Below are 70,392 nucleotides of genomic sequence, written 5' to 3'. Positions count from 1 at the left end.
AACTCTGTAAGAAATTCAGAATTAGGTGAGGAATTTATGGTGAGAGGACAACTCCATTGATAGTGGACATGTATACCATTGCCCAATTACCAAATAAAAAAAAATAAAATTGACATGATCACTAATGAATAACCTGCGCACCAGAAACTCTTCCACAAACATCTCCTCTAGACTGGATATCATAAAGCCCATGTTTCAGGAATGGTAACGTGGGTTTGTCAGCAGTATGTTACCAGGGAATGGGATGAGCAAAGCTCATTGCTTTCTGTGTAATGAGCTCCCAAGGTCTTAGGGTCATTCTTACTATTTATTCCTTGGGTGAAAATCACTTGTCACCTTCATGGCTGATAGGTGTCTTCATTCTTACCATCTTGTTGGCTCAGTTTTGCTCATATCAAGACATTCTGAAATCATTATAGGAAGGGAAGTGTGCTTGGTGCTGTGTCCTCTCCTGTGGGTATGTCTTTTCTATGGAAGAGATAAGATTATGCTGTAGCACTATGGTAAGGGGATTTTGTTTCTGAGGGGAAGGTATGTGTTATTGCCAGCTCTTCCATTCTTTAGGGGGACCGATATCTGCCAAAGCAGACAATAGTGTTGGTTGGGTTGTGTTTGATCAAGAAGAGGAATGGGTGGTCAGCCCTAAACTGATCTAACTCAGGGGAATGCTTGATGTCTTCTGTCATCTCTGTGGAGCCTTCCACCTCAGCACCATCTTCACTGAGTTCCATGAAGGCCCCATGCACAGCCTGGGATATCTTCAAGCTCTCTGATGAAGAGATGCCAGTCAGATTGGCTGAATGACTGAACAGGTCGGTCATTCCCAGTGCCATTAAGACAGATGTGAGGTTATATTTTTCCTCAATCTTCATTCGAGGCAGGTACACTTTCACTCTCCTCTTCTCCATGGCATTGGGATTGGTCCACTCCATGAGTTTTTCTAAGTTAATTGTCTTCTCAATCTGAAAAGAGAGAGAATAAATTGCCTGTGATGAGAATGCAGCTTCTTTCCATCATTCATTTTGATCAAGACTATTATTTAAAAAAAAAAATGGAAAGTTTCCCAAAGTGCATCCTATCAACATCTTCCTATTGTATCATTCATTTCTCTAGTATTTCCTCTGTCAGTGCCCCTTTATTCAGTTCTGCCTGACACATCCCCTTCTGTACAAATATTTTCATGTCTCATACAGAAGAATATAGCAATTTCACTACATAGCAGATTGGTCAGCTGGTGAAAGAGATCATAAAAAAAATGCCATGACAATTTATACATAGCGGATAGTATCAAACAAAAACAAACATTTCTACATCTACTTTGATATTCTGAGAGCAGCTCATTCAAAATATTTGATGAGAATATTCTCAAAAATATCATTAGGGATTATTGAACCCCATCAATTCTAGTAACATTTGCTGAGGAGTTTATGTAAGAGCCCAGATGAAACTGCCTCTCAATGAAAAAAATTGCCTACACATGCCCTTCTATAACATTACAGAAACCCTAGGCTCCTTTACCTTTGTTTTGTTTGCTATACTCTTTGTTTAATGACATTGAAGCCAGGGCTCTCTTTAGAGGTCAACCTCTGCCTGAGTGCCTGGAAATACCTGGGCCACTGTTTTGCTCCCCTGTCTGGGCAGCACAGCACAGCCAGGGGGTGAAAGGACAGCCAAAGGTCTGAAGGCAGCCAGCTCTCACTGAACTGAGAACGGTTGCTGTTCCCTGCCAGGGCTGTACCTGCTCCAGGCCAGAAACCTCATCAGGCAGCATCACCAACATGCTCATCTCTCCGCTGGCTAATGGCAGCTCCAGGATCTTCATTTTCTCTGCAGGCAACACGACCACATTAAAGGTACCATTCAGACACATCATTTGCACAGGTTTGCTTTCTTGCTGCAAAACAGAAGCATGAGACAAAGATGTGAGCAAGGGGCAGTTTCTCTTGAAGCAGGCAAATATGCAAGCCATTCAGAGGAACCGGGCTGGATTCTCGGGCTGTGTCTCCAGAGAGAGGACTCTTGTCTGCAGGTGTTCTTTGGTTGCCTTTTACCAGCCTGCCTTGGGCTCAGCCCCATGCCCTGCCAGCAAGAGCTCCAGAAGAACCATGGGTCGATGACTGTCAAATGGTGTATGTGACACCCTTGATTGCTTTCCCTCCTTCCCAGAAGCAGTGACCTTGTCCCCTACCTTTGTTATGCTGAAGAGCATTTCTCGAGTATCTTCTGCATTAAATGCTGTCTTCCACATCCCTTTGAAGTAAATAGCGTTAACAAGGACCAGCGATGTATTAAGATCAGTGGAGCTTGATACAAGCAAATCTTTGATCTGTCCTGTAAGAAGGAAGCAAAGCAGTGAGTTCTAAGTCTGGTTTGCATGAATGCAGCAAAGGGATTGGAGGATACTGTTTTGTGGGGTTTTGTTTTCATAGCCACTTCCATAGGAGTGTTGTGTTTTAGAAATCAAGCTGCAAGCTTGACTTGACTTCCTCTTCTTTAAATGACATGCAGAATTCAAGTTCATGAGGGTGATTTTATACAGAACAACTGACCCTTGGCCAGACATTTCTATAAGGAGGCATGTAGGCTTGAATGTTCACACATATCCCCAGGAATATCTCAAATGTGCTTGGAAAAAGACTTGCATAGAACAGAAGGAGGTGAAAAACAAAGCAGGGATACAGATCTTCTGTCTCTCCCTGTGTTTCCTTCTCATACTTGATTCTTGTTTTCTTCCCACCTTATTCCTGATAAATGTATGCATACTCCTAATTCCTAATCATTCCTTACACCAGCCTAGTGACTGCATTGTTTTCTTCCATGGAAGCCCATTTTTTATCCATCCAGCACATGCATATGCCAATATTCTATAATCTTGCATGAGTTTTGCTGTCCTTACACAGAAAGTGCACACTGTGCATACCATGGCACCTCTGCCTTTTTCATATATATTTAAATGCATGCACTGTCCCCACACACAAAAAAAATGTGCAAGAGTCATCCATTTCCACAGGAAATATCCATTAAAGGAGATGGAAAGAATTATCTTTCCAGAAGTTGTTCAAGTAAAGTAGTAAAAAGAAAGTATATTGCAAACTCTTCTCTGAGCTTACCTTCTGTCTGCTTTTCCACCCAGGAGTTAATGAGCTGTCTGGCTTGGTCTGATGCTGTTTTGAAGTTCACTGTTTCCAGACCTGTTCTGTACAGTTTCTTCACACATTTTAGGTAAGCCTGTAAAGACAGCAGTTGTAGACACCAAGTCAGTTTTTAAAAAGACTGTAAAGGTGAAATAAAATGCAGGTAAAATGTTTCGTGTTTTTTTATAATTATGCTATGGTTAGACTTTCCTGTACAAAATGGTTAAAACTGGGCCAACAAAATTATTCTGGTGCAAGATATGTTAAGATCTTTAAGATTTTTATTACTTTGCCAGTTAGGATTATGTAGTAGAAATGCTGAAATATTTTCTTGAAGAAAAACAGCTTCAGGTCCATTAGCAAGTGTTTTGTTACGATAAAATCCTTTATTTTGAAGCATTTTTCTTTATTTTTAAAGATAAAATGTATTTGATTGAGAATAATTGTATGCTTTATTTTGAGAATGTCAAATGAAAAATTTGGACCCTTTCAAAGATACTGTTTTTGAGGTTTTCAAGTGAAGAAACATACTGAACTCTAATTCATTTTTGAATAGAGCCATCTTTTTTCCCTGGAAATGCTTCCTCTGAAGGCTGTTGTCACAGCTGCTGCAGAGAGAAAAGGTGTAGAAGCCCACACCACTGAGGTGAGCTGGATTAACAGATACTCTGGGCTGTATTCCTGGGTTAAGTGTTTATGCAAGATTTAGCAAGAAATCACTCTGATGTACAACTCACCGGTAGGATAGGACGTGACTTTTCTGCATAGAGTCTGTTGGCAATGCGGAGTGAATAATTGGCTTTTGGTGTGGTAATATCAGAGAGAAGTTCTTTAAACAGTATGTGCATGTTCACAGATTTGCCACACTGGGTTGGGGAAGAGGAGGAAAAAGGGTATAAATGTTAGCTTATTTTACTAGAAAGACAACTGTTTATAAGGTAAAAATCACATAGGAAAACACACAGTGTTCAGGCATTTGCAAACAAAATACATTAGAGTCTAAAAGCTCCATGGGAGAGATGTTCTATATAAGCAATTAATTACATAGAAGTGATAACATTTGGTGACACTCAGTCTTGGTGGTAACAAACAGAAAATGTGAGTGATTTGTCTGATTGCATTTTGTAAATTGTTCTACATAATTCACTAAGTGCTCTAGCAAAAAGAATGGGAAGGGAAAGGGAGGGAAGGGAAGGGAAGGGAAGGGAAGGGAAGGGAAGGGAAGGGAAGGGAAGGGAAGGGAAGGGAAGGGAAGGGAAGGGAAGGGAAGGGAAGGGAAGGGAAGGGAAAGATGAAGTGGGAAAGTGAGAGAGAACGCGAGAGGGAAAGGGAAAGGAAAAGGGAAAGGGGGAAAGAAAAAGGAAAAAGAAAAGGAAAGTGAGAAATCTTGTCCTTTGCAAGCCACATCTTGTGCTTGGAGAACCCAAGTGGATGAGGACAGGCCACAGAGCATGGCTTGTGTTATCTTTCCAATTGCATCAAGTGACCATGGAAAAAAGCACATAGATGGCTCATGTGCTGTCCTCCAACAAAACCTAGAAGTGTGCAAGCTCCTATCAATCTAGGAAGGTATCCTAGTGCTCAAAATGTCCTTCCACTATCCTATCACTTTTTCTGGTGCAACATGTGAAAACAACCTTCTTTTTATGTTTGTGTTTGTTTGTTTGTTTGTTAACAAATTTGACTTTTCTACTTGCATATCCTGGGTTGAGAGCATTAGCTAGGGATCTAAAGCACAGTCAAAACAGTTTTAAGTTCTGTTCTCAGGAAAAAAAAAAAAACCTGTGTAAGAGAAAATTAAATGTACCTTAGGTTTCTGTACCTTTGTCTGAATGCTTCCTCCAAGTCCTGCAATGCTGTCAAAGTGAAGAGCCTGCAAATGGAAGTAGCAGAAGAAGAAATGAAGTATGCAAAGTCCACTGAGAGTCACTGGTTTTTGTGTTCTAATTCTGGGCTTGGAATAATCAATGGCTGAACTGAGAAGTTTCATGTGAGCTTCAAATTTGTTTACTGCATGTGCTACTCTGAACATTTTTTGATAGGATCTTAGAGTTAGTTCACTTATTTTTCCTTCTAGAAAGCAGATACACCCACATTGTTTTTACAACTGTGACTCCTGATATCTGAATGTTTCATCTTTTATACATTACAATTTGTTCATTTTATCTGGAAGGAGTCAGGTTTGTGAGATAATAAAAGCTGAAGCAGGAGATCTCCTCCTTAGTAGAAACCATTCTTACCCTTTGTAGTGAAAAGCAGTGAAAAGTGAAAAGTTAGCTCCAGATCCAGACCTCAAGGCTCAAGGTCCTTCTTCTAGCCAAGTTTAAATCCAATGGTAAATGTACAATGGCTGACCTCTCAATTGGAAAAAGTCTCAAAGGTATTCCTGGATAAATTGTTATTCTATTGACCGGGATCAAAGTGAGCTTGTATTCATTTGCACAACTTACCTTTTCCATCTGGTACTCAGTGTTGCCTCTTGCTCCCATATAGACCATGGCCAAGGCTGCAATGAGGCTCATGGGGGAATACAAGATGTTCTCATTTGCGTGCTGGACTTTCATCTCGTTATATAGATCACAACAAAATTCTGCATTTGCTGCACTGATGGAGCCCATTCTGAAATCAGTGTTGTCTAAAACAAACAGAAATATAGCTGTCTGGTGTGGACGTGTGGCACTTGCAGTAAAAAGTACTTTCTGTAGACCAGATGTTGCTTGTTCACTGCTCTTTCCGTGATGCCAAAAACAATAATGTAAAGCCTAAAAATTCTGCAATCATTAGAAATATTGTAAACACTGACCCATTGTTTCCCAAATATGTTTACATTCCTTCAGAAAGGTACTGGTTAGTTATAAAAACACTGTGTTATACTTGCCCTTTAGGAAACAGATAGTTTCATCTGTGCTTCAGTATGATAAATATAGTGTGGACTGCATACGTTTCCCTATAGCCATCCATAGCTCTGAATGATTTTTGAGACAATATAAACACATTTCATTTCTTCTGTGTCTACTCTGGACCATACTCTGGATACTTCAGTCAAATGTGGTCAACACACAATAGTCTTAGTTTGTTTCAAACTGCTTCTTTGTACAACTAGTCATAAAATTGGAGGTTGTTTTCCTGTAATTTGTAGGAAAAATGGGAGTGAATTTCTTTGTAAATTTAGCCAGTTGCCTAGATGCTAAACTGTAGCTTTAGTGGGCTTCTTTTCTGTATTCTCATTTTTTGACATTTAATCTCTGCTGACTCCTTTTTTGTTGCTGACAAACAAACAAACTAACAAAAAACTCACAAGCATATATATGCCATATATAGAGAGTTTGGCTAAATTGCTTAATGCACTGTAAAGCTGCATTAGATCAGCCAGTTGAAGGTCTTGTACATGCAATTTAATGTCTTGACTTAAGGGAATTTGTTGAAATCTACAGTCCTTCTCTTTCTTGACTCTGAGACCAAGAAAGCTTGAATACTGCCCTCCCCTTTCTAAATCAGTTTAAGCTGGAATAACAGCATGTCCATAGTTTGAAGCAGATGTGATCTACTGTGTGATCTGTGAGGTTCCTTTTGCTAGCAATTGGAGAACCACAGGCTCTGTGAATCATCCTACTGTACCCCAGCTGTGTTCTCCAGGGAGTGAGACTGAGAAAACAGAATTTTTTTCTTCCAAAAATATTTTTTATGTATCTGTCTTATATATGGATCACATCAAAAGTAATGTCTCCTATTTATTTTCATGGAAACTACAATAGATACAAAGAGAACATGTAATATTATTATAATAATTACAATAACTTTGTTTCCTTGAGCGGATTCTCAGACATAAAACATTATTTTTCATCACACTTAGCTATGCATTTTTGCCAACAATGCACAAGAATCTGCATTTCCTGCTGATAAAAATCTGTACCAGTGAAGGTGAACTACTGTCACTGTCACCACTGCTAAATTGCACCATCCACTGCCTCACTGTGCTCACTTCCACTGTTTGGTGTCCATAAATGTTCAGCAAGTATCGATGAATGTCAGTGAGTGCCATTTTTTCCACATGGAGAAATTCAATGACACACCTCTGCTTCATACACATTTCCATGTCAGACACCATTTGGTCAGACTGCCCCTCTGCTGCCATCTGTCACACAGCAACAACACATAACGGGATGTTGGTAGGAAGGTTCAGCCTCCAGTGCCATACCCCCAACATCTGCCCCTGATGTTGTGGGCCAACATCATAAAATAGGAGGCTGCCCTATTTTTCCTTTTAAGATCTTACACATAATATTTCTGTTTTCCTTTGTTGTTTTTTTCCATATCCAAGAACGCAACTTAGAAGTTATATTTTATTTGGAGAAGTACTTACAGAAAAACATCAAAGACGCGTGTAATAGTCCAGCTTGTCGGTTGAACCTAAACAGATTCTCTGAGTCCTTGGTGATATATACAGTACCCTTTCGGACACTCCCCCTGTTAGCCTTCTAAGAGTCATCCTTTGAGTTACTACCCTTTGTCACTGCCTTTTGATTTACTGTGCTTGAAAACACTGAGTAGGCCAATGTAAGGCCGGTACTCTATTTGGAGAAAGCCAAATTTTATTTTGTGAAGTAAAACCTCATAGAAGAATGTAATTATTCAGGCTTTTCTTGTACCTTCTAGAGCTGTACCAAGTTCAAGTCTAGCATGACTTCAGAATTTAAACATTAATTTGATTGAGCCATGCCAATAACTAGAGCCAAATGAATAATACACACACATTAAAAAAATAATAATAATAAATAAAAATAAAAGGGGGATAAAGATAATACACTTCAAATAAACTTAGTTGTAAAATCAGATTAAAAAAAACAAAAAATCAGATCAAGTGATTCTCACCATCAGATGAATCTAAGGATCCCAAAAGATTATGAGAAAATAAGATGTGATTGGAGAACGAGAAGACCCACCACCGTTCATTTTATAAGCACTTACTGCTAAAGCTGAGTCAAGAGTAGTCCCATATTATCAAGGAGTGCAAGAAAGTGCATCAATCCCTGGAAACCATTCTTTTTAAGGCTATATCTCCTTTCCAGCTGTTTAGTTTGTTCTCATCTCCGGGGCACTGTAATTACAGAATTTGCTGTAGCATTGCTCCCAGGATGGATGAAGGGAAAAGTGTGATACATATGTGACCTCTCACTACAGTGTGCAGAGAAACATAGGGATGCTTCTCATGTATGGCAACCACTTGACGTAGAGAAAATAATGCAGTTCTGAACAGAGCCAGCTGCAGGATGGTCATTCTATTCAGAGGATTTTGTAATGGATGGTTTTCCGTGTAAGAATAAAAATAAAGCTTTATGAGTATTTTAAATAATAAAATGGTACAGAAAAATGTTTTGGTCTGCCAAAAGAGTCTGAGGACTGGAGAAGCTTATAGTTAGTACTTGTCAAAAGCACAGCTCCAGCTATTTCTGCAGCTAGGCAAGATGAAAGCTTTTCACTGGAAGTTGGACTATATCTGGTATAAGCCAAAGGCTCTACAGCATACATGTGAAAGGAGAAAGAACATTTTGCTGAAACTTCATTATGGAAAAAATCGTAGCAGAAGTGTTGGGATGAATCAGAGAACTCAGTGTGGATAGGGAAGAGGAAGAAATATGGGGAACAGTCTGAAAGTATTTGCTGCTTTGCAGAGGCAGACCCCAAAGTATTCAGATATTCAGAAATGAACCTCCAGTGGAATTCAAGGGATGATTGGTGGTCAGCTTTTGATTTTCATTCTTCATAGGTCATGGCAACAAGGCCCATTGTACATGCACAGGGTATTCTCATAGATCTTCAGTACCTCCTATTTTACTATGACAGGTAAATAAACTACCAAATCTGTCTGAAGGAACATTCATGGTCTGTTAGACAATCATAATGCACAATATCAAATATAACTCAATTGCAAAAAGCTATTACTCCTTATTGAATAATGCTCTTGATGAGCACTAAAGAAGAAAAAAAATCCAGCTTCTGTAAAGGCCATGGGAGTGAATAATAGAAATCCCACATTTCTGCACATAAGACAGGCAATACTCAGTGGTGTGATACCAACTGGTAAAGGTAAAAGGGAGCTCCTTTATCCTAAGCAGTGTGTTTTGTGTTGCTGAAATTCAGTCATGCATGTATGTGCAGACCGTGATAACTGGAGTGGCTTTCAGTTTCCACACTCAGAATGAGTATTTTTTATCTATGAATGTTACAGTAATCATGTGGGGGGAAGGGAAATCTACAGATAGTAAGCAGGTTTCCTCCTATCTTGTTTAATGTTCCTTTTTCAATAGCTTTTACTTTATCTTGTCAAACTTTTCCTGCCCAAGGTCACAAGTTTTGTTGCAGTGTGTAGTGTCTTCCCTTACGCTCCCATCTTCACATGTTTACATCAGGCTTTCAGCTACAGGTCAGGCAGGTACTCAAACATGTCTTCAGCTGTTCCTTGAAGAACTTCCCTGGGTACCCACAGTCTTCTGTATGCTTGGTCCTCTGTGGACGTCTTTGGAGCATGCATCTGTAGAACACAACCAGCCCTGCACATCATATGGACAGTGTTTTCATCTCTTGGACTAACATCTGAGATTTTCTCAAAAAACTTTTTGTTTTGCTGTCTCCTCTAGAAGAGGGCACGAAGGTGTTTGCGGTATGTTCTCTCATTCAGTATGTTTTGCCTTCTTTGTACATTCTACCTCTGCAATAGCACAGTCACCACAACAGTTTTGCACAGGTAAGGTAGTTGAGGCAGAACACCTTCTCCAGGGAGAGAGGTCTGCCGCTACTCAGGTCTTGCATTTTTTCTACACTGATTGTTAGTGCAAAACTTGTTGCAGAAGCAGCCTGAGTATGTTGACCAGAATGGACTATCCGTGCACAGTCCTCAGCAGACAAAATGTGGTTTTGCAATTTCAGATAGGGTGTTAGGCCAGGGGAAATCAGAGGCACCTCTTGAAATTCAAGAGTCACAAATGCAAGCAAGGCAGATTGGTTAAACTCTGTTCCAGATCTGTGTTTGTCCTAGAAAGAGGTCAGCAAGGACTCTGCTGCCCTTTTCCTCTGTCAGGCAGTCTATTGCAGAGTTGTTCCTAAGCCACGTTATGGGGTTTGCCATTCTTCCCTAGTATTGGCATAATCAAGGGCATAGTAAGCAGCAGAAAATGCAGCTCTTTCCAACATTAATCCATTCAGATTTTCACATTTCATTTCCTGTGGTTGCTCAGCAGCTCCTGTGTCGTGCTTGAGGGTAATGTTTGCTTATGCCCTGGACCTGTTCGTGCCATAGCTTGTCCATCTGCATCACATTTAGCAGAGTCTATTCTGGCATCTCTTAGAATCCTTTAATGAACCAAGATGTGGCCAGAACAGCCTCATTTACAGAATTTCAGATGCTTTTTGCTCTCATGTTATTTGCTGTGCTGGAGATGATCGGCTCTGTTGCGCATACATAGCTGGCAGTGGTTGACTTGGAACCATTTTGAAGTCAATCAGCACCTTGTTATAAACCACTCAGATAGTCAGCATGTCTGGCCTGGAGTAGAATTTATGTCTAAGCTGCCCTTCCAAGCTCGTAGTAGCTTGTATGTCAATGCGTATCATGTTTGCACAGCAACCCTAGGTAAGAGGTGACCAAGCACATCTAGCAGTCCGTTACGCACCTTGGTAGCTGGTCATCTCCAGCACCAACCCAGTTTGATGTAATAAAGCTAGCAGTAAACATTTAAACAATGATTGAATGTTTTGTTGTTGTCATCATTTTTAAGTTAGAATGCAACTAGAAAAAAGATTACATGAAGAGAAAATAGAATTGTTCTTTTGTATTTTGTGTTTGTATTTTGATCCTGTTTTTGAGATTACCTGGATATCCCTGAAGCAAGTTTAAGAAATCTAAGATCATAAATGATTGCTTCTGCTGTAGTGGGCTGAGTGACAGTTGTTGCAGTCACACTTTCCCCTTCATTCACACTCTGAATTCCTTTTCCTGTTGTCAGACTGGTGCTCTTCATGGTGATATTTTATAGTACTTGTCCATATCATACATACTATAAATTTTGTTCTCTTTGAAGATTAATCTGAAAAATGTATAGGTCTGACTATACAAGCTAATGTATGCTAGCACTGTTTATTTCACTGTTGGTCTTTTTTGTTTTGTTTGTTTTGCTTTAGTACATATTTGACTCAAACCAGACGTATACCATGGTATGTGCTGAAAAACACACAGGGCTATTTGTTACATATTCTGTTCATCAGTACAGTCCACAGCCTGTGTTTGGTGTACTCTTCTTTTACCAGCTAATTGGTACGCAAACTTTGCCTCTGCCAGTAACTCTCCTGATTCAGGCTATATTTCATATAAAATTGCAGCCCTCCAAGACATAGCCATAGACTGTCATGACTCTTCTTTATTTAGCAATCAAAATTAAATGCCTGGTACTGTAATTTACAGGTTGTTGTTTTTTTTCCTGCATATTTCAGCACTTGAGAAAGCTCTTCAAGTCTGCAGTTCTGAAATAGCAGTAATACATACCCAGCAGTTATTTTCTTCCCAACTGAGAGTAACAGGAAAAGCAGGGTTAGTCATCAAAGGATTTTTCTTTTTTTCCTTAAAAAAAATACGTATAAACAAATTAATTAAAAGGTATTTCTCATGAGTCTGTAAATGTTGGATATTGGTTGCTACCAAATTGGATGTGGTCCTTTCTTTTCTGCAACCTCTTAGCTATGCCTTTAAACCACTTACTCCACATCTCAAAGGTAGTTTATGGGACTAGGCCATCAGTATATTTACCAAATTTTTTTCTCTTTATTTAGGTCCCAGTTAATTTCTCATTTCCAAGCAATAGTGGCAATGTAAGGGAAAGAAAGAGCAGAGCAATATGAAAGGAAGGAGGCAAGGGAAGAATCGTCACCCCTCTCAGTGGCATTGGACTGTATGAGCCACGGCAAGGGCTGTCATTTAGCATTGCTTCGTGCTGCAGTTCCATGTTATCAGGCACTTTTAGACTGGACATCAGGAAAAATTTCTTTACTGTGAGAGTGGTCAAGCACTGGAACAGGCTTCCTACAGAGGTGATTAATGTCCCATGTCTGTCAGTGTTCAAGGGCAATTTGGATTATGCTCTCATTAATATGTTTTAAGTTTTGGTTAGCCTTGAAGCTGTCAGGCAGTTGGACCAAGTGATCTCTGAAGGTCTCTCACAGATGAATTATCCTATGCTTTAGGTATCACCTCATCTTCCCAGTGGAGCTCTTGGTTCTTGCACTGCCTGTGCAGAGTACCTCAAGAAGATGAAGCACCTGCAATGTAAATACAATGTAAATCTATGTGATCAGAGGAAAGAACACATAGAGAAGGCATCAAGGCTTCACAGGTGCTGCAGGCGTCCCTTGAGTATGTTTGGAAGGGTGAATTTTAAGCCTTCCTGCTTCTGCCTGCCTCTTTTGTTTCATTCTTTATGAATAATATGATTTTCCAACATACTTATTTGAAGTAGATTGGGAAAAAACTTTTTCCCTTTGTATGTTGCATAAAATATGAAGTACATTGTATAAAGACAAGCAACAGAGGGACCAGCAAATTGCATTTTCAAATCTTAGCCAAACTATAATGATGGAAGGCCTTCCTCTGCCTCCTGAGATGGAGGTGGCAATTTCATAACCTGTCCACAGTTCTAAGATACCTGCCTGGCCATTTATCACATTTTGCCTTTTAAGAGAAAGGGATTACTAAGTTCCTTCCTGCTGTTGGATCAGGTCATTTGCTGGAGCAGAAATTTTGGCTTCCTACATCCTGGGATTTCTGCATGCATGAAATATAGAGGTCATTCCCACAAAGTCTCACAGCCTCCATGCATCACTACAATGTTTTCCGCTCCTGTTCCATGTATTCTTGTAGCCCTGATGCTACCCCAAGGAGAATGAGGGCTGAACAAGCTGCCTTCTCCTGGGATGAGCTGGCTCTGACTGCTTCTTTGCTGATGGAGGGCTGAGTTCTGCTCTGACTTAAGTGGAAGCCACTGCAACTGAGTCAGGCTTCCTTCACAGATTTTTCTGAGGGGAGGGCATGCATAGAGAAATGAAGGACTGACAGATAGGTTACCAGGAGCCTAGCTTCTCTTGTCCCACAGCAGAGCAGGAGGTACAAGCCCAGCTATTCTGGTTTTACCCTCTAAAACAAATATTTTTCTCCTCTGAGGGAGGAGACACTCTGTAGATGTGGCTGCATCTCATGAGCATACACTGCTGAATCATCCCAAGGATGTGCCAAGTATCTGCAGGAAGCATAACAGGAAGAGGGAAACAGAAAAATTCACAAAATAAGCATCTGACTCAGAGCATTCAGAGGGGCACTTCTCTAATTGGTGTCCTGGTAATGTTTTCTCCAGGAAGCCTTGGTGCTCCCGGAACAGATGATGGAGCTGCACTGATAACCACAGCACATTTTCCCTCTAACCTCTAGCTCTTCATTGCAGTTTTCAGCAGAGCTGTGCATTGAGCCTAAGGCTCTGATGTTTTGCCCTGGGTTTGAAATATGTATGTATACATATATATATATGTATATAAGACTCTTCTTGCTCCATGGTCATTTTTGCTCTGCAGCTCTGGATGGATGGCTTGTGCAAAACAGGTCCAGAAGGCAGCAAGGAGGAGTCACCCAGGCTGGAGGCATGACAGTGTCTGCCTAGAGTCTGACAGTGCTGGAAGATCCAGGCTCATATTGCAATGAGAATATGGGATTCACTGAGGATAGGCCCTTCACCCCCTGAGTCACAGGATTTCTCCGCTATGGAAGTTACATACCACTTTCAGTTAAAAACCTGAAGTCCACTCTGATGGCATTTTCAGGGAGCAATATTTGAATAGCTTGTGCTTGGCATGCTTTGAAAACATTCGCTAGATGTTTTGTAGAGACCTGTGCTCCAATCTTCTTTATTCTTGTATTTCAGTGCGGGAAAAGCACCTCACTGCTCCTATCAACACAGTTCAGAGCAAGCAAAGCAAAATGCCATCCGCAAGGGAATTTACAAAAGGAGAAAATAAATTATATGCAGAATTTGGGAACTTGCACATGCGTGATAAATGAGAAATTTTCTTTCAGATGGCTTTTTGGAGGTATATGCTTCAAGCCAGCTTACGTCCTATTTAGGAGTGCCATATCCTTATTTTGAGTGTTGCTTCTCCTTCCGGAATTTATCTGTAGTTCTGTATATTAAAAATGTTCTTCACTAGTTCTCCAATACATATACTTGGAAAAATACTGTTCGAAAATCTGATTTCTGAATCTGTTTTTCAGAAGGCCTATGAAGTCAGTGATGACTTGCCTTTTTATAGGACACAAAGGACAAGTTGTCGAACATTAGTTAGTTAAACCTCATGTAGAACTCCGTGAAGAAGACAATACTCATGTTAAACCAGCGACTTAACAGTTGTGTCTGTCAGTCAGCTGCTAATTCTGTTTTTCTCTGATTGTCTTGCAGACTAAAACATTTTTCAGGTAATGTGTGACTGTGATTTCTTTTGCTTACGTTGCCCTTTTCAAAACTTTTCTTTATTCCTCAGGGCTGGAGAGACCTGTATATCTATATAAATGCATCTCAGATCATTACACTTCACCAGAAAGCAGAACTCAAGGAAGAAAACTGATCACTTCACTATGTAAGTAATTAACCTTCTTTAGAAATGTGTGTTTCAACATCTCATTCCTGCAGACACCATGCATACAAAACTCCCTCTGGTGTCGTTCAAAATTGTGGGTACTTAGAAAAGGTTGTCCAGACAGGTTGTGAAGTCTGCATGCTTGGAGATTCTCAAAAGCCCTCTGGACATGGTCCTGGGCAATGTGCTGTATGTAGCCCTGCCTGAACAAGAGAGTTGGACAAAATGTCCTCCAGGGGTCCCTTGTAACACCAACCATGCTGTGATTCTTTAAGGGAGGATTTATTTTCAAAAAAAGAATGCCAAAAAGTCCTTTAAAAAGAGGTTCAAAGTCTTGCCTTCCCACATACTCAATTGCTGTTGTAATCAACTCTCGTACTAGATATGTTCATGAGGCGTAGTCTTGTTGTTTCCCTGAGTGTTCCTACTGTTGCTACCATAAAAAAAATAAAAACTAAAAAATAACACTGTCCACTAATGTGGAAAAAATTGAGGTCTTGTGAAACAGGTACTTATTCCATCTACCTTCCAGTTGATGAGTTGGTACTTCAGATGCAGGCTTATATCGAAACAAATAAATGAAACCAAAGCTGCTGCTTGCATATATGTTTTATATGGCACAAGGATAGACCCAGCATACATCATGGGGAGAAAGCAGTACAGTTGTCAGTAAGTACGTGAATTTGCTGTATTTCCTGCTTGCTTGTGACTGCTGCTAAAGGAAAGGGAATTATCAAAGTGAGACCTCCACTGTGCAAAGGATTTGCCACAAACACAGAGTATGTATAAGCACAAAGCATCTCCAAAGCCCCTCTCTGCTATTCAAGACCCACCTGGCAGGAAATCAAAAACTACAGAGAAAATAAAAATACTCCAGTTTTGCTGGCAGTTACTGAAAATTGTTACAAACAGTTCTCCTCAAGTAGCAGCATAGAAGTTCCACCTTTGCCAGACAAAGAGCGTACTACATTACATGGCTATACTGGAGAACTGTAGGCTATGCAGGAGTGTATGTCCGCCTTGAGGAAACAAAATGTTCTTCATATCCAGTCAGGTTAAGGGAAAATTTACTCCTGTTTTAGATTCAGATCAATATTTTCCATTCAAGGCGCATAATGGAAGGGCATCCAATTGATGGTTCTAGGCTAAGTTGGTTGCAATGATTACTTTGGTCTACGATCATTCATAGGATTAAGAAGGTTCAGGGGGAAAAGCAGTATTTCTGATTCTCATCCAGGTTTTTCTTGCAGTGCTAGAAGATAACTCTCATTTTAAGGTGAGCAGAATTTACCAAAGAAAAGAATGCTATTTGTGAGATTGTGCCAAATAAAGAATAAAAAAGGACGGTCAGCCATAAACACCTCTACAAGGGGAAGAGACCTCCTCACAATGGTAGCTCCTGTAGCAGCTGCTGCTGTAGTGCCCTCCTCACTGACTTCCACATAAGCCTTATGGACAATGTTTGACAACACCAGGGATTTCTCAGATGACAGTGCAGAAAGATCAGCTTTGGATTCAGTGAAGATGTCGGTCATTCCCATTTCTTTTAATACCTCATTGAGGTTAAAGGTGCCTTCGAGCTTGAATCGGGGCAGGTACACCTCTACAGTCGTCTCAAACATATGTTCAGAAGAGAGCCACAGCATTAAGTTTTCATAGGTCATTGTGCTTTCGGTCTAGAAGATGGGGAAATAAACAAGATTAGATTTTTGCCCAGCTTTAATTCAGACAACCAGCTTTCAGACCAGCTTAGCCGCAGTCCTCAGCCTTACCTGTTCCAGCCCACTGGTAGATCCATCTTCTTTGTCTCCTGGCAGTAGGATGAACATGCTCAGCAGCTTCTGAGCATAAGGGATTTCAAGCACCTGAGTTCCCAGCTCCTCGATATAGCCTAATTTAAATGTGCCTTTCTGATACATCATCTCTACTGGCTTTCTCTCATTCTATTTAAAAGAAATTGGAATGATCACACAAGCAATAGTCCTTGATGTTTAAAATTCAGGTGCTGTTTTTATGTTTGCAGCAATAACTGTTATAAAGCTACACATTTTTCTTTATTTTGTTGCACATACAATGACACATAAAACATCAGTTTTACCATTCATGTATAAAGGAGATAGTTCTCTGGGGGGCAAAATAAAACAAAGCAATTTCCCTGCAACTGACCAGATAGTGAAGTGGTTTAATGCTGTTACTCTGCAGCCAAAGAAGGTGATGCTTATGGGATTTGCATGTCCTGGTTTGGAATGGGATAAGGAAGAAATGGTACTGCAGGAACCAGGTTGCCATATATGAGGTAGATGTTTTAGGCAGGAAGCAATAGACAGATTAAGAGCAAAATCAGATCATAAGAGCGTATCATCTCATGTTCTTCTAGGTCTTTTAATTCTCACTTTCTTTTGTGATGAGTTTGTTCAAATCCTGTGTAAAGGCCCAAGATTCATTTCACCATTAGCTAAATTCTTACGTACCTTCTAGATCAGCAAAATTATTTTAGTAGAAAACAGTATTATTTGGTGCATGAAGAAAAGTATATGCAGATTCTTACCCTATTTCATAATTTCTGTGACTGCAGCATTACTCCAAATGTTCCTCCCTATAGTCCATTTTCACTATTCATACTCAAAGGCTTATTTCAAGTAAAATATTTAAGGGACCAAAATTATACTTGTGTCTTAGTAAATTGCAGTGCAACAGTATAACTAGCAACACTAAATTGTATGGGATGCATAAAAGCCAGGATGGCCCCTTGGAACCTGTATGAAATTAGATCTTTGCAACTGGCTTCTATCAGTGACAACTGCCCATAGTGACTATGATGATCGAAAGTGCTGATCAGGGCTAACACTTTGTGTTTCGCCAGCTGTTGAAACAAAATATGCTGAGTTGTTGCAACTTCCGAGACTTGCAGGTTTTTTTCAGTAAGGATTATGGCTTTCTTTAGAAAGCCTTCCTGCTGTCTCTACCCAACAGGATAAAAAGGTTCAGTTCCCAGCACACCCATGCCTACCTCACAGCACAGCTGAAAGCCCCCAACTTTGTATTTCTGTATCATGCTTACTCCAGTGCGAGGTTAAATCATGCTATGATTTATAGAATGCGTTGTGTACCTGATGCAGTTTAAAATCTCTCTGTACTGTATTTTTCGCATCAAACTTGTGTTCCCAGGATGCTTTGAAGTAGATTGCATTCGCCAGCACCAGAACGGCATGAGAGTCAATCACGCCTGGAGCAAAAAGTTCCTTGATTTTACCTGGAGGAAATTTTAGAAAACAGAGAGGTGTTTATTAGTTGTTATTAAGACTCTGGATTGAGATTCAATTACTTAGTCTGTGAACCTAGCTGTAGAGTGCCTTAGAAATCCAACCCGTTGTTTCTTCACAGAACAGGGATAGTACAAGCAAAGAAATGATGAATTCCTCAGCACTGTTACCTAGAACTGGCCTTTTTGGAAGAGGAAGGGGCACAGGACCATCAAATTAGCCAACTGTGGGTTCAGTGGCAAAATGAATGTGCCAGGTTGCACCTGTCCACAGTAAAAAGCGCAGCACCATTAATTCTCCGTTTCAGTTTACATGAGGGTGTCTTTCCCTTTACACTTTTTTTTCTGTACAGAGGTTGATGTAGGATTTCCTAAGTGAACAGGCTTTGTACAGGCACACAGAGCAATGATGGTCTGATTAGTCGCAGGCTGTTCTGTCAGCACAAGGACAGGTTAGGTCAGGATATGCCTGTAAAGGGCAGGTGATGGTGAATCTCTCTGGTGGTCACATCACCCATCCATGTTAGCATTGCTCTGTGTGCAACCAGGTCCTGAGGTATCTTCTCTCTTTACTGTGTTATTTATTCCCAGTCTCACTGTGAAGCTCATAACTTCCATCCCCTGCTTTCCTGTACCTACAGTGTTGGCTATTTCCAGAAGCAGTTATTGTATTTTATTGATCTATTAATCTATTTTATTAATCTATTTTATTAATCTAACAGTACCCTTGGAGGTGCTGTTGCAGTTATCTTGCTAGGCATGTAGGTAGGAGTACAGCAGTATGTGACAACAAATACATCTTTAATTCAGAAATAGTTTAGCTGATAGATGACTCTAAAGAATGAATGGGAACAACAGGCTATCTTTGAAATGCATAAGAAACATAGAAACATGAACAGGACTTATCACATGCTGAAGTCTTTTTGAAGGAGCACTGGAAGAGGGAAAAGATAGATAGCACAGCTGCAGTTTTGCTTTATTTTACCTTGTGTCTCACTTTCAACCCAATCATTAATTTTTAGCCTGCTTGCTTCAAGTGCCCTTTGAAAGTCCATTGTTTCAAGGGCTGCTCTGTATAGTTCCTTACTGCACATCAGATATTTCTGTAAAGCAGAATAAAGACCGTGCATTAGCCAAACCTGTTCAGAGCTTATTCTCTTTACCACGAAGTCAGCAACTCAGAAATGTTTTAGAAATTATGAGGGTCTTCTTGACTGAATAAGACAAAATTTGGCTTTGGAAACATCAACTATCAGAAGCTGAATCAGATCATCTGTGAAGAAGAGATCATTATTGTGTCTTTCTTATTATTTATCTACAGTTTTCCCTCTAGACAACAAGCCACAGAGGTTACAAGGTTATCTTACCTGCTTCGGTTCAAATCCTTGTTGGATAAAGAGGTTGTTAGCCAGGCTTAAAACGTAGTCTTTGCCAAGGTTTTGCAGTTGTAGAAGCAGTGAATGGAATGCTTCATGGTTAAGATCCCCATCTGTGTTACACTAGGAATATTTCAAACACACTAGTTACAAAGGTTCCTCCGTATAGCCTTGGTTGTTAATCTGCATCCTTATTAGATTGTAATGTAGGGCTAGCTCCCATTATTTTTATATTTAAATTCGTCTAATCTAAGCTTTGTGGCCTGATCTTCCTTCTGGTGGGGGCTTTGGATTTGATTTTATGGAAGACTTGGCTGGTAACGAGGTAACACCTGTAGAGCGTAGTGGATCAGGCAGACGTTGTGAGTGGGATCTTGACTCCCTCCAGTGGCAGAGTGTGGTGCTTTACAACTAGTAGGCTACAGTGAAGTGAAAGAAAGGCTCTTGTACTACAAAAGACATACCAGAGAGGGGGAAGACTCTCTTTCCTGGCTTAGTTCAGACTTGTTTTCTGGGACTACACCTTCAAGTTCAGTTTCAAGGCTTGTAGTTCCTGCAGCATCGCTGATGTGGAGAACCTGCAGTTGGAAAGGTCAAACGATGACAGTTTTAACTGGGATAAAGATGTTTTCCATGTTTGAAAGATTTACTGGGCTGTCTCAGATAAATAATGTAGATTTATTAAAGATATCATAGAAAGGTTTGGGTTGGAAGGGACCTCAAAGCCCACACAGCCCCAACCCCGTGCTGTGGGCAGGGCTGCCACCACCAGCTCAGGCTGTCCAGGGGTCCATCCAACCCAGCCTTGAGCACCTCCAGGGATGGGGCACCACAGCTTCTCTGGGCAGCCTGTGCTGGTGCCTCAGTACCCTCTGTGTGAAGAATATACACCTAACATCTCACCTAAATTTCCCCTCTTTCAGTTTGAAGCCATTCCCTCTTGTTCCATCACTATCAGACTGTGTAAAAAGTCTGTCCTCCTCCTGCCTATGAGCTCTCTTTGAGTATTTTCCCTTCATACTTTATCAGCTGCAGTCAGACTGGAAGGACAGAATGGAATGTGTCCAGTATCCATATTCAAATTCACATTTCTTTATTAGTGAATCAGGAAAAACTTTCTTTTAGTCCCCCAAAATGCTACTTTCCAATACCTCAATATTTGTTATATTTGATTTGTATTTTTATTGCTAAAGTTGCCTTAAATTTCAAAATGAAAAGCCGCCTCAGGCAAAGAGACAAAAATATTTTGCTTTGCAAGCATCATAATTAGCCGTATGCAATTATTCCTAATCTTTGTACCAGCTCAGGAAACATATCGAAGGCATAGGGCTCTTGATGGAAATTGGACCTTGTTTCCAATGTGCAAACATCTCACTGGAAAATTCTGCAGTGTTTCTCCATAGTGATATTGTTGCAGCATACAAAGACTTAAGCTCTTTTTTTTGAGAGTACTCCATCTCCATTGCTTTCCTAAACTAAGCAAGAGTCCCTCAGAACCTCATAAGGAGAACGTGTCTCCCTTGGCAGCAGCTGACCTATGGCAGTATTATAATACGGAGAACAAAGATCCACCAGGACACAGCCAGAGCCAGCTACTGCCTTATGCTGTGTGTACAGTAGAAGAATTGGTCACTTACTGCTCTCAGAAACAATAAGAAATAAAAGATCATACAGCTTGCATTGCAGGGTGTAATAGGCATAGTGACCAGCGGAACAGACTTCTGCATGCCCTCCCTGTTCCCCCAGGCCCTGTGTACTCTGTAGGTGAGATGTTTTGAATCATCTGAATGTCACAAGGGATCACAGCACACCAAGCACTACTCTCGAGGCTGCAGATGAGCCTGTGTTTATCCTTGTTTCCTAAGCATGCAAGTTGTGCTGCAAAGCCCAACATTGCCACTGGGAGAACAACAAGTTATGTGAAAGCTCAGAACATTTCAGCAGTACTTACCTTTTTTATCTGAGCAGCAGTGTTGTTTTCTGCCCCTAGAAGGAGCAGGCCAAGGGAACTAGAGATGCTCACTGGAGAGAAGACAATGTTTTGGCCTTCTGCTGTTCTGTTGACTTTATTGTAGAGATCAAGGGAAAACTCAGTAATCATTCTAGAAACGGAGCCCATTGTGAAGCCTGCAGCTTATTGAGAACAAAAAGAGAAAGGAGAAATATGAATCAGCTGATTGCTTAGCTGTATCACACCGTGAAATATCTGTCTGCCTTAAAATCATCCCATAGTTGGTTGCTAAACAGTAGAAATGTGCTGAAATCTGAGTTTGAAATAGCCAGTTTTGCACACATCTATCAATTCCCACTCATGTGGATACAGCAGGATCTGGAAAGAGGCCTCAATACTCATGTCATATGGGAATTCCTTAGAAAGAATTGTTTTTCCATCTTATCCCACAATGTATCTGATTTCTTCCAAAAGAGAGTTTCCCATGGTCTATCTTACTTGTTCTTATATGTAAGCAAAAGGTTGTGGTATTAAATCAGTCAGCTGTGGATTTCCTTCTACAAACTAGTTTGATGTATATCATCGCATCAACTCTTTCCTCTTGTTACAACATGATTAGCGACAGATAGGGGTGACAGAAACTACACAGGCATCTAACCACATCTGGTAATCTGAGCTGCGGTGTGGAGGATTCAAACAAATTCAAATAAAACTCCTAGTAATTATTTTCAGCTATGAAGAAGGAACATGAACAGCTGTGGATGCTACTACCTATGGAAACATGCACTGTTTGCAGTATACTTCGTGTCTCCTCATTGATTTGATAGGAACCACTGATTCAGAATGGATAAACAATGGCAGTTTCCCAATAAAGCAATAGCTCAGCAGCCCCAGAAAGTCTGTAAGCTTCCTGTTCAATGGCAGGACAAGATCTGTCTCATTCTTTTCTCTTGTACTGGAAATACAGCAGTCTGATGCCTTTCCTATGGGTCATTGAATCCACCCTGGTAAGAAGAACTTGGGATGAAGTTTCAGCTTGATCTTTTCATGAAGAATGCCATCTGGAAAAAAAAAAAAGGGGGGGGGGGGGAGGGGGGAAGTTGGGGACTTTTAAGAAGCCCTTATCAGTCCTTCAGGGAAATAACTGCAAAGCTGTTGTGTGGATAGCAGTGGAGTACTCAAGTTTTTCCTCAATATATGCCATTAAAAAACCACATCAATTTTAGTGTCAAACAAAGGATGTTCTGGACAGCACACCAGAGAGATGTAAGAAAAGCAAAGCATATGCTCTTGGCTGTTTGCAGACATAAGTAACTGTGGTCTGTGTTCCAGAAAGATATTTAGTTAGGCACACATAGTGCAATGTGGAGAGAAAGCACTCAGGTCAGGGTGGTTGTAACTTTCAGCTTGCATTGGGACAAGAACTACTCAGTGCTGTGCACTGACTGCAAGGATGCAGAGTGCACACTGCCTCTCATTCAGGTATGAGACATGCAGGAAATTTGCATGAGAAGCAGGGACACAGGCACCAAAAGTTATCAGGGTGTGAGAAGTTGCTGTGGCTCTGCTGAGATGCAGCATGTTGTCTGTGCAAGCAGTTTAGCTTGCAGCAAATGCCAGACAATGGGAATGAACTTAGCCCAAAAGAAGAAAAAGGCTTAGCTTAAGATAGATTGATAGGAAAATCAAGTTGCTGAATATACGAAGGTGCTGATACGTGGTGAGTGCGGGCATCTATTTCCTTTTACCTAGCTTGAAATAGAAAGTTTGTCTATGTTTCATTCTAAGATACTCGTTTCACCCTGACATGCAGTAGTACTTCATAGGAAAGCTTAACATAAGTGGGTAGTCATCCTACCACAAGAAAAAGACATCGCAGTAATCATTTGTCTTCTCTTCCACCTTTGTTAGCTATTATTCACAACCTTCTGAAAACAGAACTCAGCACTTCTTTTATGTTAATGTCTGTGTTGCTCCACTTTCACAGCTGGTGAAAGATCTGAAATGAATCTGGGCGGTTGTTTACTGTGAATGTAGGTCAGGATGCATGTTGTAGGTGTGTCCAGACCTCAGAAGGCACTGAGGAGACAACAGGAGCTAATGAACTTCCTCAACAGAAGGGAGGCACCTCCACCCCAACCCACAGGGAAAGAACCAACCACCAAGCACAAAGGGAGAGCCTGAGAGCTGGAAGCAGGTTTTAAAGGCAAGCGTCTGGCGTACAGAGGTGTCCACGCCTTTAGAAAAAGCAGCAGACTGTCTTCAGAGTGACGTCCAGGTACAACCACTACCACCAGTTCCATGGCTTCATGTGAGCTATTTACAGGGCTACCCCAGAAAGGCAAAGCAACAGTAAAGGGAGAAGGAATGTGGGCTGGAGAAGGAACTTTCTTACTAGAGAACCAAAGGATTTAGTGAACTTTCGTAATGGATATTTGGGGAGGGAGAATGTATAGGTATGATTCCACATCCCTAAGCCATGCTTATGATCTCTGTAATCATTTGTTGGTGAGAGTTTTTCAGCCACCACAAGGACAAAGTAGCTTGGAGAACACCTAGATGTTGGACAACAAATGGAAATGGTATGTTTAAAAGATCTTGGAGTGGAAAGGAGAGAAAATAGAAGATCAAAAGAAGTGTTCCAGGAAGATCACAGCTGTTGTTCTGCACCAGACAAACTGTTTGCACAGAACATTAGCAGTTGTGCAGAGGCAGCAAGCAGGGCTGTGGTTTTATGGCTGATGAAGGGAGGTGCTTTGCATGATGGCTCAGTAGCTCTTAACACAGTCTGGGAGATGGAATTGCTGGTGTTGTTATACATGAGCTGGGAGCTACCCAGGAAAAGAGCCTCCTTCTATAGAAACCACTCTATGCCAAAAGCCTCATAAAGGTAACAAATTGTTTCCATGGCTCTGTGAAGTGAAAAATGCTCCTTTTCTATAGCTATTCATGCTCTGTTCTCTCTGTAGAGCTTGTTCTAGGCTGAAGATGAAATCAAGGCAAAATTTCTCAAAGAATGAGAAGGTATGCTCAAAGCTATCATAATTAATAGATGTGGTACCTAACATTATGCAGTCAACAGGAGGAGGTAGTAAATGTGGATGTAGATGTGGATGCTAGAAGATTGGTAGCCTGGTTTGTAAGGCAATTCTATATGTAGAAAGGGAAAGCAAGAAAAAACCTGTTTTCCCTGATGCTGCATGACAATTTCAATTGCACGCTTACTCTTCTTGTCATTAAAGTGTTTTAATGTACATTTATTTCTCACAAGCAAAGGAAGAGAGAAATGATATGTGTCTACCCTAGAAAAGGAGAGTGTGACATAACACAGCATCTTCACATAAAAAAGCTACGGTTGGTAGAAGTTACTTTCTTATTTTTTATCACCGTTCATACAAAAACTTTCAAAGTGTTTCCGTGGCTTTTTGGGCTTAAAGTGACACGGCAAGTAGGAAAAATGAAATTTCCTTTAACACAGAAATTCTTACCGTCCTCATGCAACACAGAACATTTCCAAAGCAATGCGCTTTAAATTAAAACCCAATACATTTCAGCACAAAATATCTTTTCTAGAGAAATTACGCCACCAAGTCCATCTCCCAACCAACTTAGCCCCTCATGCTGCTCGTCTTATGCAGGAAAGGGCTTTTCCTGACTGGTTCTGTTATTTTGCATCAGTACCTCCAGGATGTATCTTTTCTGCTTCTTTCTAGGCTGATTATTCCTGCTTGAACAGGCGTGGATGTACATTGGCCATAGAGTGGCAAGCTATTTGTTATGCCAATGTGTAGTTAGATAAACTGCTCAACAAATTTTTGAACACCACTGCCAAAGCCAGGAGCAAATATGTTGATAGTGAAGCATCCTCATTACCAAAACAAAATCTGAAGAATACTCCACCCTTCCTATTATATACAGCCATTGTTTAACAACGTAAACAATCCTGGCAGCACAGACCAGGGTTCAGAGGAAACACCCAAGCACACAACCAAAGAGTTGCATGCCCTCTCTTGTCTAGTGAACATTATAAGGCTTTTCCTTGTGCCGTGGAAATCTGAGTGAAGAAGGTATATTAACCTGTTTCTGTTAATTTACCCAGATGATCAGCACCATCGCTTCTCATAAAGCCCATTTTTTTAGAGTGAGTTGGGTTGTTCTAAAACAGCCCTTTGTCCCTTCTGTTGATGTAGGCAGAGAAACATCTGCATGTGGTATAAATCTCTCAGTCTGTGGCAGTTATAGCTCTCCAAGCAGGTAGAGAGGACCTAGGGAAATTTCAGTCAAAAGTCTGAGGAATGTAGGCAGGCATCTTTAGATTCACAACTTTGGGCATGTGTTCCTAAATTCCCAGCCTCACCCCAGAGAAGACCACCTCCCTTCATGAAGACCACCCAAATTTTACCAGTGTCTTTTGTTCTCTCCAGCCTATGGAAGTACCTCCCCCTTTGCCCCATCTGAAAACATGAAGTTTATCAATTTTTAGACTGATTTGGATCTGCTCCCCCCCAAAAAAATATAATAATAATAATGTTTACCTTCTTACGCAAAGAGGTCAAATGAAGAACACAACAGCTGAGCTCTGGAGCACCTTCCTGTGTATATTATAAATTTCTTCCACTCTCTTGTGGGAAAATTCAGTCTCTAGACAACTGTTGATAAAGGCTGCATGTTGTAATTTCATGCAAATGTCATCATGCAGTTTCCTGCAGAAGACCAGGAAACCTATATCTAGCAATGTGCTTGCAGCATTTCGCTCAAAGCTGCCCGACTAGTTTGGTAGGAGGCATCCTGGCAACATCTCCTGACTGCAAAGTCAAGTCACCCTTAGCTGGAAAACAGCATTAACACTGGAGATCCATGGCTGTAGTGCTGTGTAAAGTTCCTTTTGAATTTAATGGTGTCAGGACTCGGACACTGGGTTGTGCAGGGTTCTTGCTGGGATTTAGAAATCCCTTGTTTGGGGCAGAGCTTGCTTGCAGAGACAAAGCAAATGAATAGGAAATGCATGAGCTTTATGTTGCCTACAGGTAGTAGGTACTCACTCAGGTACTGAGCCAGCTTTCTGCGTGTGGAAGGATTTTAATTAGAGAGAGGAAGAAGTATTTCCTTGATCTGTAACAGGAATCCCCACCCAGGGGGTATTCTTTTAAATTGCTGGAGCTAAGAATAGGAGTCCAGGAGGAGCTTATCACATGGGTTTATGTCCCCAGGATGCAGTGAGATGCAAAGAAAGAGATGGGAAGCACAAATCTGCACACAGTATTGGATCTCTTCAGTAATATTTTCCTCATTTTCACTTTTTTCTGTTCCGTTTGCATTCACTTGGTTGTTTGCTTTTCCCTTCTGCATATTTCTTCAGACTTCTTAGTCTTTGTTTCTGCATCTTTTTCTTTCTTTCTGTATATTGCCTTTCCCATTCCATTCTCTATCTTTTTTTCTGCTGCTTTTATGAGTCCTAGCCACTTTTCAGTCCCATTTTTGAATACCTTTCACTACTTTCCTCCTTCCAAACTCTGTGCTTTCTCCCTCCCTCTTATGCTGACATCATTCCTCCACTGATTTCTTTGACTTACTCTGTATATCTGCTTAGAACTTCTTTCCAATTGGCTTCACTGCTTTTCCTCAGAACATAGAATCATAGAATCATAGAATCATAGAATTACCCAGGTTGGAAAAGACCTTGAAGATCATCAAGTCCAACTGCAGCCTAACCAGTACCCTAACTCTAAAAACCCTCCGCTAAATCATATCCCTGAGCACCACATCCAAACGGCTCTTAAACACATCCAGGGATGGCGATTCAACCACCTCCCTGGGGAGCCTATTCCAGTACTTAACTACCCTTTCTGTAAAGAAGTACCATTTGTGCAAATTCTGACCTTTCTAGGCCCTTGGGATAAAATCACAGAATCATAGAGGTTAAAAGGGACCTCTGGAGATCACTGAGTCCAACTCACTCCTACAGAAGCTCCTTAGAGTAGGTTACACAGAAAAGTGTCCAGGCAAGTTTTGAGTATTTCCAGAGGAGACTCCACAACCTCTCCGGGCAGCCTGTTCATGTGCTCTGTCACCCTCAAAGCAGAGAAGTACTTCCTCTTGTTGGTATAGAATTTTTGCCCATTTCTTGCCACAGGATACCAAAAGGAGCTTGGCCCCACTCACTTGACTTCTGCCCTTTAAGTATTTGTAATCACTGATACGATCTCTTCTCCAGGCTGAACAGTCCAAGGTTTCTCAGTCTTGTCTCATAAGGGAGATGCTCTGGGACCCCAGTCATCTCTGTGGCCCTCTGCTGGACTCTTTCTCCGGTAGCTCCCTGACTTTTTTGAACCAAGGAGCCCAGAAATGGACACAGTACTCCAGATGTGGCTTCACCAGAGCAGAGTAGAAAGGGAGGATCATCTTCCTCAACCTGCTGACCACATTCTTCTTAACACACCCCAGGATCCCATTGGCCTTCTGGGCCACAAAGGCACACTGCTGACTCATTGCTGACCTGTTGCACACCAGGACACTGAGGTTCTTCTCTGCAGAGATCCTCACAAGCAGCCTAACCTGTACTGATACCTGCACTCATCTCTCCCCACGTGTAGGATTCTACACTTGCACTTGTAACATACCCAAGGATCAAAGCTGTACTGCTTTTCCAGCCAGGTCAATTGCTTGTATGTGGCATTTTTCAAGTTTCAAAACCAGCTGCTCATCCCCAAAAACAATTCCTGCTACTGCAAAACATTAAGATGTACTAGTTCTCTTCTACAAAATGCTAGGAGCAGGAAGTGGGCAATGACTGTGCAGCTAAGCAGGTTATGAGATGACTAGACTGCATAACACTGCAGTTTGCAACTGCCTGCAAAAGCCAGCCATGGCTTGCTTTTTTCCATCAGGCCAGTTACCCATCATTGGATAGTAATGTTGTGTTGAAAGGTGAGGTGGAGTAGCTTGGTGATCTGAGCAAGTCCTCACCTATGCTCACTTTCTCTGTCACAGCCAACGCCTTTCAGTACAAATACGTTTCTATACACAAGCTCCCACACAGGTTTTCCCATGTCCTCCCATGCAATTTCTTGCCCACAGCCCAGAGGCCAGAATGGGTGGAACAGTACAATACCCTGTAATGACATTTCTCACATTAGCAGGAGCCGTTCTGATATTTCCCTCTCACATGCTGCAAGTTGAATAGGTTTTACATTGGGACTTCTAAATTTCCATAGGACTGGAAGGGTCGAGGAAACAGGACTAGTACACTTAAGTCCAATTGCTGAATGGAACAAGGATTATGGCATGACCATCCTTTTTGGCTGTGTGATGTCCATTGCATCAAAAGCACAAGGCTGGCCTGCTGGCTTCAGGGGGCTCACAAAGACAGATTACATCACAGCTCTATCTGCAGCTGTACTTTCTGGCCCTCCATGGGCTGTTTGAGCCTGTTTGTGTTGTTGCTTGTTTGGTTTCCATCCACACTTGGCTCCTTCAGACTGGGCTGTGGCATAAGCCTAACACCTTATCTGAACTCACTAGGTGTAAGTATTTTAGATCATCTAAGATACCATTAGTAAAAGCTAAAATTCATGATGATTAGCAGCTTAACGAAGCAAGATTAAATATTAGTCTAGTCTGGATTTACTAGTAGGAAATAAGAATTATTTTCCAAAAGCAGAGAGAAGAAGCAGATATGGAAAATGAAACATCTTTTCAAGGCCTTCTGTAAACTGAGACAGCTTCTTATCTGAAATATCAGCTTGCCTTGCAGAGGCTGGGGTACCTTAGTGATAGTCAGGAGGTGGAGGCAGACAGGTCTCTTCCTGAGGCAGTGTTTCTGTGTGCTTTCATGGGATAGCCCTCCTTGGCAAAGGCCCCAACAAGGAGCTCTCTGGGAACGTACATGGATGCACTAGGTGTTCTGATCAGCATTTAAATGGAGTATGAGCTGGACTGAATGGCTCCTACATTGCAATGTTTTCATGATCTGGAAAATCTGAGAGTGATATCTCAGCTTTTCTCCTTCAATAAGTCTTATCCAGGCAGAAAAAGAGGGATGGGGCAGTCTAACAGAGATTTACATCAGTCTAGCAGACCAGCACAGCAGGAGCAATGAAGTGTGATATGGCTTGCTGGATACCTGCAACTACTAGACCACAAGTCAGTGCTGAAACACAGAGAAACTGCACAGACTGTAGGTAACTAGTCCACCTTGCCTATGTGCAGACTGCCCAGCTTCTCATCAGCTGCCAACCCCACGTGCAATGCCCAGACCCATGGGGAATCAGTGGACACCACCATGATGACAGCTCTGGATAACTACAACCCCAGCAAAACAGATCAGACAATGATGAGGCACATAAAGCATTTTCCAGACACTCAGTTATCACTGAAGCTATTGAGCTAGTTGTTTCCTATCAGACAGAATGTAATTAATTCTTACATATTGCGTTCTTTTATCCATGTATCAGAATGCCTGATGAACAGCAGCAAAGACCCCTAGATTCCTGCAGGGACTCACCTCTTGTTGGTTTGGGTGGGTTAGTCCCCTCAGTGCCTTCAAAGATGTGTACACAACCAATGTATCCGCTAACAGTCTGATATTAAGATCAGAGACCATTAGAGGTTCACAAAGGGAAGCCAAATGGTGAAATCACTTAATCTTTGAGACTAAAGGCTACCTGTGGTTTAGGAACATCAAGAATCAAACTAGAACTCTCTCCAAATCCATAATAGCCACTGTGCTGTTCTCTGGTATGAGAAGAAAGGAATATGTATTAAAGGTTGTATGTTCCCCTTTAGAAATCTCTAGGTTCTTTCAGATCTGAAGAACCAAGGGGAACACTCAGTTAAAATGGCCTCTTCTTTGAAGATGCATAATTGAACTCACTCTATATAATGACCAACTAGTTACATACTCCTTAATTGTCAGCTATTATCATGTGGTCCAAAAGGGCAATTCAGTCACAGATTTATTTTCTTCTTGTATTTATTTTAACTGTGTCCTGAATGAATCTATCGATTTCTGTTCCTATCCTCTGTTGGAGGCTGAGTGAAGGAGAACATACTGACACTGGATGTACTGCAGACATTTGACACAGGTTTTGTAGTGCTTTATTCTGAACAGTAATTAGGTAAATCAGTACTGAACATATGCAGCAGGCAGTCTTTAGATAGATATGAAAACTAATTACCATAATTTCATATGGAATTTGGAGACTGGTAATTACAATGTTAATCTCACTCAAGTCAAAGTCTTTATTTCTTTCTTGAATCCCAGAGGTTATATAAGCATGTGGAGCCTCCTTAATGCTGAATCCAGGAGTGCCAGAAAATCTGTATCTGAAGAGTGTGGCACTTTCACTATTAATCCAAGTGATTTCTACCCTAGAACTGCATAACCTTCTTTTTCTCAGAGTATATATGAATTCCTCTCAGTTGCAGTGAACTGGTTACCTCTGCCATGTCTGAAGGAGAATGAGTGAAAAAATCCCACACAGTAGAGTGCAACCTCCCCAACCTACGAACTGATGTAGCTCACACTGAAGAGTCTTCTGGGCATTTTATTATTGCCTCTTGCATCCATGTGTGCAGCTGCTGTTTCACAGATGCAAACTCTGAGTTGTTTAGCTGCACTATTTCACCGTGCATTAGCAGAGCAGCCTGGATCACCAGGCTATAGCCAAGTACAAGAGGAGGGCTATCACACCACATGTCCACATTTTCCCCTTTTAGGCACTGAGTATGAGTCTTGAGGGAAGGTGTTTTTGATATGAAGAGGAACGCAGCTCTTCCCCCAGAGCCTTTTCCAGCTCCTTGTCTTTCAAAAACAGGTTCTCTGTTCATTTTGTTTTGGAAAAAGATGTCACAGAGGAACAAAATATTCTTGTGGATGAGGACGGGATACTTCTTAGTAAAATATCTTGTGTTCTGCACAGTGGGAATCCTTCAGCTTAAGGGGATTAAATAAAAGGAAATAAACTAGTTCTGCTGCATATGTAGAGTACATTGTATTACCCTGTTGATATATGAACCTCTTAGAATTCCTTTCAAAGGTGATAACCAGGACACCAATCTTTACAGGAACATGCATCACCATAAATGTAATCATGTTTGGTTTTTTTTTCATAATTAATATTCCCTGCTTAAGGGGAACAGAATCTGCCTGAAAGAATCACGGTGCGAGTTTTGTTGTGTCTAAACAAAAAGAGAAACGGGTGGTCAGCTTTAAATTCATCTTTGTGTTGCAGAATCCGATATCCGGGTACCTCTAGAGACTCTCCACCCTGTTCATTTACTTCCAAGGAGACTTTATGAACGATCTTTGACAAAACCACACCTTTGGTTTCACACATCTCAGAGAAATCTGATGCACTCTCATTAAAGACATTTGTCATGCCGAGGCTTTCCAGGAGTGGCTTCAGGTCATAATCGCCTTCCACACTAAACTTTGGAAGAAATACATTCACTTTAGTGTTGGCCATCATGCTGGGATTGGTCCACTGTAATAATGTCTCAGGTGTGAGTGCTTTTTCCAGCTGAGGACATAAAGAACAAAGGAAATGAATGCACAGTCGAGAGAAAGTGGGAACAAAAAGATCATTTCTGAACTCATTACTTTTATCAACCCCCCAAAAACAAAGTCCAAAAGACAACTTTTGCTTGTAGCATTCAGAGTTAACTTACACTCTCAGTTACACTGATGTAAAAATTATTTCATCTATAGACTTCCAGAGAAACTCCATTAAATGTGCATACTCTGATTATTGGTTCTTCACAATCATCTGCTATGGAATCAGCTCAACAACGTAATGAAGGAATCCAAGGAAGACTAGACTACCCACAGCTGACTAACACAGCTGTGCACGGAAAGCATCATCTCAGTACTGTTTTTTTCTCTCACCTTTTCCAGGCCAGTTGTGTCATCTTCGATGTCTTTGGGGAGCAGAATGAGCATGCTTATATGTTTGTTAAGGCATGGAAGTTCAAGGATTGCAATATTTAACTCTTTTACGTAACCCAGGCAAAAAGTAGCTTCCAGATTCATCATTTGCACTGGCTTAGTTTCAGTCTGCAAAACACAAAAAGAGACAATCGATTACTCCTTTTAATTCACAAAGAAGATGAGAGAGGATATTTTGCAAGCTTGCATGAAAGTGGTACATTGATTGCTATAATGGAATTTGTTGGCTTTCATATGTAACGATATCAGTAAGACTCTACTAGTGAAAGCTGTTGGTACTTTAAGAGGAGTGGCTTTCCTGTGACAAGATGTACTTAACACAACACATTGGGGATGTGCTTTAAAGGAAAAAATTACCTACTATTAGTGACCATCAGTGCTTGTTTCACCAACAGCTTCAAACTAGCAACATAATAAGAAAACTGGCTTAGGTACTTTTACAACAGCATATAAGTTTTGATAGAGAGTGCCATAGTAGTAACAAGTATTTCTCACTTTCTCTCATTGAAATTTCCTTAGCACAAAACTGGCAAACATTTATTTGAATGGAAGCAGTGCTGTATCTTATTTCAAGACATACCTTGTTGACTTTAAAAGGACATTCTTTGATCTCTGCCTCTGGGAACTTCTTCATCCAGTTTGTGACAAAATAAGCTGCATTAACTAGGAGGATCTGCGTCTGGTCGCTTACGATATCCTCATTCAAAATATTCTCCATTTTGCCTGTGAACATGGTTAAGCTGGTCATTAATACAGTATATTATCAACGTATGTGAGGTTTTCACAGAATGTGGAAACTGTACTGAATTAAAATATTTCTGCCCTGCACCTCACAGATAACAATTTTAATTATAAAGGGAAATCCCCAAATAGAAGCATTTAGTTCCCTAGCTGCAGCTTCATGTTTGAAACAGAATTTGGGATCAAGATAGATCTTCCAAACGACATTTTTACTCAGTTTACATAAAACAGAATAAAAAATGTATCTACTGCTTTTGTTTTGTACTCTAAAGAAGATCCTGAAGCTTCAGTGAAATTCAACAGATAGAACTGAAAAAATATTTCTCATTTAGAAAGCAAGACTTCAAGGGAAGTTCCAGTCCAGTTTCTACTCACTTTTGGATTGATACATACACTCCAATTACAATTCATAACCAAATAGTGCCGTGGATTTAAAAAAGAGAACGTAATTCTTTTCCTCACTATATTTTGTGTCTGTACAAACGCTGTCATAAGACATTGAGTTCATCATGCTGTGGATGTTAGTCTTCATTCATGCACAAATCACACAGGCAGTGCAAAGTACTTCCCCGTGGGCACCTGTGCCACCTTGGGATGGACCAGATGTGACTCAGGCACCCATATTTTCATATTTGTACCACATGAGGGCAACAGGCAGCAACCAACCCTGGAGCTACCTGTAAACAGCATGTACATAAGCTCTGCCTTGGGCACCGCGTACCAGACCTCTACCCCACACAGACAGGACAGGTTCTGCCTGGGAGCCCTGATGGTCACTGAGAAGCACTTCTTGTGACTTAGTGGCTCAGAGTTACTGCAGGAGAAGTGCCGCAGCCCTGTTACCACCAGAGCATCTCCAAGTAAGGAATATATGTTCACCTGTGGTCAAAATCAGCTGTGCTGCTGAGATGAGATACTAATTAACAGCCTGGAATTCAGAATTCAGCACATACTCTCCATTAGAGAACGAGGCCAGGATTTGTTGCATTGATGTCAGATGTTTGTGAAGCTCCGCAGCCAGGAGCTGTCATTGTCCCAGACTTTCCCAGTGAAAACAAATGAGCTGCTTTGCCAAAGGCTAATGCAAGGTCTGCCTCCAGAAATGCTACAGCAATAAAGTAAACGATTTAAAAACATGCTAACACAGCTAATCCTCATGGATCCAAATAATAGGTGTAGTCCCATTGCTTTCACTATATATTCACTTCTAACAGCAGTAGTTAACAGATGTCATGAAGACAAAGATATCATTCTTCAAAGAGGTAAGCGGCATCCCCGAGGTTAGGCCCTACTCACCATCAGTTAGCTCTGAGAGAGATTTATTGATCTTTTGTCGTGTTTCCTCTGTTTTTTCTTTGAACTCCACCAGTTCCAGCTCCGATGGAAAAGGCCTCTTTGTGGAGTTAACAAAGTCCTGAAAGACGAAAGGTACAACATCTAACCTTTCTTAAATGCTCTTCACTGGATGACTCTACACAGCCTGCAACACCAGTATCCCAAGCTGTTGGCGGAGAGTATATTACAAAGAACAGCTAATAGCTAACAGCAGGTGACAGCCAGGATACAAAGTCACATTCAACAGATTGCTCCCAAGACTGTCCAGTTACATTGGTTTCTAAAGTAACTTTGGTGCTGCAGGAGTGAACATGCAGCCCGAGCTTGAAAGGATAAGGCAGCCTTCAGTCTAGAGCTGGGCAAAAAGAAGGGATGAGAGAAAGGCCACAGGCTGCTCACAGTGTGCCTGTCCTTGTCAGATGAGATGCCCACTGCTGTGGATGGAGTCAAAAAGCAGGCAACCTGATTATAACACCATTTAAGCAGGCTGTGAGTCTTCTGAAACATCACTTCTAGGCTGAAGTTGCCTTTGCTTGGGGCCCTATTCAAAGGCAACTGCGATAAAACAAACACAACATTTTTCTCAATTGTTTGCAAGGTCCTTGAGTTTCATGGCCAAACAACACCTTCCTCACTTGTATTCTTTGAATAACCAGGCTTGTGCCTCCTCAGTTAGACAGAGAAAACTACTCTTCACGCAGTAATTACATGGGTGTGTGGACTAGACATACACTTGCACTACCATCTTTATTTAAAATCCTTCCCAGTCATACTTATATTGCAAAGCCCTTGATGTGGCATAGAAGTCACACTGCATTCAAAATCTACTGCGCCTACTGACCTATAACATATTAATGAAAGAAATGCGACTGTAGCAATGGCCGTATTGCTTGGGGTCAAGCAGAACAATCATCCTCCTACAAACTTTCATTACGCTGCTCATCATCTGAGTCTAGTCAAGTAAAAGGTAATAGTGAGAGAATGTGTTTTGAATAGCATTGAAGTCCGGTTGATCAAGCAATTCAAGCACTTTTCTGCAGTACTTACTGTGGTAGGGCTGAGAGACTTGTCTACATAGAGCCGCTTGACCATTTTCAGTGCAAAGAAAGAGGTGAGTTTGGAAACATCTGCAGTTACCGTTTGAAACCCAAAAGAAACATCTTTGACGTCTTGTAAATGGAGCACCTGATAATGAACATAATACAATACTGAGTGCCTTTCTTTTTATTATCTAAAAATTCATAGAATCATAGTATCCTTAAGGTTGGAAATGACCTCTGAGATGATCTAGTCCAACTGTCAACACCATGCCCACTAAACCACATCTCTCAGTGCCACACAGTTCCCTGGGTAGCCTGTTCCAACACCTCACTGCTCTTTCAGAAAAATAATTCTCCTAATATCCAACCTGAGCCTCCTCTGGTGCAACTTGAGGCCATGGCCTCTCATTCTATTAATGCTACCTGGGAGAAGAAGGCAGCCCTGACCTCACCACAGCCTCCTCTCATGCATTGGTAGAGACTGATACGGTCTTCCCTGAGCCTCTCCTCCTCCAGACTGAACAATCCCAGTTTCCTCAGCTGCTCTCCCGTAAGATCATTGCTCCAGACCCTTCACAGCTTTGTTGTCCTCCTCTGGACATGCTTCAGGCCTAACAGCTTGGCAACAGATTATCCTCGTTTTGACCTGAGCTCTGACTATTTGTATTCAAGCTAAAAACACAGTTTCTCACTCTTATTTATTACTAAAAAATTAATTCAACGTTCCAGTGAGTTTCCTTTCTGGAAGTGGGTTACTTCCTTAAGAACTGCTTACCAGATGGCAAGGTTTTCTGATTATTGACACACAGCGTCATGTGGTATTTCAGCAGAAATCAATCAGAGGTGAGCTTTGGTAGACAGAATGTAAGCTAGAGGTACGGCTGCTGACCCACCTCCCAGCTCCTGGGAATCACATGCCCAGCTCCAGGATGTTCTAACCTGACCTAAAACTCTCTGCTTTTAGGTGCCTGTCTGTTGCAAGGTCTTTGAGAGTGAATGTTCCATTAAAAACAGCCTACCCAGCCCTCCTCACCTTCCCCAGCCACATTAGTGACCTCCCTTTCCCTTTCAGCCTCACTCCTGCTCTTTATCCCTGAACACACTACAGACACAGTAAATTACCTCTTGAGAAATGTGAAACGTAAGTGCAATTGCGTAACAGAACTCTGTGGAAGTGGATGTTCACTTACTATGGGATGGTTTAGTGCAAATTGCAGGCACAAGTGAAAGTGAAATTAAGCACAGGCTAATATTTTAAGCTCTTCCACTGGAAAGACAGCGCCTGAATTTTGAGGTGAGGAAGCCTCAGGGTGCCATTTAAACTAGAAATAAGATCTAAAAATCTTTATTTATTTATTTATTTATTTTAATAATCCTATTTGCGAAAACACCCAGCAGGTCTTTGTGGTTATATCACTTTGTTGCTGTGCAAATGGGCACATTGCAAACCGTAGGATGAGCTGAGGCACCGGAGGCTGTGCTTCAGCAGTGTGCCATCAGGGAAACCAAAGGTACAGGGAGGAACTGCTAAAGGAAGAAAAATGTATTCAAATCTGTGGAATGCCCCCGAGATCCTGGTGATAATCAACATATAAATGCTTGCTGAATTTGCTTCTCATTCACCTCTAGGTAACAGAGACTGCGGGCACTGGGATAAAAAGAGGCTGTGTAAATCCTGGCTCTCACAGAGGCAGTTGTGCAGCCTCTCCACGCCGCAGAATGACCTCAATAAACTCATTGCACCATCACCATGATGCTGCTTCGTGGTGCTGTAAAACCCCTGGGCATCTAGAGCTATTTGCAAGGCAAACCACTATTCAAGCTGCGCTACCTCCTACAGCATTATCTTCCTCTCAGCTGTATGGCAGGAGAAAGGGGAAATGGCACAGACAAAACTGATAAAATTACTTGGTAATGGCAAAATTATTTCCAGTGCTGGTAAGCTTAGGCAGTCCTTGATAACCACAAAACAATTATCCAGAAAATGCAGTGACTTCATCAGTGACATTCAGCCACAATCAGCGCTCTGCTGAAAGGAGACAAGGCCTTAATGCAACTGCTGAGCGCTCTGCCATGTCCATGTCCCCATCCACCTTGTAAATGCTTGAGAAAGGTGTTTTTTTTTCCCCATATGCCAGTGATTTTCAGCCTCCTTGATTGTGTGGAGCCTTGGAGTGTGGAAATGTTCTGGAATTTTGAATGGACAGTTTTCTATCCAGGGGATATCCTGTACACTATTAACAAGAATAAATAGAAAAGCCACCTCTGATAACCGTATAATTTTGTAGCTACAGAGCAGCATGCTGACAGCTCACCTTTTTCATTTGGTCTGCAGTGTCACCCTTTGTGGCTTTATATGCCAGAGCCAAAGACGTGGAGGTACACAGTGGGGCAAAGACAATATTGGCTGTTTTGTCCTTCTCGCATAGCTTTTTGAACATATCAACAGCAAAGGCAGTGTTTGCTAGTTGAAGAGCATCCATCGTCATCCTGAAACAGAAAAGGATAAAGAGAGATGACCCCCAGAGTGAACTCCTGTTGCAGCGGGGCTGGCAGGTCACTGATTTCCTTGATGAAGGAGGCTGGACACCAGTATGGGGAGTGGACAGCTTGAGCCTATAGAGGGAGGCGAAAAAGGCTTGACCAGTCCTTCCCAGTCTCAGACACCACCAGCAGCATTTGAGGAAAGTCTTGTCCATGCCCAACCAAGGTAGCTCAGTACAAGCCCTTACCTTCAAGTGACAGCTGGCAATTCTGCATGCTATGTGGAGCCAGAATTACCAGACGTACATGGAGAAGTCTGGGTTGGTCAAGGTGACCCACACATATCGAGTCACGCTGGATAACATATGGATTTAATCTCTTTTTAATTGATACCCTTCAAATGTGCCAACTTATAAGGCATTTTGCCTATGCTTTGGGCTCTCCTAGTGCTTTGATAGGCCTTTAAAAGTTTCACAATCTTTCTCGCCTCTTGCTTTGTGTCTAATTGTTCATTAAAGCTTTAGCTGTGGTACGTCCTCTCTCTAAGGGGTGATTCCCTGTTCTCCCTACCCTTGCTAGAAGTCTCCAGAAAGCTGTCTGGTCCTGTAGGTTGAGATCATCCTAGAAACTCTAAGTACTTAGCCTCCTACATAAATACTGCTATGTGCCCACTCATCACTTACAGTGAGGACTGCAAATGTTTTCCTAGCAGTTCAGAGTAACTGCAATTGCTGCAGGGCTGTTAGCTGATCTATGCAGTCAGGAATGGAAAAGTTAGTGCCAAGTGACAGATGTTCTGAACCATGTTCTGGGAATGCCATGGAATACTCCGATCTTCCAGACTGCTTTCTTAGATCTAAAACTGCACTTTAGTGTAATTCTGTTTGTGTTGATTAAAGACAACAAAGGCAAACCATAGAATTTCAGTCAGTATCACATTGGGCTTAAGACCAGCAAGGACACAGAAGATGATGACTCCTTTGGGATAGTGAGTTTAGATAGAAGAGTTACACTTTTCTACCCCCAGAATCGCGTGTCCCTTAAGAAAGGGAAAGGCAATCTGATAAACTGGTGTTCGGCAGCCCTATCTATTGAAAGAGACCGAAAGGAAAAGATGAATGCTGCAAGGGACTTCAAATGGGCAAAGACTGCCAACAGAACTCAGAAAGTTTCTTTAACATGTTCTCTGCCCAGGAAAAAGAAAAAATGGCGAAATATCAGAATGTATATGGCATGGAAAGTTTCTTATCCAGACATCTATTCACAATAACACTTCAGGCTCTGACACAGAAGATGCAAACAGGAAAGTCGCCTATTTATCTGAAACATTACCTCGATGTGAGGTTTGCTGATCTTCCAAGAAGCACCTTAAGGACAGGGATTTCTCTCAAATGACTACTTAATACTGCAGTCTTAAATGTGTACCTGGCTCGTACCTTTTGCGTCCTAGATCTCATCAGATGAGTAAAGATCTCCCCAGATGACAGCAGTTAGGTAAGAGAAGACAGAAAGGGGAGGAGAGGACATCTGGGCAGTGAACTCTCTCCAGAGTAAGAACACCAGCTCCCAACCACTCACTCTTATCCCTCTTTGGAATGGCATTTTGAATGACAAAAATCTGCATTCGAGAGCATGCGTCGTATTGCCCGGACTTTGCTGAATATCAGACATCACTGTATAGAGATGCTGTGGCAGTTTTTGTAGTTGAGAGTAGAGATTTCCAAAATAATCTGGTATTTATCCATTTTTATAGGAGTAACAGAACAGGGGAGTATTTTGTCTGCAGTGCAGCAGAGAAAACTTTGACTTCCACATAAGACCTGTTTGATTTGAAAAGGCCTTCCCATCTCTGTTTCCATTAACTTACATATGTATATATTCTACATATTTAGTAGGGTCCCTGGCTTAATTTTAGCTAAAAGACTCTGTACAAGAGGTTACTGAAATGTACTGCATGATCTAATTAAGTGAAAAAATAATACTGGCATAAAACCAAGGCTTTTTAAATCCAGGTTTGAAAAGCACACTTACCCAGTGGTGTCCTCTCACATAGTGCTCTGACTGTTGGCATTAGCAACAAAGTACTTCCTAATTACCACTGAATGCAAAGAGAGCAATTAATCTTGAGGAGGAAAAAATATATATGTATTAAATATATAGCACCAGTTACCCCCAAATAAAAATGAAGAGGAGGATGTTTGCTACATGTAGAGGACTCCTGCAAGACGCTTTTCAAGCAGAATGGGACTGTCCATCTCCCATGACAGGCAGTGTCCTGAGATGCTTGGTAACAAAGATTACCCTGGGAGATCCCATTTTACAGTGTCAGCAGGAATCAAGCTGGTGTCAGAGTGAGGTCTGGGAAATGTTCTCAGAGTTTTTCTGGGTGTAAAAGTGAGAACTCAGCGCCAGTCAGCATTACAAGCATCTCTGTCATTCCTGTGGTCACAGCTTCTCGCATACAAAAGCAACTCATTACCAGTAAAGTCAAGCTTGTTAGAAACGATGAACTCTGCATATGTCAAAGGAGAAGAGAGCTTTGGGCAAAACAGTGGCGAAGGACAGTAAAATCAAATATGAAGATCTGGGACTGCCGCTGAGGTTGCAGCGGTGCAGAAAACCTTTTCTGCAAGGTTTCTATGTTCCTCTTCAGTGAGGAAACCTGGAGGTGCTTCATGGTGAGCCTTTTACAGACCTTCTGTTCACTCAGTAACTGGTGATGCTTCCCAGTGCCTTTGTTACACCTAGAGAACCCGTTCCTGGTAGTGGCAAGGCTTATCACTCTTATTTTTTCTTTCTTTTAGTGCTACTGCTGATATAATGCACATTCAGAGGATTTTGTTGGGGGGAAAAAAAAAAAACAAACCCTCAGTTTCACCCTGCTGTTTCAGAAATGGCTGAATAGCAAAGAATAATCTCTGTCTCATCATCTTTTTTAACTGCATCTGGTCGGTCTTCTTTTTTAATGCTCCATTTATTAATGACATATGACACATAGAAGCTCATGACATTCATATGCTCGAAAGGAATTTACTGCATGAAACATTACAAAATCTTGAACCTCTTTCAAGCCCTGAGCACCCCAAGCTGTGTCAGTGACTCCACTGCAGCAAGTTCTGGCTGAGTGAGAAGAGCTGAGGCCCCCCTCAAGAATAAAACCCATCAGGTGCCCATGAGCAGTCCCAGAAACCAGACCCAGCTCCGGAGTCAGTAATCACAGGAAACTCTCACACAGGGAGGAGTCAACAAAATTGGAATTGAAATTTCAAGAAGGGCTGCTTGGATTCTGGCTGAGTCCCTGCTTTCCCAGTAGGAGCAGCAAGTCAGCATTCTGAGAGGCCTGCGGCACGGTGGCACCTTCTAAGCACAGGCAGCTTGTGATCCACCCAGCTTTGCTTAAAGCTATGACGGGGGCTGCAAAGTTCAAGAAACACGCTCGGATAGAGGAGGAAGCTGAAAGGCACTAGAATCAGCTCAGAAATAAATAATTTGGAGGTGCTTAGTAGCATAAGATGCTATTTTTGCTCTGTCACTCCTGAATGCAACCAACAGAACTAAGGCTTTGTTTACTATTTGCTTACTAAGAGAAAAACTAAATGTAGCTTATCTTCTAAAAATTAATCAGAAGAACAGCAACATCTCTGTGGAAACTTGACAAGTCATGTCAGCCAAATGGTAAGAATCATCTGATAAAGCAGAGCAAGTATTCCTTTTATTCTTGCCTTTGTTAAAGAGCCCTGAGGAGAGCACACCCAGGGCAGACAGGGTGGTGGCCATCCAAGCTGGGCTGGTACTGGGGCTGTGCACTAGGGCTACGGCTCAGGAGCGGTGAGTGAACACCCACAGTCATTTCAGTTTAGATAAATGATATGAAAGAGCCCACGTATGAATGGGGCATTCCCCCTCCAAACTTGCTCATTTAACATGATCTTACAGGAGCTCTTGCTTGGATAACACAAAATGTAAAGGAACAAAACTCTCGTGAGCCTCTTCCTCCTACTTCTACACAAATGGCAGCTCTCTACCAGGCAGGCTGCACAGCACTGTGACAAAGACATGATTCCCTCTGAACAGATGTTTCTCCCAATGTCAGACTGATGCTTTACTTTAGTGAGATCAGAGCGTTCATCGGGTTGTGGAAAAAGCACCATCAGCAACACACTTGAGAAAATCACTCCAGGAATTAGAGAGTCTCCAGAATATGTTTTATTGTGCCTCAACAGTCAGTGAATTTTTCCAACCGGATGAGCACGCTGAAGATAAAGTAGGTAATTAGCAGGCTTAAGCTCTTGTCCTTTGAACTAGCAAGGCTTAGACAAAGCAAACAGAGCAAAGCATACAAACCCATGCAGAAAACAAGAAGAATATTCTTTTGTAAACTTCTAAAACAGTCTACACCTACTTAGAGAGATGGAGCGTTTTCGTGGCATCACATACAGCCTGCTTTCCTGATTCAGGAAAAGCCATTTGGAACAGTCAACAGGTAGCCTAAGTATTCTAATAATTCCTAATATCTTCACAGTCTCACCTGTCAGACCCCACTCGCCATCAGGGGTAAGGAATGTAGATGGGTAAGCACAGCAATGCTGGGACAGAACCAAAATGTTATAGTTTGAGCAGGCTTTTTCCCACCTTTAATTCCACATGCTGGCTTTTTGTATGAGCTTCCTTATCCTGCTCACTCTACGCTATTGCATTTCACGTCGGAGTTCCTAACTGTTGGTTAGGAATCAAAGTACCAGAGGAAGAAAAAATAATGCTGTACTTACTTTGCAAAGGTATAATCCTGGTAAATGAATCAACGAAATGGGTCCGACACGAAGAACTAGAGACCTGTGGCGAAACCTTGCTGAGCAGAAGAGTCTGTTAGCTTGCCTGCTCATTGACACCACTCCCACTTTCCCAGCCCTAATTACGCACACACTCTCGCTTTTTTTTTCTTTTTTCTTTCCCCCCCCCCCCCCCCTTAATCATTCTTCAAGCAGCTCCTAAACTGGAGGAGCAGTATGAGTCACACCTGAGTTGTCTTTGCCTGCCCAGCTACAGAGCACAACAACATGCTCCAGCAGGAAACAGCAGCCCAGGCACATTGCCTGCAGCAAGTGCCCTACAATAGGCACCAGACGGGAGGGAGCAAAGACTCTTAAAGAGAAGGAGTGCAGGAGTGAAGGAGCAATTGAAGGACCTTCTGAGCAAAACCAGTGCTCCGAGGTACATTGGAATTGCTGTGATTTGTAAAAAAAAAAATGCAATTGTGAAAAAGACACGCAGGGAAGGCAACGAAAATGTGTGATGTCAACCCAGCACTTTGCATCTGTGTATGCATTAAGATAGTGTCTCAGTGTTGTCATTGTGAGGGTTGTGTGGTGTACTTGGTTGCCTCAAAAGCCCAAGGCCAGAGTGGAGCTCATGCTCAAAGAGAAATATCTGCTCATCTTGTTGCTCTCAAGCAGGAGATTTCAGAGGGAGGAGAACGCCACAGCTCCTTTTCAGCATCTCCAGAATCGGAATCGCTGCATTCAGGACTCAGTGGCTACTTGATTACTGATGAATCCAATGGCTTGGGGGCGGGAGGGGAAGAAAGGGAGAAGGAGAGGTGGTGGTGCAGCTTGACATTCCTATTTGATTTGAAAAATGTATACAGTCCTTAGCAAGGAAAAGGTGGTCTACTACACACTGCTCCTCCCAGCACGGAGTCTAGCTACCCACGGCACTAACAAGGACTTCCTGGAGTCCAAGTCAACCTTAATGAAGAAACTGACACCCACAGACACAGCTCCTGTCCAAACCTCACCCATTCCAGATGACCCTCTATGCCCTTAGACTACTGAAGTGCTACAAAAAAAGTAAACATCATTGAGCTTGCTTTTAAGATTGTTATGCTGGCAAATGAAAGGACTAGGAAACCAAAGTGTCTTCCCGGACATGATACCTCCTTGGTGGCAGTGGTAACTGAGTTGTTATCTCCTTCTCTAATGACACAGTCCTATTTTATTTTGAGTGTAAATCACACCACAGCTTCTTGATCAGATCCCAGCAATATGTCCTTCCTAAGGACTCATTATTACCAAAGGAAATCTTATTTTCCTTTCTGCTGCGATGAAGTAGGGTTCAACTTCATTTATTTACCAGACAGTGAACATAAAATTAGTATGCTGTACCGTGGGTGAATTCATAACAAACACTAAGGTGTGGATGTGTTTAAGCAATTCAAAGAACATTGAGAACAGCTGGCTAAAATGTGTCATCTGGGCAATAACTGTCACATATCTAATTATGCCTTGCACTGGGAGAGAAATGTTGATAAAAATCTACAATAATATTGGCTGCCAGACTCTTCTCAGATGTCTGCAGGTAATCTAGAGCCAAAGGAACAAACTTTCCTTCAGGCCCAGGTCTTCCAAAGACGGCCCCCTATGGAGTGGCTCAGGAGCTTCTGGATACACAGTGGTGGGGAGTGGCAGACAACAAAACTGCCTTGACAGAGATAGCACAGCTCATCACCTTCACCTCCTATCACCATCGCCAGCTTCATCACCATGTAGGCTGGAAATACAAGTGGGTGCACTGGTTTATTCTAAAAGCTGAGCAGGGAAAGGTGAAAGAACTCTACATTACAAGGCTGAAGGTGCATAAACGTAACTACACTCCAGTCACTTCTCGTTGGTAGCCGAGGTCTGGCACTTTGTAGCCTTACAGAACCTTTCTGCCTGACTGAGAAATGCCTGATTTCTGATCATAGTGTCATGAAAGAAGTAACCAATTACCATGCTTCAAAGAAAGGAGTCCACACGGACTCCAGCAACTGAGTGGCTCATGGGGCAGCCCTACTTCCCCAGAGAATGGATATTTGGGGTTAATTTACAGTCGGAGATAACATTAAAATAACATTAGGATGTCTATATATAAAGACAAATAACATCCTAAAGTTATTTTACATATGTGTTATATGTATCTTCACATTAATATTTATGGGAATGCCTGTCACTTACTTATGGCCCAACCTGGAAGAAGCAGTAAAGCAAAAGGTGATGACTTGAAAAGCAGAAGATGCTGAGCCTTAGGTATGTGAGGCTTGCAAGGGACAAGCACTGGAGCTTGGCCTCCCAGTTCATCTTCCTTGGTCCGACCGAATGGCAGCTAATTAACTGCATCAGCTTGTGCATCTCCTGCATTTACCTGTCACTGGATTAGTCTTGTTTGGTTTGACCTCCAAGAATTTTCAACGCGCATCTATTACATTTTCGTCTGTAACTGTATTTTAATCAAGTTTAAAAAGACAGCAGAATCAAGAACAGGATTTTTCTCTATCAGAAAATAAAATAAATTCAAGGCTTGCTGTGAGTTGGACATCTCTTGCCATGACGTCGTGTCAGTAAAAAGACAGCGACAGAACAACACACGAACAAGGGATTTGCAAAGTGAAACACCGTCGTTATTGCAGTCCAAAGTTTCATAACACAGACAAGCCACAGTCTTTTGACAACACAACAGAGGAGCTTTCATCTTCCTTTTACAGGTCACCAACATTTTCAGGTCTTCAACAGCCCAAGGGGAAACACAAGTGAAGGCCTTGCTGGGCACCAGGATGCAGCAGCCACCTCGGCATGCCACCACCTGGCCACGCAGTGTGCAGGAGGGACCCAGCCGGCCGGTGACACTCCTGTCATTCCGTCTGCTCTCAGCCCCAGCTCTGGGCTCACCCTGCCACTCCTGCAGGGCGTTGTTCCAACACGCTGCTGAGTGGAAAAGACAAATAGCTTCCTTTCTCCCACCCCCTGGACAGGCTCATTTAGGGCAAAGAATGCTCCTGCAGTTTAATACAGCGCTATTAAGTCGTTCAGCTCCAAGTGACTGCTGTTGTCTTTTTTCTTGTTTTATTTCCCTAATGCATTGACACTCAAGGACATATCTGATTGCAGATTTCATGTTTTGGAAACCATGCAGGAAATCAGCTACAAGTGGGAGGGAGTAATGAGCAGAATAAACCGGGGCATTTTTATTATGCTGCCAGTCACAAAGGGTGCAACCCCTTTTCACTTAGCTACAGCTTTTACAGCAAGCCTGAGATCTTGGAGAGAGCCACTTACAGGTTATTTCCATGCCTTTATTTCAATACAACAACCTGCTTCCTCAGCGCAGTTAGAAAAAGCAAAGAGTAAATTCACAATGTCTGTAAGTCAGTCTGTACAACTGAACTTTCCGTATTCACTGTGTATCTGGGTCTACATTGTTATTTAGTAATAGAAATAAGTCACAGGCAAAAATCGTTTTCAGTTTCTGCCTAGTAAAGGTCAGACTGACAGTTCCAAACCACATGATGATTTGCAACTACAAGAGCACTTAGAATAATCAAGTGTCATTCGATGATTATATTGAGAGAGATGCAAACTGAGCAGCGGCAAGCAGACCTCTCTTTTTTTCCCTTTCTTCCCAAGGCATTTGCACTGAGATGGCACGAGGGATGGTGTCACACAGCAACTCACTGCTGCAACACGCACGGCAAGAATTCAGCCTTCTGCAGACATGTCTGCTGACGTAGAAGGGTTCCTCACCAGTGAGTATTTCTAGTAATAGACAGGAAATTAATCTTATTCCTTTGTTTTATTGAGCCTGTTCTTGTTTGGGGTATACATCTCATCAGGACAAACTAATAATAAAACAACTCTGAAATAATAGGCATAACCCCACTATACTGTGCTTGATTATAGATCTGGTTAGCTCCTAGCTGAGTGTAGGTGTGATTTTCAAGTTATCAGGGGCTCACCTATCAAAGGAAAACCTGCACGGGGGTAGGACTGCTCATGTAAGTAACGTGGAAACTTTGAAGAGAGAGATCGCATTGGCAGAAGTGCTTTTCCCACAGGCAGCAGAGAGCAAGCAGACCTCTCCCTCTGGAGATGAACTGGTTTCAGGTCAGAGCATTAGCAGCTGACATGTCCAGGGATTACATGGCTTTTGCTGCCCACAGCAGCAGGCCTGGGCTCTGACACACAGTTTCCCCTCCAGCTCTGGCTTTGCCCTTGAGTGCCTCCTTACTGTGTGCAGAGGAAGGAGGTGTGAGAATTGGGGATTTCTTCCCCCTCTTGCTTTTATCCAGTGTCATCAGTAGATGAGTCACTTTCTCCTGTAATCCAGGTAGTTATGAAGTGTCTGGGTGATTAATGTGGGTGAGAGCACACGCCTTCCTGGAGTTCTTCAGCATAGCTCCACAGCATGAATATATGCATATTAAAGGACAATCAAAGCTTAGAGTGAGTATTTGCTGAAATGAAGACACTGGAAATGGGCCTGCCTCCGTGGTCTGAATTTTCTCCAGCTATGTTTAAGGGGAGGACAGAGCTTTGCTTGTCCCTGAATGCAGCTAAAAAGATGAATAAACATGTTAATTCCTGCTTCTTCAATTGGTATTTGGCAGATCTGCTAAAGGCAACAAAATCAGTGTACATTCTTATGCACTGCTTGAAGTAAAACACCCTACACTGTCACTGTCTCATCAGCCAATTATAAAAGCTATGCCTGCAAACCCACCTTGACATCCAGATGTAAATCTTAACAAATAATGGCTCTGAACCTCAGCTAATGAAAACTGATTAGAAACCATGAAAGCAAGTGAGCTATTCCATCATTCAGCAGCTGATTCAGCTCATATCACCACTAGCCCAGGAACCCTGGATCTGTCTAACAAAACACAGAACATATTAACCCATAAAAAGGAGGAGTATGAAAAAGTTTGAATGACAAAAGATAAATAAATAGAAAATAGCCTATATTTAGCCAGGTAATATATAACCTACTGAGAAATAATTTTTGTCATTCTTCTTAGATCTAATGGCCCCATTAAGCTTGATGGGACAACTCTGGTTCATGCATAATCCAGTGAGGTAATAAAATCCACAATAACATTAGCATTTATATAACAGGCATAAGTGACCTGCAATTAGGTCTATAGGAACTTGTAACAACACAAATACCCTTCTATTTTTCTTTCTTGGTTCAAGATCCAAAGCCCACTGCAAAGATGGCTACCAAGTTCAGTGGGTTGTGGATAAAACACACAAGCAGGCTTGTTAGCGAGACAGATATTGGTAGATGTGGACAAAATGCTGTGCGTGTAGAAGAATTACAGACAGTTTATGATGGAATAATAGCCTGGCTCAAAGAACTTCCTTCTTCAGATGAATATTACTCTGGTAAGAGTGGCTAGGATAAAGACAAAGATAAATGACTTCCTATGCAGTTTCTGCTACTCTCCATACAAGACATAATTAAAAGGCTTTGGGATTAACAAGGAAGTATCTAAGAGGAAAATGCTAACCTAGAAATCTGGTGCAGATCAAATCATGGCAGCTACATAGTTGGCTATTCCTGGCACAGCCGCTGGACTTTGGCTGTTGTGGTACTTCTTTTAGTACTTGCGGGAGAGGTCCAACAACAAGTTTCTTACCACTGTGGTGCTCGCCCCCTGGTACAATGCCACTGTACCTTACGTATAATGGAAAGAGGGAACGTATTGTTTGTATGTCTTGGATGGCCCCATTTCCTCATACCTTCCCATGTATTAAACAGCGAGTTCTGCACTTGAGGTCTTCTGCAGTTCTAAGGCAGGCAGAAGGCACGTTTAAGCTCCTATTGCTTAAAATACCATTTAGAAGAAAATAAGACAAACCACAGCTCAGGAAAACAAAATAGTTGAAGGAGGTGCGCTATCACCCAGTCCCAGCTCTGTTCCCTTCATGTCTCTAATTCAGAACACACGGCATGCCGTTAAGTTGTGAATACTGCTCTCTACAGTCACACAGTGAAAAAAAGAAGTGTTGAATCTATCATGAGAATGGAGAAAGTCATATCATATCATCATAGTATCATAGTATCGTGCGAGTTGGAAGGGACCTTAGAGATCATCGAGTCCAACTCCCGGGATTCGAGCCCTCTAGTGTAGCAGGGCGGCAGTTATCCACTTGCACCACAGGGGGGATTCGAACCCGGGCCTCCAGTGTTGCAAGCGGCGGTTCTAACACCGTGCGTCACCAGAGGCACACAAAGTCCTTTGTCATTTGTCTAGAAAAATCTGGTAATGCTTTCAGAAGGAAAGTCTGGGTCTGTTCACAGTTCGGTATCTTATAAAGACTCACACACGAAGTATAGCAGTCATTTATCTTGAACCCCTCCATAACAGAGAATGTAGTACCCAAAGTACCAATTTAATGGGACCCGTAATTTCTCTTTGGATTACAGCACATATCTGTGGTGTTTTTAACGTCCGACAAGTATGAAGTCTACAGAGAGGGTGACATCACACCTCAGTCACGTAAATCAAACAAATCTTCGTAATTACCTGTGGCCTGGAGATGGCAGTACGAGAGGAAATTAGCGAAACCCTGATAACTGGATTATTATAAGAGTAACGTAAGTTCCTTTTTCTGTTTGTTGGGGCCCTCGCATATTTTGTTAGCGCAGTCACGAGTGCCAATTTATGGTCATGGGAATAAAGTTGGGATTCTACTCCCTCCCCCAGGAGCATCAGAAGGAGAAAGCAACATGGGTAGGGACAGCAACGCCAACAGCCTTCTCAGCAACACAGATAATTCTTTTTTTTCTTTTTCTTTATGTTTACTTTCCTGCTGAGTCTGAGGCATAGACTGAGATGTATGAATGATCCAAATCATTTATTGCATGTTCTAATATCCCTTAAATACATTGCCAAGTTTTCTCAGGTATTTTTCCCACCCCCTTTACATGTCTACAAAACATCCCACAAAGTCACCCACAGTCAACTCCTTAACCGTGCATGCGGATGCTTCTCCAACCAGAGACATGAGCCGTTGCTAGCCACATGCTTCTCTTCCAGTTAGGATTGTTATCATCTGTTGATCACGCCGCTCACTTGACTTTTTTCTCACTTGGACGCGTCCTCGGCATTACTTTCCCGTGCTGTTTATCTTGTTCTGCAGCTTGTGCTCTAAGTATTCTTCCTTCAATACCCACATTTCCTTTGCAAGCAGCAGGCCGAGAGGTAGATGTTGAGCTCCCAGCCCGCCGGAGCCGTGCTCTGACGGCAGTGTGGTACCGGCCTAGCGCCGCCGCCTCTTGCAGGGCGGCTCAGAGTCCTGGGGGCTGCTGCAGGCCTTCCTCTTCGGGGGGCGCCGGGGCCCCCCAGACGAGCGGTCCCTGCCCTGGGAAGAGGGGCCCGCTGCCGCCGCCTGCTCTGGCTCCTCCTGCTGCTCCTCCACTGAGGGCACTGTGCTGGTGCTGGGGTGCCCAGGTCCCTCAGTAGAGCTGCTGGGCAGCTCCTCGGTATTGGGCCCAGTGTGGCTGGTGGAGTGGCCCGGGCCCGAGGCAGAAGGCAACTGATGGGAGGTGCTGGTGCTGGGGCTGGCTGCAGGGCTGTCCTCCCTCCCTCCTGCAGCATGGCTGACTTGGTGGTCCAGCTGGCGGCGGATCACAGGGCCGTACAGGGATGCAGTGGTGCAGATGAGCCTCCTTATGAATGGCAGCAGATCGCCGTCGGTGATCATCTGCAGCTCCCGCACCAAGGCCTCCTGGTCCAGCCCGTGCTCACAGAGGAAGTTCATGGTGGTGCACTGTCCCACTTCCACCTCCCACCAGCCATTGCTGGACACCTGCTGCAACTCCTCCTGCAGCCACTGTAGCAGGGGTCCGAGGTCTTCTGGGTGGTTTCTGAAAAAGGCAGCCCAGACCTCAGCTGGGAAGTTGTGCTCAGGTGGGATGAGCACCGGCTCTGCAGGCCCCTGCTCGTCCTGCAGGCCGTGATCTGAGTGTGCTGTAGGCTGCGGGACAGCACACTCGAGGTAATCCTCATCTGACCTCACTGAGTACCGGATGGTATCAATTTTGTGCCCACATACGGCACAACTCGGCTTTTTACTTGCCCACCAGATGGCACAACCATAGCACAGCTCGTCATAGCAGGGGGTCACGTAGGCAACATCCTCCCGACTTTGACCGCAGATGGGGCAGGTCCAGTTGGATGGCACGTCCATGGCCCTGGGCTGTGCGATGGGCTGGGGAGAGCTGAGGTCAGGAAGCTGCTCCCCTCACAGGTGCTGCAGCAGGCAGAAGGTGTTACGAACTGCAAGAGAGAGAGAGAGGCCATGGTCACTTGCTGTCCCAGGGGCAGGAAGCTGTGATACCCCAGTCTCTCAGCAGCAAACCCTCCTGATCCCAGTTCCCCACCAGCTGCTGCAGGGGCTGTGTCCTGCACCACTCACCTCTGCTGCTACAAGTGCACTCTGTGTAGCCCCAGCTGCCTGATCCAGGCAGGGCTGGGGGAGACACTGGTATACTGTGAGATGGGCACCAAGAACTGGTGCCAGCAGCCACACAGTACAACACAACCAACTTGCTCAGAGCTCCAAGTCTCGCCGCTATGCTCAACTGGAGTCCAGGCACAAATGCACGCTGGCCTCTGCCAGAGCCCAGATCTAGGGTGGGCTAGCGAGGTCACAGTCATCTCCATTGCTGACATCACAATCCCTTGGTAGGTGACCTCACGTTCCATCACTGCATGTACTGGGGCGGCGGCCTGGGCCTCCATCGCCCTCCATCATTTCATGACTTTCCTCTGTAATGGTGATATAGTTGGTGAAAATAAAAACTGCACTTATTTACTCTCTCCACAATAATCCATCTTCTGTGAACTGTTCATATTTTCTGAAACATAAAGAAACGTTTTTTTGCCTCTTCTGCATGTGTTTTTGGAAACCTGGTAGCGATTTATCACCCTTAGGTGATGATTTCATCTACCATATACTTAGAGGTTCTTCCAAAGCTTCTGTAGATTATCAGAATCTTAAATGATGTCAAAATGAAGGTGTCCAAACTGTGCTGTCTAAACTTTTAGATTTTTTCTTTAACTTGATGAAATACTGGCTGGGAAACTTCTCTTTTTACAGCAATATCTCTGAAGCGAGTAGGGCTGTTAAGGAAATTTCAAAGAGAAATGCTGCTACATCCCAGCAACACAGTCGCTATACAGAGTGCCAACATGAGTGTCCCTTTCTGATGAGTTTATGAAGAAGAAAGGCCCAGAAATCACCCTATGTATGCTGCTTAGGGCAAGGGTTACTCTTGAAGATAACACACGCAGAGCTAAGAAAAATATTATTTCAGATTTCATTTTCATTCCTGACAATTTCTGTTGGAATTTGTGCACCAGTAGAAAAAAAAATAGACCACAGACTCTGAATGTCTTTCCCAGAGAAATGGATTAGTAAAGCCCAAGTCCACATTCGGCTTCCCATTTTCTTGGGCCAGCCTGTAAAATTGCGAGATGGGAGAGGAAATAGTAGTTTTTGAATGTTGATTTTGTCAAAGCAGATGATTTATCAAAGGTTGAATTCTCGTCAGCATTTAAAGATGAATACTGTAATGGAATTTGGACAACATGCATTTTAACTCCTAGCTTTCTTATTGACAGTTTTTGTTAACCTATGTCAAATTGATCTTTCTGCATAACTTCACCAGGTAGAAAACTAGAGGAAAACAGAGGTTTTACTTTCCCACCTTACCCCTTATCTTTCCTTACACTTATCTTTCCCGCATTATCTGCCTGCACTGTTAGATACTCTGCCACAAAGATCCCCTTCCACTGCATAGCTCTCCCATCATCTAACTAAGTCCCACACTAACGTTAGCCATTTGTAGTTACTTCCAGCTACCACAGTGGAGCAGTATTGCTGACAGGAGGCCTGGCTGTGCTGCAGACCGGACTTCTTTTATTGCTGCATTCACCTGTTCTCGGCACAAGGCACTCAACCAGCCTGTCGTTTGGCTCCTCTCTTTCTATACCAAAAGCTGATAGCAGGAAGCATTCTCCACAATTCACTCAGCCTTAAGGAAGGTGGAGATCATGTGTGCCTGTGCCACCTGGTGTCACAGTGATGTGATTTAATAGGGTACCAATTAGCAGATGGGCCTCACGGAGGCCAACAGGTACTTGCTGACAGACAGTTAGAATCATAGAATCATAGAATCATAGAATTACTCAGGTTGGAAAAGACCTTGAATATCATCAACCGCAGCCTAACCAGTAGCCTATCTCTTAAAAAACAACCACGAAACAACACCACAACAACAAACCTCTGCTAAATCATATCCCTGAGTACCACATCCAAACGGCTCTTAAACACATCCAGGGATGGCGATTCAACCACCTCCTTGGGGAGCCTATTCCAGTACCTAACCACCATTTCTGTAAAGAAGTTCTTTCTAATATCCAACCTAAACTTGCCCTGATGCAGCTTGAGGCCATTTCCCCTCGTCCTGTCACATGTCACTAGTGAGAAGAGACCTGCCCCAATGGAAGAGTATGAAAAAGTGTGAATGACAAAAATAAATAAATAAAAAATAGCCTATATTTAGCAAAAACAAGTGCTAGGAATTAATAGAATTTTCTCTTTCCCATTACATTTACCCAGGCAATATGTAGCCTACTGAGAAATAATTTTTGTCATTCTTCTGATCTGAGATCAGAAGGACATGGAGGTACTGGAGCAGATCCAGAGAAGGGCAACGAGGCTCGTTAAGGGCTTGGAGAATCAGCCCTATGAGGAGAGACTAAGGAAGCTGGGGCTGTTTAGTCTGAGGAAGAGGAGGCTGAGGGAAGACCTTATCACCCTCTTCCAGTACCTGAAAGGTTCTTACAGTGAGAGTGGGGCAGGTCTCTTCTCACTAGTGACGTGTGACAGGACGAGGGGAAATGGCCTCAAGCTGCGCCACGGTAAGTTTAGGTTGGATATTAGAAAGAACTTCTTTACAGAAAGGGTGGATAGGTACTGGAATGGGCTCCCCAAGGAGGTGATTGAATCGCCATCCCTGGATGTGTTTAAGAGCCGTTTGGATGTGGTACTCAGGGATATGATTTAGCAGACGTTTGTTGTTGTGCTGTTGTTTCGTGGTTGTTTTTTAAAAGATAGGCTACTGGTTAGGCTGCGGTTGGACTTGATGATCTTCATGGTCTTTTCCAACCTGAGTAATTCTATGATTCTATGATTCTATGATCTAATGGCCCCATTAAGCTTGATGGGACAACTCTGGTTCATGCATAATCCAGTGAGTTAATAAACTCCACAGTAACATTAGCATTTATATAACAGGCATAAGTGACCTGCAATTAGGTCTATAGGAACTTGTAACAACACAAATACCCTTCTATTTTTCTTTCTTGGTTCAAGATCCAAAGCCCACTGCAAAGATGGCTACCAAGTTCAGTGGGTTGTGGATAAAACACACAAGCAGGCTTGTTAGCGAGACAGATATTGGAAGATGTGGACAAAATGTTGTGCGTGTAGAAGAATTACAGACAGTTTATGATGGAATAATAGCCTGGCTCAAAGAACTTCCTTCTTCAGATGAATATTACTCTGGTAAGAGTGGCTAGGATAAAGAGAAAGATAAATGACATCCTATGAAGTTTCTGCTACTCTCCATACAAGACATAATTAAAAGGCTTTGGGATTAACAAGGAAGGATCTAAGAGGAAAATGCTAACCTAGAAATCTGGTGCAGATCAAATCATGGCAGCTACATAGTTGGCTATTCCTGGTACAGCCGCTGGTCTTTGGCTGTTGTGGGACTTCTTTTTGTTCTTGCGGGAGAGGTCCAACAGCAAGTTTCTAACCACTGTGGTGCTCGCCCCCTGGTACAACGCCACTGTACCTTACGTATAATGGAAAGAGGGAACATATTGTTGGTATGTCTTGGATGGCCCCATTTCCTTCCCATGAATTAAACAGCGAGTTCTGCACTTGAGGTCTTCTGCAGTTCTAAGGCAGGCAGAAGGCACGTTTAAGCTCCTATTGCTTAAAATACCATTTAGAAGAAAATAACAAGACAAACCACAGCTCAGGAAAACAAAATAGTTGAAGGAGATGCGCTATCACCCAGTCCCAGCTCTGTTCCCTTCATGTCTCTAATTCAGAACACACGGCATGCCGTTAAGTTGTGAATACTGCTCTCTACAGTCACACAGTCAAAAAAAGAAGCGTTGAATCTATCACGAGAATGGAGAAAGTCCACTGGAAGCGTCAGAGGTAAGCAAGTCAGTTTTAAAACTTACTCATGTCGCGCGACTCTTTTGTTTTGCAGTTAAGTTGTTGTATTTTGTAATGGAATGGCAAAAGTTATTCCTTTGTCATTTGTCTAGAAAAATCTGGTAATGCTTTCAGAAGGAAAGTCTGGGTCTGTTCACAGATCGGTATTTCTTAAAGACTCACACACAAAGTAAAGCAGTCATTTAGCCTGAACCCCTGCATAACAGAGAATGTAGAACCCAAAGTACCAATTTAATGGGACCCGTAATTTCTCTTTGGATTACAGCACATATTTGTGGTGTTTTTAACATCCGACTAATATGAAGTCTGCAGAGAGGGTGACATCACACCTCAGTCACAGAAATCAAACAAAACTTCATAATTACCTGTGGCCTGGAGATGGCAGTACGAGAGGAAATTAGCGAAACCCTGATAACTGGATTATTATTAGAGAAACGTAAGTTCCTTTTTCTGTTTGTTGGGGCCCTCGCATATTTTGTTAGCGCAGTCACGAGTGCCAATTTATGGTCATGGGAATAAAGTTGGGATTCTACTCCCTCCCCCAGGAGCATCAGAAGGAGAAAGCAACATGGGTAGGGACAGCAACGTCAACAGCCTTGTCAGCAACACAGATAATTCTTTCTTTTTCTTTATGTTTACTTTCCTGCTGCGTCTGAGGCATAGACTGAGATGTATGAATGATCCAAATCATTTATTGCATGTTCTAATATCCCTTAAATACATTGCCAAGTTTTCTCAGGCATTTTTCCCACCCCCTTTACATGTCTACAAAACATCCCACAAAGTCACCCACAGTCAACTCCTTAACCGTGCATGCAGATGCTTCTCCAACCAGAGACATGAGATGTTCCTAGCCATGTGCTCCTCTTCCAGTTAGGATTGTTATCATCTGTCAATCACGCCGCTCACTTGACTTTTTTCTCACTTGGAGGCGTCCTCGGCATTCCTTTCCCGTGCTGTTTATCTTGTTCTGCAGCTTGTGCTCTAAGTATTCTTCCTTCAATACCCACATTTCCTTTGCAAGCAGCAGGCCGAGAGGTAGATGTTGAGCTCCCAGCCCGCCGGAGCCGTGCTCTGACGGCAGTGTGGTACTGGCCTAGCGCCGCCGCCTCTTGCAGGGCGGCTCAGAGTCCTGGGGGCTGCTGTGGGCCTTCCTCTTCGGGGGGCGCCGGGGCCCCCCAGACGAGTGGTCCCTGCCCTGGGAAGAGGGGCCCGCTGCCGCCGCCTGCTCTGGCTCCTCCTGCTGCTCCTCCACTGAGGGCACTGTGCTGGTGCTGGGGTGCCCGGGGCCCCCAGTAGAGCTGCTGGGCAGCTCCTCGGTATTGGGCCCAGTGTGGCTGGTGGAGTGGCCCAGGCCCGAAGCAGAAGTTAATTGATGGGAGGTGCTGGTGCTGGGGCTGGCTGCAGGGCTGTCCTCCCTCCCTCCTGCAGCATGGCTGACTTGGTGGTCCAGCTGGCGGCGGATCACAGGGCCGTACAGGGATGCAGTGGTGCAGATGAGCCTCCTTATGAATGGCAACAGATCGCCGTCGGTGATCATCTGCAGCTCCCGCACCAAGGCCTCCTGGTCCAGCCCGTGCTCACAGAGGAAGTTCATGGTGGTGCACTGTCCCACTTCCACCTCCCACCAGTCATTGCTGGACACCTGCTGCAACTCCTCCTGCAGCCACTGTAGCAGGGGTCCGAGGTCTTCTGGGTGGTTTCTGAAAAAGGCAGCCCAGACCTCGGCTGGGAAGTTGTGCTCAGGTGGGATGAGCACCGGCTCTGCAGGCCCCTGCTCGTCCTGCAGGCCGTGATCTGAGTGTGCTGTAGGCTGCGGGACAGCACACTCGAGGTAATCCTCGTCCGACCTCACCGAGTATCGGATGGTATCAATTTTGTGCCCGCATACGGCACAACTCGGCTTTTTACTTGCCCACCAGATGGCACAGCCGTAGCACAGCTCGTCATAGCAGGGGGTCACGTAGGCAACATCCTCCCGACTTTGCCCGCAGATGGGGCAGGTCCAGTTGGATGGCACGTCCATGGCCCTGGGCTGTGCGGTGGGCTGGGGAGAGCTGAGGTCGGGAAGCTGCTCCCCTCACAGGTGCTGCAGCAGGCAGAAGGTGTTACGAACTGCAAAAGGGAGAGAGAAGCCACGGTCACTCGCTGTCCCAGGGGCAGGAAGCTGTGATACCCCAGTCTCTCAGCAGCAAACCCTCCTGATCCCAGTTCCCCACCAGCTGCTGCAGGGGCTGTGTCCTGCACCACTCACCTCTGCTGCTACAAGTGCACTCTGTGTAGCCCCAGCTGCCTGATCCAGGCAGGGCTGGGGGAGACACTGGTATACTGTGAGATGGGCACCAAGAACTGGTGCCAGCAGCCACACAGTACAACACAACCAACTTGCTCAGAGCTCCAAGTCTCGCCGCTATGCTCAACTGGAGTCCAGGCACAAATGCACGCTGGCCTCTGCCAGAGCCCAGATCTAGGGTGGGCTAGCGAGGTCACAGTCATCTCCATTGCTGACATCACAATCCCTTGGTAGGTGACCTCACGTTCCATCACTGCATGTACTGGGGCGGCGGCCTGGGCCTCCATCGCCCTCCATCATTTCATGATTTTCCTCTGTAATGGTGGTATAGTTGGTGAAAATAAAAACTGCACTTTTCAATAATCCATCTTCTGTGAACTGTTCATATTTTCTGAAACTTAAAGAAACATTTTTTGCCTCTTCTGCATGTATTTTTGGAAACTTGGTAGCGATTTATCACCCTTAGGTGATGATTTCATCTACCATATACTTAGAGGTTCTTCCAAAGCTTCTCTAGATTATCAGAATCTTAAATGATGTCAAAATGAAGGTGTCCAAACTGTGCTGTCTAAACTTTTAGATTTTTATTCTTTTAACTTGATGAAATACTGGCTGGGAAACTTCTCTTTTTGCTGCAATATCTCTGAAGCGAGTAGGGCTGTTAAGGAAATTTCAAAGAGAAATGCTGCTACATCCCAGCAACACAGTCGCTATACAGAGTGCCAACATGAGCGTCCCTTTCTGATGAGTTCATGAAGAAGAAAGGCCCAGAAATCACCCTATGTATGCTGCTTAGGGCAAGGGTTACCCTTGACGATAACACACGCAGAGCTAAGATAAATATTATTTCAGATTTCATTTTCATTCCTGACAATTTCTGTTGGAATTCGTGCACCAGCAGAAAAAAAAAAGACCACAGACTCTGAATGTCTTTCCCAGTGGAATGGATTAGTAAAGCCCAAGTCCACATTCGGCTTCTCATTTTCTTGGGCCAGCCTGTAAAACTGGGAGATGGGAAATAGTAGTTTTTGAATGTTGATTTTGTCAAAGCAGATGATTTATCAAAGGTTGAATTCTCGGCAGCATTTAAAGATGAATACAGGCTTTGGTGGCATGTGACCACTGAGTGGCACCAGTGGCACTCAGGCAGGGGAAGAACAGAGCATGGAGTATATCATCTCAAAACCACTTCTCCTTCCCTGTGCCTGTACAGTGCTCCCCTAGAGGGGCTGCCTTTCTTCAAGAAAGCCTCTGTCTCTGCCACCTGCTGTGGGAGCATCATCCATGGAGACAGAATGAGAAGGGACGGGTCTTGTCTGGAAGGGGTTGGCTTTCAAAGCAAGACCTAATTTTCCTTTGGGTTTTGCTGCAGCTGCAGAAGAAGGTATGCAAAGACCAAGGGCTTTGAGAGGAGGATGCCTAACCCACGAGAGATACATTCGCACTGGCACTTCAGGCTGCAGGTTGGGGCTCAGTAAAGTTGTGGCACATCCCCTTGACACAGAATCTGAGGACTCCTCAACATCCAGTACATCAGGTCTTGCCCTGAGGTTCCCCTTCGCCTCTAGTGCCTTAGGTGCAACATGGCTTTATTTTGGCTCCAGTCTTTCTGGTGCCGAGTACAGCTTTAGACCTTTTCTTCCTGTGCTTTACAGCTACAACACCCTGCCTAAACATCTAGAGTTCTGACTGAATCTGAAAGAAGGGCTCTCGGGACCCAGCCCTCCTCTATCATGCTGGTGCGCTTCTAGTTCAATTAAAAGTGTTTACAGAAGGAAGCCTCTCCTCCAGGACTGCTGTACCAGCATCATTCCCCAAGGCACTGTGCTCTAGGCAGACATGTTCCCTATTACAGCCTGGTCTGGGTCTTCTACAAAAGCAGTGTTTGTGCTTTTTGTCACACCACATCCCAGTGCAGAGGAGGCTTTAAGGCACTGTGACCAGACTGACTGCGTGCACTCAGCACCCCCAAGCTGCATGCCTGTTGTCAGTTTCAAAGCCTCCTGAAATACAATGAAAAGACAAGTGGTTAGCGAAGAGATATTGCTTTATTTATGTGCAGGGAGCAAGGTGGAGAATAGCACTATCCACATCCATAAGCCAAAAGTTCTCGCCTATCTAATACATAAAGCACACCTATCTCATACTCATGTGGTTATTGTGTTTACAGGGTTACACCAACATGTCTGAATCGTCTGTGCTTGTGTGTGGGTCTTCAGTGGTCTCTGGTGGTCATTTAGGGAGGAGTCCCCCTCCCCACTGTGTCCATGAACGGGCACAGGTTGTCTAAGAACACCCAGCCTCCACCTGCTTTCTACTGACTGATTACTGGCCTCTGCAGAGGACGTTACTCTTATTATGGAAGCCTTGCAGTTAGGAAGGATATTTATCACAGATAAGCAATACATCTGGAAGCTATAGGGAGTACCTTAATTAGACAAAACAGTGGATCTTCAAGGACATCGCTCTTATTATCTTGTGTAGAATTTCATCTGGAAATGATAAGCTGCACAAATAGTAAATAACTGATTTTCAGATATCGTGCCCACTGGATGTCATGTCTTGGGTGAGGGATCTCATTGCACGTATGCTGAAGAGGATCAAGGTCATGTAATGGGATTTGGACAACATGCGTTTTAACACCTAGCTTTCTAAGTGACAGTTTTTGTTAACTTATGTCAAATTGATCTTTCTGCATAGCTTCACCAGGTAGAAAACTAGAGGAAAACAGAGGTTTTACGTTCCCATCTTTCCCCTTATCTTTCCTTACACTTATCTTTCCCGCATTATCTGCCTGCACTGTTAGTTACTCTGCCACAAAGATCCCCTTCCACTGCATGGCTCTCCCATCATCTAATTAAGTCCCACACTAACGTTAGCCATTTGTAGTTACTTCCAGCTACCACAGTGGAGCAGTATTGCTGACAGGAGGCCTGGCTGTGCTGCAGACCGGACTTCTTTTATTGCTGCATTCACCTGTTCTCGGCACAAGGCACTCAACCAGCCTGTCGCTTGGCTCATCTCTTTCTATACCAAAAGCTGATAGCAGGAAGCATTCTCCACAATTCACTCAGCCTTAAGGAACCTGGAGATCATGTGTGCCTGTGCCACCTGGTGTCACCGTGATGTGATTTAACAGACAATTAGCATATGGCCACAGTATAAGGATATAAGGCTATTAGACACTGTCTAAAGGAGGACCACAAAGATGGGGAAGGGCCTGGAGGGCAACGTATGTGAGGAATAGCCGAGAGCCCTTGTTCTGTTCAGTGCCGAGCAGAGGAGCTGAGGGGAGGCCTGATGGCGGCTGCAGCTCCTCACAGGGAGCCTCATCATCCCAGAGCACTGCATCCCCTCAGCCCCACTGCATCCCGCCAGCCCACCAACTTCCGCTTCCAGCGACCCGCCCGCATGCACACAGCCTGTATATGAGGAGAGGCGGGGCGCGGCGTGCTGACGTCAAGCGACGCGCTCGGGTCACATAGGCAACATCCTCCCGACTTTGCCCGCAGATGGGACAGGTCGCTGTCTCATCAGCCACTTATAAAAGCTATGCCTGCGAACCCACCTTGACATCCAGATGTAAATCTTAACAAATAACGGCCCTGAACCTCAGCTAATGTAAACTGATTAGCAACTATGAAAGCAAGTGAGCTATTCCATCATTCAGCAGCTGATTCAGCTCATATCACCACTAGCCCAGGACCCCTGGATCTGTCTAACAAAACACAGAACATATTAACCCATAAAAAGGATGAGTATGAAAAAGTGTGAATGACAAAAAATAAATAAATAAAAAATAGCCTATATTTAGCAAAAGCAAGTGCTAGGAATTAATAGAATTTTCTCTTTCCCATTACATTTACCCAGGCAATATATAACCTACTGAGAAATAAATAAATAAACTCCACAATAAAATTAGCATTTATATAACAGGCATAAGTGACCTGCAATTAGGTCTATAGGAACTTGTAACAACACAAATACCCTTCTATTTTTCTTTCTTGGTTCAAGATCCAAAGCCCACTGCAAAGATGGCTACCAAGTTCAGTGGGTTGTGGATAAAACACACAAGCAGGCTTGTTAGCGAGACAGATATTGGAAGATGTGGACAAAATGTTGTGCGTGTAGAAGAATTACAGACAGTTTATGATGGAATAATAGCCTGGCTCAAAGAACTTCCTTCTTCAGATGAATATTACTCTGGTAAGAGTGGCTAGGATAAAGAGAAAGATAAATGACTTCCTATGCAGTTTCTGCTACTTTCCATACAAGACATAATTAAAAGGCTTTGGGATTAACAAGGAAGGATCTAAGAGGAAAATGCTAACCTAGAAATCTGGTGCAGATCAAATCATGGCAGATACATAGTTGGCTATTCCTGGTACAGCCGCTGGTCTTTGGCTGTTGTGGGACTTCTTTTAGTTCTTGCGGGAGAGGTCCAACAGCAAGTTTCTTACCACTGTGGTGCTCGCCCCCAGGTACAACGCCACTGTACCTTACGTATAATGGAAAGAGGGAGCGTATTGTTGGTATGTCTTGGATGGCCCCATTTCCTCATACCTTCCCATGTATTAAACAGCGAGTTCTGCACTTGAGGTCTTCTGCAGTTCTAAGGCAGGCAGAAGGCACGTTTAAGCTCCTATTGCTTAAAATACCATTTAGAAGAAAATAACAAGACAAACCACAGCTCAGGAAAACAAAATAGTTGAAGGAGGTGCGCTATCACCCAGTCCCAGCTCTGTTCCCTTCATGTCTCTAATTCAGAACACACGGCATGCCGTTAAGTTGTGAATACTGCTCTCTACAGTCACACAGTGAAAAAAAGAAGCGTTGAATCTATCATGAGAATGGAGAAAGTCCACTGGAAGCATCAGAGGTAAGCAAGTCAGTTTTAAAACTTACTCATGTCGTGCGACTCTTTGTTTTGCAGTTAAGTTGTTGTATTGTGTAATGGAATGGCATAAATTATTCCTTTGTCATTTGTCTAGAAAAATCTGGTAATGCTTTCAGAAGGAAAGTCTGGGTCTGTTCACAGATCGGTATCTTTTAAAGACTCACACACGAAGTATAGCAGTCATTTAGCTTGAACCCCTCCATAACAGAGAATGTAGAACCCAAAGTACCAATTTAATGGGACCCGTAATTTCTCTTTGTATTACAGCATATATTTGTGGTGTTTTTAACATCCGACTAATATGAAGTCTGCAGAGAGGGTGACATCACACCTCAGTCACAGAAATCAAACCAAACTTCATAATTACCTGTGGCCTGGAGCTGGCAGTACGAGAGGAAATTAGCGAAACCCTGATAACTGGATTATTATTAGAGAAACGTAAGTTCCTTTTTCTGTTTGTTGGGGCCCTCGCATATTTTGTTAGCGCAGTCACGAGTGCCAATTTATGGTCATGGGAATAAAGTTGGGATTCTACTCCCTCCCCCAGGAGCATCAGAAGGAGAAAGCAACATGGGTGGGGACAGCAACGCCAAAAGCCTTGTCAGCAACACAGATAATTCTTTTTTTTCTTTTTCTTTATGTTTACTTTCCTGCTGTGTCTGAGGCATAGACTGAGATGTATGAATGATCCAAATCATTTATTGCATGTTCTAATATCCCTTAAATACATTGCCAAGTTTTCTCAGGTATTTTTCCCACCCCCTTTACATGTCTACAAAACATCCCACAAAGTCACCCACAGTCAACTCCTTAACCGTGCATGCGGATGCTTCTCCAACCAGAGACATGAGCCGTTCCTAGCCACATGCTTCTCTTCCAGTTAGGATTGTTATCATCTGTTGATCACGCCGCGCACTTGACTTTTTTCTCACTTGGATGCGTCCTCAGCATTCCTTTCCCGTGCTGTTTATCTTGTTCTGCAGCTTGTGCTCTAAATATTCTTCCTTCAATACCCACATTTCCTTTGCAAGCAGCAGGCCGAGAGGTAGATGTTGTGCTCCCAGCCCGGAGGAGCCGTGCTCTGACGGCAGTGTGGTGCCGGCCTAGCGTCGCCGCCTCTTGCAGGGCGGCGCAGAGTCCTGGGGACTGCTGCGGGCCTTCCTCTTCGGGGGGCGCCGGGGCCCCCCAGACGAGTGGTCCCTGCCCTGGGAAGAGGGGCCCGCTGCTGCTGCCTGCCCTGGCTCCTCCTGCTGCTCCTCCACTGAGGGCACTGTGTTGGTGCTGGGGTGCCCGGGGCCCCCAGTAGAGCTGCTGGGCAGCTCCTCGGTATTGGGCCCAGTGTGGCTGGTGGAGTGGCCCAGGCCCGAAGCAGAAGTTAATTGATGGGAGGTGCTGGTGCTGGGGCTGGCTGCAGGGCTGTCCTCCCTCCCTCCTGCAGCATGGCTGACTTGGTGGTCCAGCTGGCGGCGGATCACAGGGCCGTACAGGGATGCAGTGGTGCAGATGAGCCTCCTTATGAATGGCAACAGATCGCCGTCGGTGATCATCTGCAGCTCCCGCACCAAGGCCTCCTGGTCCAGCCCGTGCTCACAGAGGAAATTCATGGTGGTGCACTGTCCCACTTCCACCTCCCACCAGCCATTGCTGGACACCTGCTGCAACTCCTCCTGCAGCCACTGTAGCAGGGGTCTGAGGTCTTCTGGGTGGTTTCGGAAAAAGGCAGCCCAGACCTCGGCTGGGAAGTTGTGCTCAGGTGGGATGAGCACCGGCTCTGCAGGCCCCTGCTCGTCCTGCAGACCGTGATCTGAGTGTGCTGTAGGCTGCGGGACAGCACACTCGAGGTAATCCTCGTCCGACCTCACCGAGTATCGGATGGTATCAATTTTGTGCCCGCATACGGCACAACTCGGCTTTTTACTTGCCCACCAGATGGCACAACCATAGCACAGCTCGTCATAGCAGGGGGTCACGTAGGCAACATCCTCCCGACTTTGCCCGCAGATGGGGCAGGTCCAGTCGGATGGCACGTCCATGGCCCTGGGCTGTGCGGTGGGCTGGGGAGAGCTGAGGTCGGGAAGCTGCTCCCCTCACAGGTGCTGCAGCAGGCAGAAGGTGTTACGAACTGCAAAAGGGAGAGAGAGGCCATGGTCACTCGCTGTCCCAGGGGCAGGAAGCTGTGATACCCCAGTCTCTCAGTAGCAAACCCTCCTGATCCCAGTTCCCCACCAGCTGCTGCAGGGGCTGTGTCCTGCACCACTCACCTCTGCTGCTACAAGTGCACTCTGTGTAGCCCCAGCTGCCTGATCCAGGCAGGGCTGGGGGAGACACTGGTATACTGTGAGATGGGCACCAAGAACTGGAGCCAGCAGCCACACAGTACAACACAACCAACTTGCTCAGAGCTCCAAGTCTCGCCGCTATGCTCAACTGGAGTCCAGGCACAAATGCACGCTGGCCTCTGCCAGAGCCCAAACCTAGGGTGGGCTAGCGAGGTCACAGTCATCTCCATTGCTGACATCACAATCCCTTGGTAGGTGACCTCACGTTCCATCACTGCATGTACTGGGGCAGCGGCCTGGGCCTCCATCGCCCTCCGTCATTTCATGATTTTCCTCTGTAATGGTGATATAGTTGGTGAAAATAAAAACTGCATTTATTTACTCTCCCCACAATAATCCATCTTCTGTGAACTGTTCATATTTTCTGAAACTTAAAGAATTTTTTTTTGCCTCTTCTGCATGTATTTTTGGAAACCTGGTAGCGATTTATCACCCTTAGGTGATGATTTCATCTACCATATACTTAGAGGTTCTTCCAAAGCTTCTGTAGATTATCAGAATCTTAAATGATGTCAAAATGAAGGTGTCCAAACTGTGCTGTCTAAACTGTTAGATTTTTTCTTTAACTTGATGAAATACTGGCTGGGAAACTTCTCTTTTTGCAGCAATATCTCTGAAGCGAGTAGGGCTGTTAAGGAAATTTCAAAGAGAAATGCTGCTACATCCCAGCAACACAGTCGCTATACAGAGTGCCAACATGAGTGTCCCTTTCTGATGAGTTCATGAAGAAGAAAGGCCCAGAAATCACCCTATGTATGCTGCTTAGGGCAAGGGTTACCCTTGAAGATAACACACGCAGAGCTAAGATAAATATTATTTCAGATTTCATTTTCATTCCTGACAATTTCTGTTGGAATTTTTGCACCAGTAGAAAAAAAAAGACCACAGACTCTGAATGTCTTTCCCAGTGGAATGGATTAGTAAAGCCCAAGTCCACATTCGGCTTCTCATTTTCTTGGGCCAGCCTGTAAAACTGGGAGATGGGAAATAGTAGTTTTTGAATGTTGATTTTGTCAAAGCAGATGATTTATCAAAGGTTGAATTCTCGGCAGCATTTAAAGATGAATACAGGCTTTGGTGGCATGTGACCACTGAGTGGCACCAGTGGCACTCAGGCAGGGGAAGAACAGGGCATGGAGTATATCATCTCAAAACCACTTCTCCTTCCCTGTGCCTGTACAGTGCTCCCCTAGAGGGGCTGTCTTTCTTCAAGAAAGCCTCTGTCTCTGCCACCTGCTGTGGGAGCATCATCCATGGAGACAGAGTGAGAAGGGACGGGTCTTGTCTGGAAGGGGTTGGCTTTCAAAGCAAGATCTAATTTTCCCTAATTTTTTAGGGGAAGAACAGGACACCTTAAGGAAGGTGGAGATCATGTGTGCCTGAGCCACCTGGTGTCACAGTGATGTGATTTAATAGGGTACCAATTAGCAGATGGGCCTCACGGAGGCCAACAGGTACTTGCTGACAGACAGTTAGAATCATAGAATCATAGAATCATAGAATTACTCAGGTTGGAAAAGACCTTGAATATCATCAAGTCCAACCGCAGCCTAACCAGTAGCCTATCTCTTAAAAAACAACCACGAAACAACACCACAACAACAAACTTCTGCTAAATCATATCCCTGAGTACCACATCCAAACGGCTCTTAAACACATCCAGGGATGGTGATTCAACCACCACCTTGGGGAGCCCATTCCAGTACCTAACTACCCTTTCTGTAAAGAAGTTCTTTCTAATATCCAACCTAAACTTGCCCTGACGCAGGTTGAGGCCATTTCCCCTCGTCCTGTCACATGTCACTAGTGAGAAGAGACCTGCCCCAATGGAAGAGTATGAAAAAGTGTGAATGACAAAAATAAATAAATAAAAAATAGCCTGTATTTAGCGAAAACAAGTGCTAGGAATTAATAGAATTTTCTCTTTCCCATTACATTTACCCAGGCAATATGTAACCTACTCAGAAATAATTTTTGTCATTCTTCTGAGATCTAATGGCCCCATTAAGCTTGATGGGACAACTCTGGTTCATGCACAATCCAGTGAGTTAATAAACTCCACAGTAACATTAGCATTTATATAACAGGCATAAGTGACCTGCAATTAGGTCTATAGGAACTTGTAACACCACAAATACCCTTCTATTTTTCTTTCTTGGTTCAAGATCCAAAGCCCACTGCAAAGATGGCTACCAAGTTCAGTGGGTTGTGGATAAAACACACAAGCAGGCTTGTTAGCGAGACAGATATTGGAAGATGTGGACAAAATGTTGTGCGTGTAGAAGAATTATAGACAGTTTATGATGGAATAATAGCCTGGCTCAAAGAACTTCCTTCTTCAGATGAATATTACTCTGGTAAGAGTGGCTAGGATAAAGACAAAGATAAATGACTTCCTATGCAGTTTCTGCTACTTTCCATACAAGACATAATTAAAAGGCTTTGGGATTAATAAGGAAGGATCTAAGAGGAAAATGCTAACCTAGAAATCTGGTGCAGATCAAATCATGGCAACTACATAGTTGGCTATTCCTGGTACAGCCGCTGGTCTTTGGCTGTTGTGGGACTTCTTTTTGTTCTTGCGGAAGAGGTCCAACAGCAAGTTTCTTACCACTGTGGTGCTCGCCCCCTGGTACAACGCCACTGTACCTTACGTATAATGGAAAGAGGGAACGTATTGTTGGTATGTCTTGGATGGCCCCATTTCCTCATACCTTCCCATGAATTAAACAGCGAGTTCTGCACTTGAGGTCTTCTGCAGTTCTAAGGCAGGCAGAAGGCACGTTTAAGCTCCTATTGCTTAAAATACCATTTAGAAGAAAATAAGACAAAGCACAGCTCAGGAAAACAAAATGGTAGAAGGAGGTGCGCTATCACCCAGTCCCAGCTCTGTTCCCTTCATGTCTCTAATTCAGAACACACGGCATGCCGTTAAGTTGTGAATACTGCTCTCTACAGTCACACAGTGAAAAAAAGAAGCATTGAATCTATCACGAGAATGGAGAAAGTCCACTGGAAGCATCAGAGGTAAGCAAGTCAGTTTTAAAACTTACTCATGTCGTGCGACTCTTTGTTTTGCAGTTAAGTTGTTGTATTGTGTAATGGAATGGCATAAATTATTCCTTTGTCATTTGTCTAGAAAAATCTGGTAATGCTTTCAGAAGGAAAGTCTGGGTCTGTTCACAGATCGGTATCTTTTAAAGACTCACACACGAAGTATAGCAGTCATTTAGCTTGAACCCCTCCATAACAGAGAATGTAGAACCAAAAGTACCAATTTAATGGGACCTGTAATTTCTCTTTGTATTACAGCACATATTTGTGGTGTTTTTAACATCCGACTAATATGAAGTCTGCAGAGAGGGTGACATCACACCTCAGTCACAGAAATCAAACAAAACTTCATAATTACCTGTGGCCTGGAGCTGGCAGTACGAGAGGAAATTAGCGAAACCCTGATAACTGGATTATGACTAGAGTAACGTAAGTTCCTTTTTCTGATTGTTGGGGCCCTCGCATATTTTGTTAGCGCAGTCACGAGTGCCAATTTATGGTCATGGGAATAAAGTTGGGATTCTACTCCCTCCCCCAGGAGCATCAGAAGGAGAAAGCAACATGGGTAGGGACAGCAACGCCAACAGCCTTGTCAGCAACACAGATAATTCTTTTTTTTCTTTTTCTTTATGTTTACTTTCCTGCTGCGCCTGAGGCATAGACTGAGATGTATGAATGATCCAAATCATTTATTGCATGTTCTAATATCCCTTAAATACATTGTCAAGTTTTCTCAGGTATCTTTCCCACCCCCTTTACATGTCTACAATACATCCCACAAAGTCACCCACAGTCAACTCCTTAACCGTGCATGCAGATGCTTCTCCAACCAGAGACATGAGATGTTCCTAGCCACATGCTTCTCTTCCAGTTAGGATTGTTATCATCTGTCGATCACGCCGAGCACTTGACTTTTTTCTCACTTGGAGGCGTCCTCGGCATTCCTTTCCCGTGCTGTTTATCTTGTTCTGCAGCTTGTGCTCTAAGTATTCTTCCTTCAATACCCACATTTCCTTTGCAAGCAGCAGGCCGAGAGATAGATGTTGTGCTCCCAGCCCGCAGGAGCCATGCTCTGACGGCAGTGTGGTACCGGCCTAGCGCCGCCGCCTCTTGCAGGGCGGCGCAGAGTCCTGGGGACTGCTGCGGGCCTTCCTCTTCGGGGGGCGCCGGGGCCCCCCAGACGAGCGGTCCCTGCCCTGGGAAGAGGGGCCCGCTGCCACCGCCTGTTCTGGCTCCTCCTGCTGCTCCTCCACTGAGGGCACTGTGCTGGTGCTGGGGTGCCCAGGTCCCTCAGTAGAGCTGCTGGGCAGCTCCTCGGTACTGGGCCCAGTGTGGCTGGTGGAGTGGCCCGGGCCCGAAGCAGAAGTTAATTGATGGGAGGTGCTGGTGCTGGGGCTGGCTGCAGGGCTGTCCTCCCTCCCTCCTGCAGCATGGCTGACTTGGTGGTCCAGCTGGCGGCGGATCACAGGGCCGTACAGGGATGCAGTGGTGCAGATGAGCCTCCTTATGAATGGCAGCAGATCGCCGTCGGTGATCATCTGCAGCTCCCGCACCAAGGCCTCCTGGTCCAGCCCGTGCTCACAGAGGAAGTTCATGGTGGTGCACTGTCCCACTTCCACCTCCCACCAGCCATTGCTGGACACCTGCTGCAACTCCTCCTGCAGCCACTGTAGCAGGGGTCCGAGGTCTTCTGGATGGTTTTGGAAAAAGGCAGCCCAGACCTCGGCAGGGAAATTGTGCTCAGGTGGGATGAGCACCGGCTCTGCAGGCCCCTGCTCGTCCTGCAGGCCGTGATCTGAGTGTGCTGTAGGCTGCGGGACAGCACACTCGAGGTAATCCTCCTCCGACCTCACCGAGTATCGGATGGTATCAATTTTGTGCCCGCATACGGCACAACTCGGCTTTTTACTTGCCCACCAGATGGCACAACCATAGCACAGCTCGTCATAGCAGGGGGTCACGTAGGCGACATCCTCCCGACTTTGCCCGCAGATGGGGCAGGTCCAGTTGGATGGCACGTCCATGGCCCTGGGCTGTGCGATGGGCTGGGGAGAGCTGAGGTCGGGAAGCTGCTCCCCTCACAGGTGCTGCAGCAGGCAGAAGGTGTTACAAACTGCAAAAGGGAGAGAGAAGTCACGGTCACTCGCTGTCCCAGGGGCAGGAAGCTGTGATACCCCAGTCTCTCAGCAGCAAACCCTCCTGATCCCAGTTCCCCACCAGCTGCTGCAGGGGCTGTGTCCTGCACCACTCACCTCTGCTGCTACAAGTGCACTCTGTGTAGCCCCAGCTGCCTGATCCAGGCAGGGCTGGGGGAGACACTGGTATACTGTGAGATGGGCACCAAGAACTGGAGCCAGCAGCCACACAGTACAACACAACCAACTTGCTCAGAGCTCCAAGTCTCGCCGCTATGCTCAACTGGAGTCCAGGCACAAATGCACGCTGGCCTCTGCCAGAGCCCAGATCTAGGGTGGGCTAGCGAGGTCACAGTCATCTCCATTGCTGACATCACAATCCCTTGGTAGGTGACCTCACGTTCCATCACTGCATGTACTGGGGCGGCGGCCTGGGCCTCCATCGCCCTCCATCATTTCATGATTTTCCTCTGTAATGGTGATATAGTTGGTGAAAATAAAAACTGCACTTATTTACTCTCTCCACAATAATCCATCTTCTGTGAACTGTTCATATTTTCTGAAACTTAAAGAAACGTTTTTTTGCCTCTTCTGCATGTATTTTTGGAAACCTGGTAGCGATTTATCACCCTTAGGTGATGATTTCATCTACCATATACTTAGA

At 43.8% G+C, this 70,392-nt stretch overlaps 3 protein-coding genes and 2 long non-coding RNA genes across 5 annotated transcripts; 2 read left to right on the top strand and 3 right to left on the bottom strand.

Annotated features, from left to right (window-relative positions):
• Nucleotides 1–560: 560 nt before the first annotated feature.
• LOC140247731 (ovalbumin-related protein X-like) lies at nucleotides 561–7,507 on the bottom strand. The gene is made up of 8 exons (XM_072327608.1): nucleotides 7,498–7,507; nucleotides 5,585–5,769; nucleotides 4,942–5,007; nucleotides 3,872–4,000; nucleotides 3,111–3,228; nucleotides 2,189–2,331; nucleotides 1,739–1,894; nucleotides 561–962 (listed from the first exon to the last, which is right to left on the bottom strand). Exons 1-8 carry the CDS (start codon nucleotides 7,505–7,507, stop codon nucleotides 561–563), a joined length of 1,209 nt encoding a protein of 402 aa, XP_072183709.1.
• A 7,193-nt stretch (nucleotides 7,508–14,700) lies between these two features.
• Nucleotides 14,701–48,781, top strand: LOC140247735 (uncharacterized). Its single transcript, XR_011902759.1, has 3 exons — nucleotides 14,701–14,801; nucleotides 46,374–46,492; nucleotides 48,687–48,781. It is a non-coding gene; the product is annotated as an uncharacterized lncRNA (long non-coding RNA).
• Nucleotides 15,401–25,999, bottom strand: LOC140247722 (serpin B12-like). Its single transcript, XM_072327600.1, has 8 exons — nucleotides 25,926–25,999; nucleotides 21,391–21,566; nucleotides 19,904–20,017; nucleotides 19,431–19,562; nucleotides 19,049–19,166; nucleotides 17,912–18,054; nucleotides 16,574–16,744; nucleotides 15,401–16,477 (listed from the first exon to the last, which is right to left on the bottom strand). The coding sequence occupies exons 2-8, from the start codon at nucleotides 21,556–21,558 to the stop codon at nucleotides 16,073–16,075; spliced, it is 1,251 nt and encodes a 416-aa protein (XP_072183701.1). The 5' UTR covers nucleotides 21,559–21,566; nucleotides 25,926–25,999; the 3' UTR covers nucleotides 15,401–16,072.
• SERPINB5 (serpin family B member 5) lies at nucleotides 30,467–42,832 on the bottom strand. The gene is made up of 7 exons (XM_072327607.1): nucleotides 42,705–42,832; nucleotides 37,767–37,941; nucleotides 35,459–35,596; nucleotides 34,373–34,490; nucleotides 32,916–33,058; nucleotides 32,276–32,443; nucleotides 30,467–31,910 (listed from the first exon to the last, which is right to left on the bottom strand). The coding sequence occupies exons 2-7, from the start codon at nucleotides 37,938–37,940 to the stop codon at nucleotides 31,518–31,520; spliced, it is 1,134 nt and encodes a 377-aa protein (XP_072183708.1). The 5' UTR covers nucleotide 37,941; nucleotides 42,705–42,832; the 3' UTR covers nucleotides 30,467–31,517.
• Nucleotides 48,782–61,440: 12,659 nt separating the features above from the next.
• On the top strand, nucleotides 61,441–67,967 carry LOC140247733 (uncharacterized). The gene is made up of 5 exons (XR_011902757.1): nucleotides 61,441–61,509; nucleotides 62,071–62,182; nucleotides 62,468–62,638; nucleotides 67,455–67,566; nucleotides 67,852–67,967. It is a non-coding gene; the product is annotated as an uncharacterized lncRNA (long non-coding RNA).
• Nucleotides 67,968–70,392: the final 2,425 nt, after the last annotated feature.

Source organism: Excalfactoria chinensis, chromosome 2 (assembly GCF_039878825.1).
Source record: "Excalfactoria chinensis isolate bCotChi1 chromosome 2, bCotChi1.hap2, whole genome shotgun sequence".
Taxonomy (NCBI): Eukaryota; Metazoa; Chordata; class Aves; order Galliformes; family Phasianidae; genus Excalfactoria; species Excalfactoria chinensis.
This window is presented reverse-complemented; position numbering and strand designations above follow the sequence as displayed.

What these genes read in the sequence shown, in the direction of transcription:
- LOC140247722 (XM_072327600.1), bottom strand. Translation starts at nt 21,558, where the DNA reads ATGGGCTCCGTTTCTAGAATGATTACTGAGTTTTCCCTTGATCTCTAC. An exon ending in GGTTGAAAGTGAGACACAAG is followed by an intron (nt 18,055 to 19,048) that starts GTAAAATAAAGC and finishes AATTTCCTCCAG; the next exon opens with GTAAAATCAAGGAACTTTTT. An exon ending in CTACCAGTGGGCTGGAACAG is followed by an intron (nt 16,478 to 16,573) that starts GTAAGGCTGAGG and finishes CCCATCTTCTAG; the next exon opens with ACCGAAAGCACAATGACCTA.
- LOC140247731 (XM_072327608.1), bottom strand. An exon ending in CTGAGTACCAGATGGAAAAG is followed by an intron (nt 5,008 to 5,584) that starts GTAAGTTGTGCA and finishes TTCCATTTGCAG; the next exon opens with GCTCTTCACTTTGACAGCAT. An exon ending in AGTCACGTCCTATCCTACCG is followed by an intron (nt 3,229 to 3,871) that starts GTGAGTTGTACA and finishes CTGTCTTTACAG; the next exon opens with GCTTACCTAAAATGTGTGAA.
- SERPINB5 (XM_072327607.1), bottom strand. Translation starts at nt 37,940, where the DNA reads ATGACGATGGATGCTCTTCAACTAGCAAACACTGCCTTTGCTGTTGAT. An exon ending in CTGCAGACCAAATGAAAAAG is followed by an intron (nt 35,597 to 37,766) that starts GTGAGCTGTCAG and finishes GTTCATTATCAG; the next exon opens with GTGCTCCATTTACAAGACGT. An exon ending in TCTCTCAGAGCTAACTGATG is followed by an intron (nt 33,059 to 34,372) that starts GTGAGTAGGGCC and finishes CCATGTTCACAG; the next exon opens with GCAAAATGGAGAATATTTTG.